The sequence below is a fragment of the Amblyomma mixtum genome, chromosome 7, assembly GCF_055824585.1.
Source record: "Amblyomma mixtum isolate Tamu chromosome 7, ASM5582458v1, whole genome shotgun sequence".
Taxonomy (NCBI): Eukaryota; Metazoa; Arthropoda; class Arachnida; order Ixodida; family Ixodidae; genus Amblyomma; species Amblyomma mixtum.
Window position 1 is genome coordinate 62,655,452 of NC_143018.1, and position 70,732 is coordinate 62,726,183.

Genomic DNA, 70,732 nt, shown 5'->3' on the forward strand with positions numbered 1-70,732 from the left:
TTTTGTGAACCGATGGTAACTGCCACTGTTGAGCTTAACGTACAGATATTTGACCTCTTAAGCTGAGTAGCAAGTGAAACCGTTCCGCCGGCAACAAGGTTTTCGTTAAGTTTTATTCAAACTATAACCTATATTGATAGTGCATGTGTGCAGATTTAGAAAGCTGATGTTGCCTACTTTAAGCCGCCTATCAGCCGTAGCTTGTAGATATTTATATCGTATGTTAACTACTGAGATGCAAAAAACAAAAAAAAATCCGACGATTACGTTACTTCCTAATGCGCAATTAGAGCGCAGCTCATCAGCTGTTCCAGCTTTTCGATAGAGTGAGGCAAAGAATGCGAGCAAGACATGTGCGTACACTTACAGACAGCTTTTTATTTTTGAGTCATATTCCTTCTTCAAGAAACATTTCACTAACAGTTCTTGACTGTCATGAAGGAAGCTTTGTGGAAGGAGAAAAAATTCAGGGGGCACTTTGGCTCTCTAAAGTGCTGCAAGGCTAAAGCGTTTCCTGGCGCACTGTTTGTTTTTTATTGATTTATTACTTTTCATATTTTGATTTTTTGCACTTTTTTCTTATTTTTTTGTTTTTATTTTTATTTTCATTTCTTATTGTTATTGTGTTCTTATTTTTGTTTATTTTCTTATTTTCATTTTTCCTTTCCTTCACTTTATTCCTTTTATTTTATTTATGAAACCCATGCATTCACTAGATGCGCCTTTATTCATGAACCTTGAGCCTTCGTGGCGGAGTGGTAGTGTCTCCGCGTCATGCCAAAGGCTCTGGTTCGATTCCCACCCTCGGCGCAGTTTCTTTATAAGCAATGACGCCGAAAGGCGGACAAATCTGCCGACGCGTCTGTCGACACGGCTGCCGACAGCGTCTGTCGACACCGCTGCCGACAGCGTCTGTCGACACCGCTGCCGACAGCGTCTGTCGACACGGCTGCCGATAGCGTCTGCTAACGACAGTATGAGGCATTAAAGGCTTTCGCCTTAATATATGGATATATGCTCGACTTGCTCACCAATGTCTGTTTCTCAAAGACGAGGTCTGCGCAAGTATTTCGCGAGGTTGTTTACACCTATCCAAACATGACATAAACGCTTTGGATGCTTTGATTAGCAAGGCATTCAAGGTAGCACTTCACCTTCCCCTCAACACACCCACAGACAGATTACTAGGCCTGGGCCTCCACAATACGATCGGGGAACTGGTGGAGGCCCACCGACAGGCCCAATACATCAGGCTCACACAAACCTCCACAGGTCGGTATATCCTGGACACCCTCGGAATCAAAATACCGGCCAACGACCCAACCCTCCTCGCCATCCCACGATCCCTTCACCGAGAGCTCCTCATCAGGCCGCTCCCGAGGAATATGCACCCTTCCCACAATGAGCAGCGCCGCAGAGCCCGTGCGAAGGCACTTCATCGAGCGTACGGCCCCCAGCCGGGCGCCGTGTGGGTGGACGCTGCCTGCACGGGTGATGAAGCGACAGCAGCTGTGGTGGACTCCTCTTTATCCGCCCTCCTCACACTACCTCTCCCTCCAGACACGTCCCCAGAGGCTGCAGAGGAAGCCGCCATTGCCCTTGCTATAACCCGCACGGAAGCCCGGTACATTTTAAGCGATTCTAAAACTGCGATTCTAAATTTTGCTCGAAGCCGAGTCCATGTCCCTGCTTTTGGCATACTGGACTCGCCCGATGTCCCCCCGCCCCGCCAAGTGGAGCTGCTATGGGTGCCCGCGCACTCCGGGAATCCCGGAAACGAGGCCGCCAACCTTTTAGCCCGAGGTTCTTTAAACCGGGCTCAGGTGGCCTCTGATCGGGGATTCACGAAGGAGCGCATGCACTCATTCAGTGAGCTGACCCAGGCGCACAGAGCCTTACGCCAGCTCTACCCCCCGCCCCACCCCTCCCTAGATAAAAAACACGCAACACTCTGGCGCAGACTACAGACACATACACTCCCTTCACCCCTTACCCTAGCCCATTATCATCCCTCCTTCCCCACTCCGGCATGCACTCTATGCCCAGAACCCTTCGCTTCTTCCCTCCACATCCTTTCCCTCTGCCCGGCGGACCCTCCACCGCGGGACCTAGAGAACCTCAAGACCTGGGAGGACTGGGAGACCCTGCTGCGCTCGGAGGACCCGGCCGTGCAGACCATCGCCACCGGCCGTGCTGCCAGTGTTATGGACCTTCGGAACATAAACACTTGAGTGCAGTGGGGTCGTGCGGGGACCCTGGGGCGTGCCCCGAATTCCTCTGTAAATAAAGTTTTCTCTCTCTCTCTCTCTCTCCAGCTGTGGGAGCCGTCACGAGCGAGAGGAACGGGATGTTCTCCAGCATAAGCGGTAAGAAATTCCCACTTATTTTCATATCTACACAAAAGTCCCCACCCACCCCGCCACCCTGGCCAGGTGGCAGCGTTTCTGGCACAACGTTGTCAAAGCCAAAGCACGCAGAGCACATACAGTATGTCACTCCGGGTGTCCACTGTTCCAATAGGGCAGTTATGTGCCTTCCCTCTGGTTCAGGTGTCCACCGAGATGTGTGAGACAGATACTGGCATTTCCTTTCCTCAAAAACCAGACTACAAATTTTACCCTCTGCTTTCCAAGCCCCCGCTCTATTGTTTTCGCAGCTGTGGAAGACAGATAATGCGCATTTCCTGTCCTCAAAAAAATACCGAAGACACTTTGGAAAAACAATTTAGGGGAGCACTTTGTTGACCTAAAGTGTGGTGAGGCGAAAGCCTTAAGCGCGGTGTTGCTGCTTGTGTCACTGATGTGTGGTTAAAATGTTAGGCTTCGTCTCTAAGAGTGGAAGGCGACAGCGTCTTGCAACGCTGCCAGAGAGTCCACCGAACGCGATCGCCCGTTCGACTGTAAGCCTTGCTCGTCGGTAAGTTGTTTTTTGAGGAAAGGATATCAGATCTTAGGCTTCGCCTCTAAGAGTGGAACGCGACAGCGTCTTGCAACGCTGCCAGAGAGTCCACCGAACGCCATCGCCCGTTCGACTCTAAGCCTTGCTCGTCGGTAAGTTGTTTTTTGAGGAAAGGATATCAGTCTCGCATATCTCGATGGACACTTGAACCTCGCCGTAAGGGAAGGGAGGAAGATAGGAGTTAATGTAGGCACCGTATTCACTAGACGCGCCTTTGTTCATTCCAAATCATCGAGCTGGCATGGCGGAGTGGTAGCGTGCTCGTCTCGCACTCCGGAGACCCTGGCTGATTCACCAATCTCGACAAATGTCCTACTCGGTTTTATTTATTTATCTGGTCTGACTAGGAAGGTTAATTAGGCTAATTGGTAAATTAAACTATTAACTAAACAGTCCCGCGTACTTGGAGCATCACTATACGATCCCTTTAATTGGTTTGGTTTATTGGGGTTTAACGTCCCGAAGCAACTCAGGCTATAAGGGACGCCGTAGTGAAGGGCTCCGGAAATTTCGACTAACTGGGGTTCTTTAACGTGCACTGACATCTCACAGTACACGGGCCTCTAGAATTTCGCCTTCATAGAAATTCGGCCCCCGCGCCGGGATCGAACCCGCGTCTTTCGGTTCAGCAGCCGAGCGCCGTAACCACTGAGCCCCCGCGTCGGGTCCCTTTAATTGGTTGCATGGTTACTAGGCAAAGTTCAATTGGCCCCGTTTGAAATTCGCGCACTGTGACGTCACGACCATTTCGACCAATTGAAAGGCGTGGCATTTCTGTTGACAACTCCGGCTTACAGCGATGAGGCATTAAAGGCTTCTGCCTTAAAATTCTAAAGTGCGCTTGGCGAAAACCTTGTGGTCAACCCACTGCCGCTTCCCCGAACCGCTTGACCCGGAATCACTGGACCACCTCGGAGCCATGCGTCTCAATCAATCGACTCTAACGAGACGTCTGGCGAAGGAGCGGCGGTGTGGCTGGCTGCCACCGCCGACGCGCGCGCGCTCGTTCTACCGCTACTGTGTGACGTCACGGTTGCTATGCACAGCTGCGCCGCCCCCTCCTCGCTCCATTGCTTCCGCAGCTTAAAGGGTGTCCACTGCTGGTTACAACTGCGACGCCGCGAAACGCAGGAACGGGCGCCTAAGAGCTGCTCTCTAAAATTCGTTTTCAAGCTTGGGAATTTCAAACAATTCATTTTAAAAAATGCAAACCTGAGGGTCTAAATCGATATTTTGCTGCCTGCGAGTTGTTAGCATTTAACGCACTCCTCTTTGTCCAGCGTTAACAAAAACAGAAGCCTTGGGCGAGTCGGTACAGCGCTGTGGTGCACAGCGCAGACCGGAGTGGGACACAGGAATTTCACCTAAATTGCCCAGCAGCCTATGGACAAAACCAGTGGCAGACCGTGTTGACATATGGATTGATTGATTGATTGATTTATTGATTGATTGATTGATTTATTGATTTATTGATTGATAGAAAACATCTTTATTTATTCAGTATTTTCAGAACATGTGGGTGGGCCGCCTAGTCCGGTATTCCATTGGCTGCTGCTGCTGCGGTGACCCTCCCCACCAGCCAGTGCTGACGGTCAGGATCATCGCTGAGCAGAATAGCCTCCCACTGCTCCTCCGAGGGGTTGGGAATGGGGTCAAGTAAGGGATTAAATTGGCATGCCCACACCCTACGGTAGAGGTTAGCTACCTCTCCACAGTGTGGGCACTGCGGAGAGTATAGTGTAGGGTACCACAGGTGTAATTTAGCTGGTGTTGGGTATGTGTTGGTTTGTAGTCTCCTAAGGGTGTTCTCTTCTAACTTGTTGAGGGATTTGTGTGGTGTTGGGTACTCCTTTCTGGCTGTTCTGTATGGCACGAGATTGTCAGCATACACTGCTAAACCTATCAGGTCACGGCACCCTTCATGGTCATCAGGGGGAGACGCCCGGTATAGAAGAGCTCGGGCATGCCTGTGAGCGGCTTCGTTTCCTCCTGGTAGTTCCAGGTGACCGGGAAACCAGATGATTGAGGCTTGGTTGGGTGGATGCTTAGTCAGCAATGACAACCCTGAATTATGAATTCATCCGTAATTGAAGTTGCGACAGGCGTTCTGGGAATCAGTGAGCACAACGGCGTTGGGGTTAGATGCTAGAGCTAATGCAATAGCTGCCTCCTCTGCGTGAGTGGGGTTAGATGTTTTCACCGAGGCGCAGTTCACCTTCGACCCTGAAGGCGTTGAGACTAGTCATGACTCCATTCTGTGGTCCTGCTGCGTCCACGTAAAGGGTGTTAGTCTGCTTGTCCCATTTCTTCTGCAGGGCTTCCCCTCTTGCCTTCCTCCTCTCGATGTTATATGCGGGATGCATATTCCGCGGAATGGGGTGCACGTTGATGCGTTTTCTCACATCGCGTGGGACCTCTTCCCTTTGGTCAATTGTATAGGGCTGATTAACATGGATCTTCTCGAGCAGTTCTCTGCCGGGTGTTGTAAGTGCGAGCCTATTGAGTTGTGAGAGCCATTGTGCTTCCCACATCTCTTTGAGGGTGTTATGTACTCCTAGAGCCATGAGCTTGGCCGTTGGCGTGGAGTTCGGTAGCCCCAGTGCCGTCTTGTAGGCTTTCCTGATGAGTGTCTCCAACTTTTCCATTTCCGACCTGGAGAGGTTAAGGAATGCCGTCCCGTACATTATCCGCGAGATCACGAAAGCTTGCACTAAGCGGATGGTGTCCCTTTCCTTCATGCCATGGTGTTTATTTCGGATACGATGTATCATCCGGAGGATTTGCTCGGTGGATGGTGTAAGCTTCTTCATTGTGGTGGTGTTCTGTCGCCCCTGCGGGATATACTGGCCTAGGATCTTGATCTCCGTGGGTTTCTGTACTGGGTGGCTCTCTATATACACCGAGATGTTCTGCGCTAGGGGTGTCCTCGGGTTCTTCAGAATTAGCAACTCAGACTTTTCCGGCGCACACTGGAGGCCTCTCTCTCTGGCGTACCGGGCCACAGTGTCCGCTGCTGCTTGAAGACGCTCCTCGATCTCGGCGTCACTCCCTGAGTTGCACCAGACAGTGATATCATCCGCATACAATGTGTGTTTGATGCCGGGAATTTCGGAAAGAAGGCCTGGTAGATCTTTCATAGCCAAGTTGAACAAGAGGGGTGACAGTACCGCCCCTTGCGGAGTTCCCCTCGGGCCTAGAGTGATGGGATCTGATTTTATTCCACCGAAGTTTATAGTGGCTTGCCTGGCTGATAAGAAGTTTTTGATATAGTTGTAGGTTCTTGCGCCACATTTGGTATCGGCGAGGCTTTGCAGGATATTTTTATGTAGAACGTTATCGAACGCTCCTTTCAAATCTAGTGCCAGGATGGCCCTTGTCTGTGACTTGGGAGGTGTCTCAAGGAGGTCTTTGTACAAATACAATAGGGCCTCCTGTGTTGATAGGTGAGGGCGAAAGCCGAATTGAGTGTTAGGTAGAGGTTGTTATCTTCTAAGTATCTACTCAGTCTCGTGTTGATGACCCTCTCTATGAGTTTCCCCAAACACGAGGTCAGCGATATCGGCCTTAGGTTATCCAGTTTAAGGGGTTTGTTCGGCTTCGGAATGAACCGAACCTCGGCTGTCTTCCAGGATATTGGTAACGTTCCAGTAGCCCAATGCTGCTCGTTGAAGCATTCCACCAGCGAGGTGATGGTGTCATCGCTGAGGTTAAATAAGAGCTTCGCTGTTATCTGATCTGGACCTGGAGCTGCATTTTTTCTCATGGCCGCGATTTCTGCTTTGATTTCTTCTTTCGTGAGTGGGATGTCCAGCTCGGGATTCGGCAGCCCAGAATACTCCGGCTGTTCCACGACTTGGTCCGTGCACAGATACCTGGTCTTGAGCTTTTCCATCAACTCTGTGTCCGTACCCGGGGTGGCGTGTACGATCTTCGTGAGCGTGTCTTTAGTGGCCGACTTGCTGCTGCTGGGGTCGATTAGGACACGTAGGAGCTTCCAAGTCTTTGACACCCCTAGCTTCCCCTGAATACCATCACAGCGCGAATTCCAGTTCTGTCTGGTTAAGGATATGGCATAGGCTTCTGCCTTTTTGTTTATCTCCTCTATTTTTTTCTTGAGTTTGCGGTTAAGCCGTTGTCTGCGCCATCTCTTTGTCAATGAGTGCCTCGCTTCCCATAAATGTAGAAGGTGCGGATCGACCGCTGGGCAGTCCTCTGTCGTGCAGACATCTTTTGTAAAGGCTTTCAAAGTGTGCACCTCATCTTTAACCCATTCCTCTGGGTCGGTAATAGGGTTTGCAGTAGATGTCTGGGCCTTTATCCACCTGTCCCAGTTCGTAACTCTTGCGATACCTATTTTGCGCTTGCACGCATTTGTGCTTATCTCCAGAGAGAGTATGAAGTGATCGCTTCCCAGGTGCTGTTCGGTATTCTTCCAAATGGCGCTTTGTATGTTCTTGGTGAACGTCAGGTCAGGACACGTATCTCTACTGACACTGTTTCCCAGCCTCGTAGGGTAAGTGGGATTGGTGAGGGTCGATAACCCTTCTTGCGTCACTACTTCCAGTTTTCTGCCTTTTGGTGTCGCTGCCGGGTAGCCCCATGAAGGGTGTGGTGCGTTGAAGTCGCCCCCAATCACGCAGGGGGAATGGCCCGCTAAGGTCAGAAATTTCTTTATGAGGGAACCCAATTTTGCGTGCCTGTCTTTAGGAGGGCTGTATACATTCAATACGTGCGTGCTTGCCGCTCCTCTTTGGAGAGGAAGAATAGTTATATAGCAGTGCGCAATATCCGGCTCGAAAGGGTCGTGCAATATGGCAGTGTATAATTTGTGCACTAACGTGGCAGTTAACTGGTCATGCTGGTAAGTCACATAGTCTTGGAGTTTAATAGGTATTAGGTAGGGTTCTTGAATTAGGATAGCTGCCGGTGGGTCAGATTCCTGAGATATAAGGAGATTTAGAGCAGCCTGCTTTCTCCTGTATCCCCGGCAGTTCCACTGCCAGATCTTTACTCTAGGTTTGGCTGGCATGTTGAATCCGTATCGGATGGCTCGTCCACGTGCATTGTACGAGCGAATTTCGACTTGTCTTTTATACGCAGGTTCCTTCCGAAGTGCAGAAATTGCCGTCTCCGTGTATCGTCGGTTGTTTGCAATCTGCTCTCGAATTTCTTGGAATTGGGCGTTCACGTAAATTGGAAAAGCTTGGAACTCCTCCTTGAAGGACCTCAGTTCTTGGATAATTTGTTGATAGACCTCGCCTAAGGCGGGCTGGGAGCTAGGTACTACCTACTGTTTTTGGTTTTGAGGAGTCGGCTGAGTTAGCGCCGTTATTGCGTTAGTAGTTGCTCGCTTAAGCTCTTGGTTTTGGATTGTTAAAGCACTGACTTGTTTTTTCAGACTTTCTATCTCTTTTTTTAGTGCTGCCAACTCCGTGTTATTCGGAGGGGAGGACGAGGGGAGGGGAGGCCACTCTGCAAAGCTCACCTTCGAATCTGAAAGCTGACCCGAGGGCGTCTTCTTCGGCGCCCCGGTGGTCTTGATGAGATTCTCCTTCCCTTGTTCTTTACCCGCCTCCGCGTGACTGGCGTTCTGGGTGGAGCCTGTTGCCCGGCGTCTTGAGCTGGAACGGCCGCGGGAGGCGGAACGAGAGCGGGAGACTGATGACGACGCTCCTCTGTGTCGCTGTGCAGGCTGCCTCTTCTGACTTGGCCTGCTCCTACCTTCGTCATCTTCAAGTTTCGTTGTTGATGCCGCGTCTGATGACGCGGTACTAGCGTTCTTGTTCAGCGGTCTCTGGAATTTCTCCTTGCAGTCTCTTGCATGTCTTGTGCGGGCCCTTGCACAGCGCGCAAACGGGTGTGCACTCGTGCGTCTCATCTGGGCTCGGCGTTCCACAGGTTTGGCAAGCAGCCCCCTTGGGTTTCGGGCAGACGTCTGCTCGGTGACCTGGCGTTCCACAGTTGATACAAGCAGCCCTCGTTTTACGGTAGATGTAGGAGCGGCGCTCTGACCACCCGTAGTTGACCGTGAAGGGAACCTTCTGCCCGGCGAAGACGATGACTGCCGACGTAGGCTTGCCCAGTCGGCGCGCTCCCAGGATAGTATGGCTGGGTGAGGAGACGTCTTGGAAGATAGAGTCATCACTCACTTCAGGCTTGATATTATGTATGACACCCCTGCAAACATCCTCTGGCAAGGCAACATAGGCGGTGACTGTTATACTCTTGCCGTCGAGGTGCAGACAATTAAGCTTGGCGAGGCGGAACGCGTCTTCCTCACAGTGAGTACACACCATTATAATGTTCTGCTGGCTAACAACGCGCAGCGTTGGCTTTTCCTGTAGAGGGGTGTTGAGGGCTGCTTGGATCCCTAATTCGAGATCGTAGGAGCGTGGAGCCACAGATTGCAGATCCACCGTGGTTTTAGGTCGAATGATGACTTTGTATGGAAAATTCCTGAGACTCGGTAGACGCGGAGGTCTCGGTGCAGGAGGCTCTCGGCGGTCTTCTCCGGCTCTTCCTTGGGAGGCGTGGATTTAGCTTGCGCCGCTCTGTCGTTGTTGCGCCGGGACCATATGTTCCAGCCATGGCTGTTATCTTCCTTCAGGAGATCCTGCGGGGGCATCAGCTGCTGCTGGGATGTTGGTACATGACTGAAGTCCATCTCCGTCGGGTCGTAGCCTCTTAGAGAATTCATCGTGGTCGTGGTAGTGATGAATGAAGCGGGAGCACTCACTGGCGAGCGTCGTTAGACCCGCGTTGCACGAACGCTATGCCGCGCATCCGCGGGCGCACCGGCGTCTCCGCGGCGGTAAGGCACCCCAACCCCTTGGCCGTTAGGGTTAGCGCTCTTCTCGGGGTGACGAGAAGTCAGACAGGCTTTAGCACCGAAAATGTGGCACTCACAGGCTCACTGGTCGTACCAGGCGATGTCAGGCGTTGAAGGCAACCCGTCGATGGTAAATGTACGGTGATCCAATATTCTAATCCGCCGCAATCGAAGATTGTCCTGGCATATGGAGACGTATCTGTGACCTTTATCGTTAAAGTTGTGGATGATTTCGTGCTCTATGACGACTCCTATGCCTTCGTAGTTGACGAACCTGCGGCACACATGAAGAAAGAGAAAGAACAAGAAAAAATAAAAGGGAAAACAAGAACTCTTACACTGCTGCCAGCATTCAAATTTGAAGCTGATTTGATTTCTTCGTTCAAAGAAAGAGGAGACCGTGGCAAAAGGCGGTGATGCCCGATGAGGACGCAGAACCCCGTATAGTTTACTGCAGTGCGGGACACAGAAATTGAAGCAGCAGAAAAAGCACGTTTATCGCAAAAGCGAACCAAACGAACGTACTATCGGGGACAACAGTAAATGACCCTCTCCGCCCCCCCCCCCCCTTCCCCCAAGCCCCCAGACCAGCGCAGTCCCCATAGTGCATGCAGATACTGACGCATACGTCTGTAATGCTTGACCCAGCTCTGCTCATCACTTCATGTTCTACTAGCCCCGCAGCTGCAGGTTCTCAAGCAGCCTACGGCGATTTTTATGGATTAAATTAGGTGTTGGAAGCGTCGGATATGTAAAAACTTGCACATTACGATAACAACAACAAAAAATTCCTGGACCGTTCGTCTTTTTATAAAAGACGCATAAAAGTGCATAAAAGTGACCCTGGTAGAGGTAGTGTATGCTCCCCTTCTTCCCTCCCCGACCGACTCCAACCGACCGAACCGACTCCTGTGCCAAACCGGAAAATGGGGGCGCTCGTACTTCCGCCAACCAGACGCGTCCAATAGTCACGTGATCTGCGAGTGAGGACCACATGCACGCGGTGACGTCATGGCTCAGTGTGTTGTAACTGACTCTAGTCACGTGCGGGACGCCAGTCATATCGAGTGGCTGCGTTAGTCTAGCCACCCTAGCTGCGTTGTCGCTGTTTCGTCACAGTCCAGGGCTACGCGACCAGCGCTGATCACGTGGCTGGCTGTGACGGGCTTCAGTAACGACGATGCCCACGCCGGATCCGCCAGGATTGATCCACTAACAGCAGCGCTTTAGAACCCAATAATAGACGTGTTAGGACCACATATTCGCGTCTTTTTATCGATGTGGAACAATCTTCATTAAAAAATATTGGGAATTTAGCTTGGACGCAAGATAACACTTAATGCTCATCTAGAAAGAACGCACCTCGTCGTTCCTGAGTGCGCTTTTTAACGCACATCATCGTTCCTGAGTGCGCTTTTTATCATCCAGAAATTTACACGGAACATTCAAGGGCTCATTCCTTCTTAAGCCTGACTATGGTAAGTCTTGAGGTGAGTGCTCAGGGAAAATCGCCACCGGTACTTCCTGGGGCAGTGCATGCACGGGTACATCGGTTCCGAAGAATGGGCCCCCCTGACGTGTACCCCGAGGTTCGATGCGGTGCTGAAGCGCCTGTCGCAGTGAGCACAGGTGTGCGGGCGCTCGCCTGCGTGCATCCTCAGGTGAACCAGAAGGCTGTCCCTCCTAGAGAACCGTTTGGGGCACAGGTGGCAGGAGTGCGGGGTTTCCCCCGAGTGCACCCTAAGATGGCGTTCCAGGTTGCTCTTGAACGCGAACTTTTTCTCGCAGTGCTCGCACGCGTGCAGACCGGCAGCTTCGTGGGTATCCAGAACGTGTGTCCGCAGGGCGAACCGTCGAGCAAAAGCTGCTGGGCAGAAGCGGCAGGTGTACGGTCTCTCGCTCGTGTGGACTGGCTGGTGTGCCTGCAAGTGCAGAGGTTGCGACAGATATGCATAACTGAACTTTCCAGAAATGACGCGTCACGATTATCATCACCGTAACCCATCTACGTCCGCTGCAGGACACATCATCATCGTCATCATCATCAGCCTGACTACGCCCACTGCAGGGCAAAGACCTCTCCCATGTCTCTCCAATTAACCCTGTCCTTTGCGAGCTGTGGCCATCAGATCCCCGCAAACGTCTTAATCTCATCCGCCCACCTAACTTTCTGCTGCCCCCTGCTGCGCTTGCCTCCTCTTGGAATTCACTCCGTTACCTTCAAAGAGCAGCGGTTACTTTGCTTTCACAATACATGCCCTGCTCAAGCCCATTTCTTCCTCTTGATTTCTGCTAGGATGTCATTAATCCGCGTTTGTTCCATCCCCCACTCCGCCCACTTCCAACCTCTTAACGTCACACCTATCATTTTTCTTTCCATAGCTCGCTGCGTTGTCTAACTTAAACTGAACCCTCTTTGTTAGCTTCCACGTTTCTGCCCCATAGGTGAGTACCGGTAAGACACAGCTGTTAAGAGAGACCTGTGAGGACACAGGTCTCTCTTATATCTTTGCAAATTAACTCCGCCAGCTGTGCTATCTGCGCCCTTAATACACCCGCAAACTTCGTAATCTCTACGAATAGAGAAAGCAAGATTTTCTTGTGTGTTCTGTCTTCGGAATGATAGGCATCACTTTATAAAGCACGGGCAGCAACGTGGGTTGCGCCAACAAGGGTAAATAATTTTTAACTGAATTTTTTTTTCTCGTGTTGTTGCTGTTTTTGGTTTCAACCGTCGTAGAACGGCTGTGATTTAACCTACGATTTGAGGTAGCGTGGGTCGTACAATAACTGCGGAACGATCGCTGTCGTCTTGGTTTTAAATCACTCGTAACTCTTACGCGAGCCTGCCCGAGGCTTGGAATCACAAAAATGAACAAGTAGCGATTATATCGCTGTTTTTGTGCGGCTCACGTAGCCTTAAAACATCTTACGTCACTGCCGTGGATAGGTTGTTGGAACCGAAACCGAAATAGCTAAAAAAAAATTATGAATTATTCAGATGGGCAGGCCAGTTCCACACTGTGATTCACGTAACCTATTGTTTTGTGCACCACTCCCAAGAAAAAAAAAACTCCATTAAAATATATGATGTTTCCAAACCTTCAACACGAAAGAAGACAGCTAGCTAAGTGGGTGAGGAAGCACACGCGAGTTAATAGCGAGTTTTAGCACCACCGTACGGCAAACACGGTAACTACGGTAACTGCTACCGTACGAAAAATTTGGCTATGCAAGCCTAGCAACGGTAGCAACGGCAACGCACTACCGTATTTTCCGTACGGCTGTCCGGCTAGGCTAAAACTATCAAATGATATCCCAGCTGAAATCAAAGAGATAAAGTCGACATGACTAGGGAATGAAAAGAGGACTGAAGATAACCTATGCTTCCCTAGGCTCACGGAGTCGATTCCAAGAGAAAGCATGCATAGCAGGGGGCATCAAAGAGGTTCGAAGATGAGATCAGGACATTTGCGGGAATAAGGTGTCCCTGGCTGGCCCCGGACGAGGTTAATTGGAAGTGAATAGAGAGGTACTTGTAGTGTACCTATTAGGCTGACGACGATAATGATGATGAACAGAAGCAGGCTATTCCTTTTCCGTTGCAGTTATCTTAACGGAGCTGCATAGGGCGCTCGTATTCTTCAAGGTTACTCTTGCAAATACATTGGAGTTCCTCCGACATGGATTGACGAGATGGCTGCCACTGAGGCCCATGAATTACAGCGTTAGCTGCGCGAGGAACATGTACTACTTGGTTCACAACGGTTAATGTCCGCACGGGTACACCTGTGTACAGGACAAGGGCAGGTTCAGAGTTACGGGTAGGTTGACCTTTTCACAGGTGCACCTACTGACCACCGGACAAAATAAGTGAACGCGGAGATTCAGACACGAAAAATCCGAACAGTAATCCTGCAATGCGTTTCATGTAATAAAACTCGTAATCGTTACCTTTAGGTTCTTAAAGTGAGCGTACGTCTTCGAGCAGATGTCGCACCGATAACGCCTCTCTGCGCCTATCTCTTGCTGAGTACGAGGCGTGAGCAGCTCTTCGGTGTTGGATGCCTCTGAGCAGGTTTCACGTTTGCAGAGTGCAGTAGACGAGGGCTGCCGGAGAGCATGAAGTTCCTGCTTGGACCGCATCGGCCGCTCGTCGGGTAATGTGTGGCGCGGGTCCGAAGGCTCGCGTTTGATACGACCCACGTCATGGGTGGTATTTTGCTGTCCCTGAAGTCTTGATTCGCTGAGGCCGCGGACCACCCGGTTTGCAGAATAAATCCGGCTTGACGGACCGGCGTCTTCTTCTTTCAGAGAGAATATACGAGATGGTCCTGACTGGGACGCTGCTTCTAGGCTGGTTCCAGTTCCAATGGTGGAGCATTCAGATTCGCGAGGATCGCACAACTGTTGTTTCTTGACCGTACCGACGAGACATTCCATGCCTGAGAGAAAAAAATGAAAAACGGAATTCTAGTGACCTACCGAAGCCTAAAACATCCATGCGTGCACGAGAATCTAATCTAGAAGAAGGTATCCTAGAGGGTAAGAAGATAGCGACCACGGGCAAAATTCACTGACAATGTGCCTGAGAAGGACTTATCTCCGCCTTCATTAGGCATAGTTAGCGCTACCTAAGGTTTCTTGATGTCGTAGATTCTTGAAGTGTAGATTAGATTATTCGGTGATTCCTTCCATACTAATAATTCTTCACTCTAAACGGTGGTCTGTTTTGACATGTGCGGAAGTCTTTTATGAGGGTCCGGTCTGCAAGTCTAACTCAAAGCGGCAGACACTGTGGTGTGACGTGTTGAAGTCATCTCCGAGGCCCAGGCTATCAGGGATTGCAGTGCCTCTTCGTTCAGTGCTGGGCACGCTTCCTACGTTCTGGTAAACGCCGGCCTCCCGAACGATTTTACGTGCATGAAGTGCGGACTAGGCTATATCCTGATCCCGTTCACAAAAACGCTATCCCTTTGGCTTACGGCCGAGCTGGCTAAGAAAGAGTACTTCTGTCTTTGGCGCCTGGCGGGGACTTGACGCTTAAGCATAGTGAGATACTCCAGCTGTCCCTCTCAGCCTCGTATACGTATGACAAATAGCCCTTGAATGATTACCACAGCTCCTTTAATAAAAATTTGAAAGTTGGTGATGCCGACGCTATTCCGTACGCTATTCGTCCAAGACTTACCTGCAGTGTCGATGACTGGAGTCCTATTAATTCCGAAAGCGTTAACCAGATGACTGCGGATGGCGTCCCTGCACCTAGAGCACCACGCCAGATGAACGTCTTCCTTTTCTTCACTCATGTGGCGATGTCGCTGTTCTTGGCGGCAAGGAAGATAATTAGAAGCTTTGATCCTGCCTGCTAGAACACCATTCCAGGCGTCGTTTGTACAATGTAACAGAGTGAGCGGCAGCCGTTTTGCCATGGTTTTGTAAATGTTCGCACGCGGTGCGATAGTGCATGCTGCTTTCGTGCTGCGGATGCTCGTAAAGTCCCCTCTCTCTGTGTAAGGCTCAAATGTTGAAGGGCAAACAGACTTCTTAACCAGGACCGAATAACATTAACCATTCTAGTTAAGTTTTATTTAAAATTTATTATTTTATATTTTCTAATTTGGAAAACTAACACCTTGTTATTTCGGTGGATGGGGCCTGTGCAGCTCTCGTGGCCGCTTCTTCACTCCAAGCGTCTGGTGACGTACCAAGAAATCACACTCCACCATCGAAACGATAGACTCAAATACCCATCTCCGCACACGTCCCTCTCGAAAGCAGCGCAGGTGATCTGGCGGCAACTTCAAACGGATACGTTCCCCCCTGATGTATCCGGCGGGATACAATTCCCGCTGCACACTCTGCAACAATCTAAAGGTAACCTCAATCACATCATATTCGAGTTTCTAGAGGACCAACCACCTATCTCGAACCAAAGTCAGCGGGAGACTGCTTTGCTCAGCCCTGACACGGAGGTACAACTCCGGGTAGTAGGTTGGGCTTGGAGGTTGCAATTAAGAGTGGACTTCAAGCCACCAAGCGCCGTCGAGAAGTCCCACGCGTTGTCTAAACATTATCTCTATCCCCTGCCCTCTTTGTCTTACGACCAATAAAAGTTCGTTCCTCCTCCTATTCCAAGGAGAGAGAGAGAGACTTCTATTCAAAAGAAGAATTTGCAAGAGCTGAGTAGTCAGTGCTCCTAGTTCAGGTCCTAGTTCAGGGCTCCGCTGGCGGCCGCTCACTTGCGGAGTAGCTGGATGACCCAGTCTTGCTGGTCCAGGTTTTCGCCGGTTATGGCCGCCTCCCACAGTCCATGTGTCTGATATAGCACTTTTAACGTTTGTTATGGTTTGTCTTGGCATTCCCAAGAGGTATGATAGAGCGTGGGGCTTGCTCCGGGCCAAGGACAGTAACCTGGGCATTTTGTGGGACTAATTTTAAAATATAGAGATTAGGAAATTGGATTGTATTCTGCTTCTGTCTATAGCGTCCGAGGAGGATAGTTATTTGTGTCATCATCATCATCAGCCTGACTACGCCCACTTCGGGGCAAAGGCCTGTTTTAGCCTGTCTTAGTAGAACTTATGCGCCTTTGCCTCTTCGCCGTCCGTGCATTTAGCCCGTCACCGTACGGTTCTAGGAGTGGGTTTGTGTAGAAATGGGGATCCGACCGATTTTTGAGAGCTCGGGCTAGATCTTTCGCTACCTCGTTTCCGTCTAGGCCTTAGGGTCCTAGTGTGCAAAGAAGGAAATCTGAGATTTTAGTGGCGGCCAACGCACACTGAAACCCGGAAAAAAAAACTGCGAACAGGACTCATGAAAAGCTTTTTGAAGGAGTTGATTCTAGTAAGCGTTCCAGTCAGCAGTGAGCTTTCTCAACGCTTTCTGCAGATTTAACGCCTTTAGACCATCCGCTTTTCATAAAGGAGTAGCTCGTACGCCTCGTTCACCGATCATCCACGATGTGGCCCACTCTAGCGGGGAGGAGCCTAGAGTTACATCACTCAGGCTGCGGCGTAGCACGGCACTTCCTTTAGCCTCCGCGACAAGGAGCTATTCAGTGGTACCCCACGTGACCAGCCGGCGCTAGGACAGGCAGAAGAGCGAATGAGCGGAAAACAACAGGACAGAGGGACAGTAAAGGGTGTGATTCGCCATTTGCGCCTGATGTGACAAGCGTTGAGAAATACAAGAGGCGTTGGCTTGCCATATATGCAAGGCGCCGAGAGTTGGTTGTGCTGACCACAGTGCGGTGCCGTCATTGCACCGTCATTTGCATGGAGGAAAGAAAAAATGACGAGGAAACTTGATGTCACACGCACAGCCTCCTCATGCTATGCTCCGCTGACCCTGCTGCCTTCTTTCCCCGAGGGCCGTTTTGCAAACTGAATCTTGGGGATAAGTGCTAAATTTATTCTGGGGCACAACGACCGATAAAAACCTCAGTAGTCTTTTATGGATGCAAAAAAAAGGTTTTACGGATCATTAATAATTTGCCTAAGTCTCACTCAAGTAAACTTATCTTCAGAAATCTTAAGGTCATTCCAATAACTAAAATGTATCAATATAAACTCCTACGCGAATATAAACTCAGCATCAAGGAAAATCAAAGGCTGGTTTTGGACATATCGAACTTAGAATTAATAGGCAACGAGGCCTATAATACAAGGACAACAGACCGTTGGAAGGTGCCAAAATGCCGTACGAACTTTGGGTTTCAGAGTCTTAGGAATGACCTGCCTCGATTACTAAATGAACATATTAAAGCAGAAAGAGATATTTTAGAACTAAATTTCCGGAACCTGAAGGCGTTGTTTCATTAATTTGCATGTCCCTAATGCGTACACACCACGAATTTCATAAACAAAACACCTTTTATAGATATTTCGCCACTGTTCCAGTATAACTGTCTTTTTTCCCCGACCGTGACATGAGCTTGTCGCCGTATCCTTCATAAAAATGTCAAATTATAATTTTGTTTGTTTCTGTATATTTCTGTACATTTTGTTTTGTACATTTGTTTCTGGATTGTGTTGCTTCGTTGCCGTCAATGCCAGGGGGACCAAGATTTTTTTCAAGCCGTAAAGGAACGGCTTTTCTTCTTGGCCCCTTTCACAATGTGTTCGTCATGTTGTGAAGAACAAATAAAATGAATGAATGAATGAATGAATGAATGAATGAATGAATGAATGAATGAATGAATGAATGAATGAATGAATGAATGAATGAATGAATGAATGAATGAATGAATGAATGAATGAATGAATAGTTACCAGACTGCAAGCCAGTTTGGTTCGTGATGTTAAGTGAGCGTGGCTACTCCGGGCCTCTGGAGGAATGCGTACCGAAGTATTCTCAGGGTTCCGCGTCTTTGTGTAGCCTTTGTTGTTTTGTTCACAAATGCTGGATTGGGCTGAGTGTTTTTAGGTGCACTGGAACTGCAGGTAACCTCTTACCAACAGGTTCGTTAGTAAAGCGGACGGAATGCGCTCTGAATACTCTCCGACTGAACGAAAACTTCAGTACGGCATTCCTCCGTGATTTTCTTGCATCTAAGCACTCAGCGTTTCATGGCGCACTGGTGGTGACCGAACCACACTTAGCGAAACACACGGGCACACTGGCTTCACGGCTCATTCAGGGTTTGAATGCGCTGCACGCACTCAGAGACTCAAATTTCGAGCATAGGCGTGGAACAGCGCAGCCAGCTCAGTGAGCGAAACCGAACGCCGGCTATGACCGTCTATAGACTGTCCATAGACGTTTGCCTATAAAGTCTATAGACTTTCTAAGACGAGCTCTTCAGACAATACAAATCAGATAGTCTATAAACAATCTATAGATTTATGGTCATACATTTTTAGTGGACCTTTGTGTATAGGAAGTTTATAGCCTATAGATTTATGGTCATACTTTTTAGTGGACCTTTGTGTATAGGAAGTTTATAGCCTATAATTAGACAAAAATAAATATATATAGGAAAGGAATAGTCTAAAATAAGTTAACAGAAAATCAATAGACTATACATAGACAGTTAAATGTCTATAGGAATGCAATATACTCTATAAAATAAAGTCAACAGAGAGTACATAATTATTTTTATAAGGATAGGAGCTACCGCTGCTTTTTTCCATGAGGGACTCTTCCACGTGATACTTTTCATTATATTTTTTTAAGACTAGGCTTGAAAAATATCCATACTGTTGAGGAACCACGAGAACGGAGACGCAGACGAGGAAAGGACAGAGCAATGCTCACTATCAACTGAAAAACAAAATTAAAGCATACAATACATACAGAAAGTACTACATGTGAGGTCTAAGTCGTGGTTGAGAACAAATAGACAAAAGTACACGTGAAACTGCACGACTCGTGATGTTTCACGTGCGCGTCCCCGCTGCTAGATTTTGCCTGTTGGGTATGCTTCCCAAACCCTGCGGTAGTTTTCAATCACTGAAAATACAGATTACTTACGGTTGGCAACGGAAACAAATTCCTTCTTCAAAGCGTGCGAAGTTGTAGCAGTTACGGTGACTTTAACCGAGGTTTCGGCCTCCTCTATTCGCTAATCTCAGGGCCTCCGGTGCAGAGTTTAAAATCCTCCTCCCATTGCTAACTGCAACAAGTCACTATCCCTGCTCTTCTGGCTCGGAGACTAACCAGCCGCTGCTGCGATTCAGGGAAGTATTAACACATTATAGCGACAACCACCGCCTTTTCCCGGCCCCTGCAAAAGGGCTGAGTAAGACGGAGGAGCGAACTTTAAGGCGCCTGCAGACAGGTACTCTACTCTGTCCTGCAATCTTAAAGCATTACGATCCTAACACGGATGGGCGATGCCCGCACTGTGGGGAGACCTGTGATATCTTCCACGTGGTGTGGGCATGTACTCAAAATCCCCACCTCCCCCCTTTCCCTACCCCTTCCAGAGAGGCATGGGAGACTGCCCTCTTCAACTGCTCCTCGCTTGAGTCCCAAAGGGCTCTGGTGAAACGGACGAGAGACGGGGCCTCGTCATGCGGTGTCCCGGACTAGGGACGCCGACCATGTAGCGGGGCCACTCTGTGGCTCCCAAACTCTATTTCATCAATTAAAAGTTTTCACCACCACCACTATGCATTGCAAATATACCTACGTTGCCAAGAGTAATCATCCCGCATATTTAATGATCGAAATATACTCCGGAACTTGGCCAGCATACCATGCACCATGCCGTAAAAAAAAGTGCGCTAGAGAACAGCTTTCATTTTACTCCCATATATGTATATTCGTGTTTAGAGTGCACACATGTTTGAAAACGCTGACTATATTGCTTTTTGCCACACCAGGGGCCTAATTTGCTTAGCGAAAAGAAAAAATGAAAGCAGTTAACACCTATAAAGATGTATTGCTCAAGGCATAAAACAATAACGAAGCACAACTATTGACAATAATAAACACTTCGGGGCAACAAGAAAACGAAACTTTTGGCATATCAGTTCATGCAGTGAGGTCCACTTCAGTGGCGCATCCCCGCTGCTAGATTCATCGGAAGTATGCACGAACGGTAACTCTGCTTTGCGAAGTTTAAATAGTAAAAAAGATGAATCGTCGCTGTTATCTACAATACACAATCCGAAACCGAATAAAAGCTTCTTCACAAGGATGACGCCGCGAAACGCTGCACGAGGAACGTCAAAGTGTTCGTCCACTTTGACTGTGATGTCCTTACAGGTGATCATGTTGCACGAATAAAAGAAAAATCCAGTGAGCGCTGACGGATTTCAGGAGAGTCTACAGTATGAGGCACTCGTCGTAATTCTTGGCCTCGAGAAACTTCTCGTTGAAGAAGCGCACCAACTTCTTCAGGAAGTGCAGGCGCGGGTAGGCGCCATCGCCGCAAGTGTTTGCGGGGTCGTCGAGGTCGGCGTGGTACGCGGCCAGCCCGTACTTCACCGTCGGGATCAGCTGCTTGCCACGGCACAGCTGCGTTCGAGAATAGAAAGCAGCTGCTCAGTGTTACACTATTTCATCAATTAAAAGCAGCTGCTCAGTGTTACACTATTTCATCAATTAAAAGTTTTCACCACCACCACTATGCATTGCAAATATACCTACGTTGCCAAGAGTAATAATCCCGCATATTTAATGATCGAAATATACTCCGGAACTTGGCCAGCATACCATGCACCATGCCGTAAAAAAAGTGCGCTAGAGAACAGCTTTCATTTTACTCCCATATATGTATATTCGTGTTTAGAGTGCACACATGTTTGAAAACGCTGACTATATTGCTTTTTGCCACGCCAGGGGCCTAATTTGCTTAGCGAAAAGAAAAAATGAAAGCAGTTAACACCTATAAAGATGTATTGCTCAAGGCATAAAACAATAAGTACTGACAGAGATCGTGGAGTTTCCATCGCTGGAATTCGGTGTCGTCTTTACGTCGCCTTAAAGCAGCGCTAAGAAAATTTTCAAGCATTAATTCGTTTAATTAATGAATGAATGAATCGACTAATTATTCAATATGCCAATAAATCAATAGTTTTATGTTCTCTGAAATACAGAAGGAGACAAAACTGAAAGTTCACGAGACTGACAGAGGCCCTGTACCCTTTTTCAGCCTGCAGTGCCGCAGAGAAACGAAATAGAGATTTTCGTTTTTTTACAGAAAAAAAAACAGGTAGAGAAAGATCTTTGGATACTAGGTAAAAGCAGCATTAGACAAAGCAGCACAAGATAAAAACAGCAGTACGCTGAAAGAAAAAAAAAGCCCTTCAGATTTGTAAAATACATGCAATATTATCATATCAGCTTCTTTAGAGAAGTTTAATAACATGGTTTGATTGCACGAAATGAGCGCACTTTTCTGCATTTAACTTATGAAGTAAAACACGCAGAGTGTAAAAGGCGGGCTGCAGTGTATTATGATTTAGGTGTCGGTACCAACCGCATTTATTTGTCTACTCTGTGGGATAAGGGTGTGTTTTGCAAGTTTCGCCATATGACCATCACTCCAAGAGGAAGATTTGAAAGACATTAAAAGTGTGTGATTGTATAAAAGGGAAACCGGTAGAATTTCATAATTGACGGACAGCTCACGTGTAAAGGAATAATAAAGCACTGCAGCAATTCACCTCACAGCTCTTGGCTTAGGGAGGTGTTACTTGTGCACATTTGTAATAACCTTAGTGCCCCATACACTGCAATATTGTAATAAAAATATAACTGAGGAGGTTTAAAGCAAGAGCTCAATTTAATAAAGACTACCGCGCAGGCGCGACATAAATAGGCAGTATTATTGTTCCAAGTCAGCTGCTTTGAGAATATTAGAGGAAAACTTTTGCGAGAATCTGCTAAATATACAGAATCAAAGCTTGAGAAAACATTAATTGGCCATGGTATTATCTTCCCTCTTAGAAAATAACACACCAGTTCTTTCTTTCTGTAATTAATCCCCAGATAAAACGCATTAACCAAAGCATTCAAGACATCTAGTGCCTTAGCTGCTTTTTGTCCAATTCCGTCTTTTAATTTGCCAGAGGTGAACGGCGCAGGATACGAATTTACTATCGTTTACAAATTTCACAATAACATTTCAATAAATCAAACATAACAGCCGCAGCAAAATGCTTCCTTGGTGGCATCCTTGGCTCGTGGTTATGGTATGGGACATCGCGGCAAAGAAAGCGATTGCAAGATGATAATCGCCCGACTTACTATTACCGTCTTATCTACTCTGCCCTTCACTGCACATTGCGATGTGGCAGCCTAAGGCAAGTATCAGGCGAGTGCCTCCAAATCTCGTGGGAAAGATGCCATTTGTCTGTGGAGCAAGATTTTTCTTGCGACCAGAACCTGTTTTCATTCGGCCAGGTTCCACTCAGCACCGTGCATTTGCCAAAGCCGATTAGACTAACTAAGCCGCAGTGGTGGTGGTGGTGGTGGTGAAAAACTTTAATCAAAGAGAGCTTGAGGGTTAAAAAAAAAATAAATAACCCTGCTGCATGGTCGGTATCCTTAGTCCGGGACACCGCATGACGAGGCCCCGTCTCGCGCCCGCTTGACCAGAGCCCTTTGGGACTCCAGTGTGGAGCAGTTGAGGAGGGCAGTCTCCCATGCCTCTCGGGTGGGGGTGGGGGAGGGGGGAAGGTGAGGATTCTGAGTACATGCCCACACCATGTGAAAGATATCGCAGATCTCTCCACAGTGCGGGCAGCGCCCATCTGTGTTCGGATCGAAGTGTTTTGCTATTGCAGGACAGAGAAGGGTTCCTGTCTGCAGACGCCGCAGAGTTCGCTCCTCCGCCTTACTCAGCCCCTTGGCAGGTGCCGGGTAGAGACGGTGGCTGTCGCAATAATAAATTAGGATTTCGCGGAACCGCAGAAGCGGTTTATGAGCTTCTGAGCCATGAGAGCTAGGATGAGGAGCCCGGTGTGTGAGCGCTCGGGCGGCCGCATCAGCGGCCTCATTGCCTCGTAGACCCTGGTGGCCAGGAGCCCAGATCACTTTTGTGCGAGTTGGATCGGCGAGAGCGCGTCTTAGAATTTGCGAGGCCAGAGGTGATATTTCGCCTGCAAGATAATGTTCACAGGCCCGGCGAGTCTGTAATAACCGTTTTCGATTTTGGATCGGCGGCAGCGAGAGCTATTGCGACTTCCTCCGCTCGTGTTGAATTTGGGGCCCGAAAAGATAGCCCATCGACATTCATTCCCCGGTGGACCACGGCAGCCGTGAAGAATCCCGCGGGCGACGGCCCTGTGATGTCCACGTAATAGACGCCCTCTTTATACCCATATTGCCTCTCAAGCGTGCGAACCCGCGCTTGTCGTCTGCCTTCATGTGAAGCCATGTCCATGTTACGCGGGAGCGGAGCGACCAAGAGCATGTGGCGCCACAGCACCGGGATGTTCTCCGTCCCCTCTGGTATGCATGTGTGTTGGATGTGTAAGCGGTTTAGCAGGCGGCGCCCAGGCACCGTCTGCGATAGCCGCGTATATTGGTTCACGAGGTGGGCCTCCCGCAACTCCTGATAGGAGTTTACCACTCCCAACGCCTTCAGTTTGGCGTTGGAGGTAGCCACCGGAAGGTCCAGTGCTCGCTTTGTTGCCTTCCTGATGATGGCGTCAATGCGCTCGTCTTGTTGTTTGGTGGTGCGTAGGTACGGCACGGCGTAGAGGATCCGGCTGGTCACGAAGGCATAGGCGAGCCGTAGCGCGTCCCTGCCCCGCAGACCACCCCGCTTGTTGGAAACACGGCGGATCATGCGCCCTACCTGTTCACCTATGCTCTTGAGTTTCGCTATAGTAGAGTCCGGCCTAAGTTTGTTATTGATGAACAGACCCAGGATCCGGAGCTCCGCCACTTCTCTGATGGGACCGCCTGACAGAGATATGTGTAGAGACGTGTTGTCCTTGTGGTTTGTCCTGACGTGTAGAAGCTCTGATTTGGCGGGAGCACATTGGAGACCACAGTCGGCAGCATATGCTTCGACTATGGTGGCGGCCTGCTGAAGGCGGTCCTCTATCTCCCCAAGGCTCCCCTCGGTGGTCCAGATTGTAATGTCGTCTGCGTAGAGTGCGTGTTTTATGCCATCTACCTGAGCCAGTCGGCCGGGCAGGTGCATCATGGCGATGTTGAAAAGGAGCGGTGATAACACCGCCCCCTGTGGTGTACCTCGTGTACCCATAGAGTACGGGCCGTACTCCTCGTCCTCGATCCGGAGGAGTGCCTGACGCGCAGAGAGGAAGTCTCTGACATAGGCGAAGACCTTCGCCCCGCAGTTAGTGGTGTTCAAGTTAGAGAGTATGGTGGCATGTTTAACATTTTCAAACGCCCCCTTAAGATCGAGGGCGAGAATGGCCTTGTCGTTTTGTTGCATGGCTGTGGGTCGTATTATGTCCCTGTGTAGTTGGAGTAGGACATCCTGTGCAGACATATGCGGGCGGAACCCGAACATAGTGTCTGCAAAGAGGCCCTTACCCTCCATGTATGGAGAGAGGCGATCCCGAACCATCGTCTCCATGAGCTTTCCCACACACGAGGTTAATGAGATGGGTCTCAAGTTGTCCGTAGTCACGGCTTTACCTGCTTTGGGGATGAACGTTACAAGGGATGTTTTCCATTCGAGTGGGAGCGGACACCCATCCCAGATCTGATTTATGTATTGTAGCAAATGGAGATATGCACACTCGGAGAGGTTCGCCAACAGTTTCACTGTTATGCGATCCCGACCCGGTGCCCCACCTCGGCGCATTTTAGCCAGGGCCGCCTTAAGGTCATGCAACTCAAAAGGGGCGTCTAAATCCTGATTTGGCTTGCCGGAGTACGTGTACTCGGGCCCAACCGGGTCGTTTGTGCGGCAGAGATACCTGTCGAACAAAGTGTCCGCAAGTTGCGCCGTCGTACCTTGGTACCCGTGCAGAGCCCGCCGGAGCTGTTTTTGCGTCTCCCCTTTCGTTTGAGAAGGGTCGATGAGGCTGCGCAAGAGACGCCAAGTCCCCTTCGAGCTCATCTGACGCGCTGCCGAGTTGCAGCGTTCTATCCAATTGGTGTCTGTGAGCTGGGCGGCATATGCCGCAGCCTGCTCCGTAAGTTGTGCAATACGAGCTCTAAGCTTGCGATTCGTCTTGTGTTTCTTCCATCGTTTTGTTAAGCTCCGGCGCGCCTCCCACAGATGCAGGAGGTGATTGTCCACTGCGGGGATCTCGTCGGTGGTGTGAAGTGTTTGCGTGTGTTGTTTCTGTATGTTGGTGACCTGTGTTGCCCACTCCGCATAGCCGTCAGAGAATAGTACCGGAGGGACGTCCTGAATTCTAAATTGGTGCCAATTGGTTATTTTCGCCTGGCCCCATTTTTTACGGGCTGCCTTCGCCAAAAGCGTGATGCGGAGAAGGCAGTGGTCGCTGCCCAGGGTATCCCCCAGGTTCTCCCATGTGGCGTTTGTAGTGTTCCTAACCAGAGATAAGTCAGGACACGTGTCACGGGTGACCGAGTTGCCCACACGTGTGGGGCAAGACGGATCCGTGAGCAACGTAAGACGAAGGGTGGAGATGAGCTCCGCCAGCTTGCGTCCCCTGGATTTCTCGAAGTGATAGCCCCAATGTAGACTGGGTGCGTTGAAATCCCCAATGATCACCAGGGGTTCATTGTCAGCCGACTTGAGAGCACGATAGAAAATTTCGCTGAAAGTAACACGCGGCTTATGCGGGGGGCAATACACATTAAGCACATGTATTGACGGGTCGCGGCGCCTGAGAGGCAGAACCCTCACCATGGTGTATTCTTGCTCAGTCTCCAGATCAAGATCGACCTGAATCGCGGTGTATGCTTTATGCACCAGGATGCAGGTCGAGGGGCCCCCCTGAAACGAGCTATACCCAGAGAATTTAGCATCATTGCCGGGCTCTTGCAAAGCAAGAAGCGCCGGCATGTCACCAAGGGACTGCAGGTAGAGCTGGAGATGTGACCGTTTTTTGCAGGCTCTGAAACCCCTGCAGTTCCATTGAATGATTTCGAATTGGTCTAATTTTTTAGCTTTCTGAGAAGGTTTGCCAGCCATATTGATGTTTTTATTTTACAGTGCTGGGTAGCCACTCGGTTCGGAGGCCGGCGCAGCCCCAGGTAGGGGTTGCATCAACGCCGCGGCTATCGGCCCGGAACCGCTTTCTTCCACTGCCTGTCGAGGAGCTGTTTCTGTCACTTTCGTTTCTGTCACTCGAGTGCAAGCTACGAGGCGTGCTGATGCCATGAAGGCTATGCACGAGAACAAAAATAGTTTATTTGGCATCCAAGTGGCAAGGCTACCACCTGCGTACTACGCGGGCTACGAAGTGTGCTATTTTTCATGGACCCGGATCAAATTACGCCAACAGGTTGTTCGTTAACGAACACCGAAATTCAGAACTTGGCTATAGTTTCTGGATTAGAGCCTGGCTTAGAACCTTGCATTGTGTATGGCTTAGCATCTGGCTTAGTGTCTGACTAGATCCATGCCCTGTCTTGTCTGTGTACGGCAGCCCTTCGAATTGCAATGACTGCTGGCGTTAGTCTTCTCAGCCTCACCTCTCTCGGCGAAGTTTGTGTGTGTCGGGACACCTGGCAGAGAGTTTGCGTCGCGTGACACAGATTTCTCATCCCATCTGCTTGAAAATATCGTCGCTACCTTATCCCTATTGCAGCTTTTGTGCAAGGTAGGCTTTGTCATAAATTTGATTAGAATATGGGATTGTTACAATAGCTTGGGGTCATTCAGAACGCGTCTATTCGATTAGGCGTAAACCTTACCTTTTCCTGAAGCGATGTGACATCATCGTACGTAATTATTCTGCCAGCCTTGACGTTCTCGTAATAAGCTCCGATTGGAGTCGTGTTATGGAAACCCCACGTATAGTCGGTGTCATTGCAGAACTGTAAGATTGAACAAGGAGAAAGGGCAATGCCTTGACATTCAGACATTATGGTGAGGCATGCAGAGCTCATTAGTTGCCGTGATTAACGACAGTGGTGGGAATATGAAGGCGTAAAGGAGAACAGTCATTGCAGTGAGGCTTGCAAAGAATCAGAATGCAGGGACGTCGGTCATGCAGGCCTCTTTGAATTTTTGTTATTCGTTTGCTTTTAACCTGCCAGTTCTATTCCCTTCCAACATACGGGGATTATGATGTATTCTCATGTTCAGCAAAAGCAGCACATGAAATACAAGTAAGCATTTTACTGCAGAGAACTCAATGACCGACATTATACGTCAACATGATTTGATAACGGGCGCGCTCAACGTAATCCTTGATGAGCTTCCGCCACAACAACTTCTGACCTTTCACTGACAGGCTATAAATAGGCTATAAATTTTCAGTGGAGCTGTTACGTAATGTTCAATCACTCTGTTCTTCTACAGTATTTTAGAACAGAACTAACGTATCAGGACGGTAATCCTCTTTTCCGTGAGAATCGCTAACGTCTGAAGTGCGTTCTGTAGTCGCTTTCATTTCGCTCTGCGTTACGCCATGTGCCCAAGCTGAGAAACACTAAGATTTGAAGTAAAGGAGTTGCCCTGCAGAAAAGCCACGGGAAGGCTTTCACGGGGGTAACGTTAAGATGTACCAAAAGAGTAGAGTGGATCACAGAGCATACATACTAGATCAAATCAAGAAGCATAAATGCTCGTCGGTAGGACATGTAATGCGATGTGAAGATACCCGATTGTCACTTAGGGCAGCGGAGTGGACTTCAAGAGAAGACAAACGTGTTAGAAGATGGCAGAGAGTCAGGTGGGCGGTTAAGATATGTAATTTTCTTTTAAACAGCTTTCTTTGCAGCCGTATGACGGCGGTTAGGTAGATGCTATTGAGTAATTACTCCCGACAAATTAGGTTAAATTATGGATGATTTTCGTAAATGGTCCGTGGAAGCTTTTTGAAGTTGTGTCATCATGTAAATGCGTTATCTCATCGGCACCTTTGTTTCAGGTGCCTTTAGTGACAAAAAAATTTCAGTGGACACATAAGCGAGTTCCACCTTAATGGTATGACTTGGTAGCACTGCTGGGCTAATTCCCATCTATGCGGGATTGGTCATTCTTCATACTTCACATTCATAGATTGCCGGAGTCCTCATGCAACTCAAAGGAACACTCAAGCCGATTTGAGTCATCGTCTGTGTGTCTTTTGCGCTGTTTTAAAAGGCATGAAGAACCAACTAGCCCGCACCTCAACCCTTTGTGAGATTTACCAATCTGCGGTGGTAGGGTGGCCGCAGATGGGGCAGGACAGTGTTAATTGGGGGTCAGTCGGAAACGCCTCCCTCCTGCAGTAGACGTAGTTAGTACGATGATTATGATGAAGGTTGATAGGCATTATTTAGTACCTTCTAGCGTATAGATTTTATTGCTCCAAGCTAGTGCATTACCCGACATTACTTAACCGATTTCATTGATATTTCCTTAAACGCTGAGGCGACAACAGGAAAGTTATCGAGCGTAGTGAGAAACGTCTCACGAGAAAGCTCGCGAAATATGAACCAGTACCACGTGGTAACAAGCCCGGTGAGCCCAAGTCCATAATGCGATAACAGTGCTCTCAGTCATAATGCTGTAGATAAATGCCTTATCTTTGTTTACACAGGGGTAAAAACATTTGCTTTCATCCCACTGAAAGGAGAGTGCCAGGTAAAGGTGGGAACGTTCCTTAGAAATGTTGGAGTCGTTCTGTTACGGAACGCTTTTCCGATTCTCCATCTGACGAGCGCCTATTGTGGGGCTTACTTTAGGTGCTCAGTGGCCTTGGCCCGCCCTCCCTTCTCCAGCCAACTACTGTGCAGGCATACGTGAACATTTCACAAGGACTTCTCGCTCACTCCACAATCTCTACCCTCTTACCCCTCAAAGCTTAACGACCCGCCCAGGACAGAACCATCGGCTTGCAACTACGTGGATCTCTGTGTACCTGAGCTATGCTTACGAAGAGCGGATCAGTGGTCACGTAACCGTTGTCTTCGAGTACGCCGACTTCCTTGAGGGGCTTGTAGTAGCGACCGGCCAACGACACGGAGAGAAAGAACTGCGTGTAGCCCAGGTGCTTGGTGGGCAGGTCCTTGAGAGCAGCGTGGGCGGAGTCCTGTACGGTGTTTCGAAGTCCTTGAAGACCACAGAAAATTCAATTCTTCTGCGCGTTCCATTTCGTTCAACGAACAAGCACGCATAGCGCCTGTCAAAGGTCTCCATGTTGCAGGAATTTGCAGCTTTGCCGTTCAGTGGCGCCCTAACGGCCTCCGTGGTAAAGCCCCTAAGTGGTTCTCCTAGTGTCCAGAGCGAAAGCAGAAATTTGGGCCCCCTAACACCCCTCACTGACATCAAGAGCTACAGGCGTGCTAAGCGCCCGACTACGAGTATTAAAGTAAATGTGTCACCTAAAGTAAAAGTGTTATTCTGAGTTCTAACCACCTGACTCTTATCTTCACCGATCCTTTAAATGTTTTGAAACTGCAAGCGTGGGCACAGCATAATTGGCACGCGTACTTCGTTCCAGAATAGCGATGCCAAGAAACTGCGTGTATTCTGGAGAGCTTAGGACAGGTAAAGTTAAAATTAAAGGAAAGTTTTATATAAGCGATTCACTTGGTAATTATGTGCACTCTAAACTCGAATAAGCGTATAAAATAGTAAAAAGAGAGTGAACTGTCTCTTAGTGCACCATCTTCAAGAGGCAGGGTATGCTTCCGAAGTCGCGGAACAGATTTAGATCACTGAAGATACGGAATGCTTACTATTTACAACGGAGGCATGTTCCGACTGCAAAGCACATAAGTAACTTCATGCAGTTAGGGATAGTAGGAGGTTTTTTTTACGCGGTACCGGTGGTCTTGAGGTTAGCAAGTAGATAAGATTGAAACCATGGTTAAAATCTTCGTAACGTCAATATCTTCGCATGTTTTAAAGAGGTAATTTGTGTCCGTTGCCATCTACAACTACTGCGCAATTTTAGGCATGGAAATCTATCCCAAGCATTGGGCGGCATCCATGCCACTGAAACAGTGTGCGTAAAATAATAGCTTACTGACTTTTTACACTTGTAGAGGCTAATTCCTGTTTAGAGTGTATAAAAGCCGAGCGAGCGAATATGGAGAAGGGAAGCGGCGCTAGAAAACGTCCTGCAGAATAATTTAGAGGTCGTGGAGTTCATTATACTGCAACGAAACTTAAGCACATAAGTAGTTTTACATTCACCTTACATCAAACTGCTGCCTCAGCAGCTGAGAGTAATCCCGCGACATGCTTATTGGCAGCGGAACGCCGTCGTCGCTGAACTGTACTGGCTCTTGGGTTGTGTGGGAAGCAGTATTATGCTGAATTATTTCAGGCAGCGAAAGTGTTAACAGTGTGCCATATTGAAGAAAAAAAAACTTTTTTTTTTGTCCCATCAGCGCTTCCTTCAAAAAAGATAGTCCTATTATAGGTACGCGAAACTTCTACGTCCTAGACACGTTGGCAACATCAGGACTTCCCGCGTTTGCCGCCGCGGTGGCTCAGTGGTTATGGTGCTCGGCTGCTGACTCGAAAGAAGCGGGTTCGATCCCGGCCGCGGCGGCTGAATTTCTATGGAGGCGAAATTCTAGAGATCCGTGTACTGTGCGATGTCAGTGCACGTTAAAGAACCCCAGGTAGTCGAAATTTCCGGAGCCCTCCACTACGGCGTCTCTCATAACCTTAGTCGCTTTGGGACGTTAAACCCCATAAACCAAACCAAACCACTTCCCGCGTTTCCTAAAAGCTCGACTCGACGTGCGCAAGAATTGAATTTTTCACAAATCTACTTTAGCAACTATAACACTGAAGATAGATAATTCGGGCGGCACTTACTAAGTTGAACTCGTACATGGACTGGTTTATGTTCGTCGAGTTCCAGAAGGAAGGAGGCATCACCGCGCCCTTTCCCCGATCATCGTAGGTCAGGTGCCCGTAGACGACGGCCGCCGCAATGTGCATCCTTTCTCTGTGCATAGAGAGATTCGCGATTCCTCGGTTTGGTACAAGCGAGAATAGCTTGGCGGGGAACGCGCTTAAGGCCACCTGCCAACCTCAGCTGAAGCTGCTAAATGGTATTGCATTTTTGATCGCTGCATGTATAGCTTAGGCAACTTAACTGCACCGCACGAATCACAAGATTTTTTTGCTCTCCCCTAGGATGATGGAACGACAGTGGTAGGTGTAATCCGCACCAGACCTCTCCACACTTCCCCGTGAAAGCACCCACTCTGCGGCCCTCCTGGACCACTTGGAAAACGTAGTACGCAGCTACCATGAAGCGCGCCCTCTGTCCGGCTACTCGGCTTAGATATTAGGCCCACCTCAGGGCCACCTGGGCAACACTGTCTTTGAGAAGGAGGTTATTGAGGGCCCATTCGACTTTGACATCATCATCATCAGCCTGACTACGCCTACTGCAGGACAAAGGCCTCTCTCATGAACTCTGTCCAGTGGCTGATACGACCACCGTATCCCCGCAAACTTCTCAATCTCATCCGCCCACCTAACTTTCTGCCGCCCCCTGCTACGCTCGCCTTCTCTTAGAATCCACTCCGTTACCCTTAAGGACCAGCGGTTATCTTGCCTTCGCATTACATGCCCTGCCCAAGCCCATTTCTTTATTTATTTATTTATGAATACTGTCAACCCTCATTTGAGGGTCATTACAGGGAGGGAAAGTGAAGAGACAAAAAAAATGCATATATAACCATGAATGAACAAGCTTCTTCGAGCATACAATACAAGACTTCCTCCTGACTTTTACATACTACGCGCGGACGCCGTTTTTAACGCATTAGCACCCTGAAGGAACCATCACAGTAACTTATTAACTCTTCCCGCAGCGTCTGGCTGCTAAGCTACTTCTGCTAGTACTCGAGAAGCTCTATTCAACTGCCCCCCCCCCCCCGCCCCCCCCCCCCCCCCCTTCCCCTGCACACGCCTTGCGGACGTCGTCAAGAACGGCCTACTGTGCCGACGCTTTGGAGCGGGGCGCAGTCATCGAGCTGATATGAACACAGACGCTACAATAAGACCCCGGTAACTTTCGTCCCATTTGCGTGGTCTCCGTTTCTCTTGTTACTTGCCACTCATTGCGCGTTCGCCAGCAGTTGTAGTAAACGTGAACCAGGCTGTTCCTCCAGTGATGCACTTTGAGAAGGAACCTGGAAAGACAGCACGTACCTGATGTTGTCAAATGCCCATGATATCCAGGCCTTCTTGCTAAACGCCTCGCCGACGAGGAAATAGCTCGGCCGAGACGGTACAAGGCTTCCGTGAAGGACATCTTTCACCTTCTGGGAACAGAGACATCAATAAATAGAGAGAACAAACCTATGCCCTACGTTTCATCATCCAAATTTTTTTTTTCTTTCGAATAATCAAGCAACCACCGTGCACAGTTAACATGAATACAATGCACGAAGCAAAATTACATCAAGGTTATCCGAGGTGAGGTGAGGAAATCGACAAGTGATAGAACAAGGAACACCTTAGCCGGTTTTGCCTTTTCGTGCACGTGTGTTCTCTGGTTCTTTCTTTATTCTTTAGGCGTCAACCGCGTCGTGCGCCAACATCGTGGTTGTGGTGGACGAATAAGTGTCCCATGCATCTTTGGGTATCACCTCAATGGATTTCTCGGGGATGGTGGTGGTGAAAAACTTTAATTCGCTAAGAGAGTTTGAGGGTCAAGAAACCCTGCTACATTCTCGGGGAGGAACACTTCACAGCAAGCAAGGGATTTCTCGTTAGGCCTATTTTTGCGTCAAGCAATAACGAGGAAACGTGCTGTGCGTGGATGAGTAGTGGTTACTGAAAAGAACGAAAGACTGTAAAATGTGTCCTAAAGGGCTAGCATTCTCTCTGATGAATGTGCAAACGTTTCCGCTACAAGTTGAATAATGCAGGTAGCATGAACGAATGTGATAACAAAAATGGACAGAGTCCAGTCGCATCGGAGTCCGGCCATCTGTCTTGAAACATGTCTTGGCATGATTTTTCAGGAATATGCAAAACGAAGTTCATAGACTAACTACATTGCGAGTGTTATTATGTACGTATACTGTCAGTGCACCTTTTGTTGAGCTTGTATTGAAAACAAGCAAAGTTTCTATTTTTGAGCCATGTGAAGAGGTGCATCAACCTCTGCCAATGCCTGCCCACTCCACAGGTGTATGAACTTAATGACACGCAAGGCGTTACTATCTGCGAAACCTGCGAATGTATTTCTGCGCCCCGGAGGTCGAATGAATGAACATAGTAGGATTTAGATTCTGTTGGAGTCGACGCATGCTTGTTTCCTGATTTTTTTTTTTTTGGTCTCCCGAGTAATGCAGAGTTAAACAAGCAGACAGACGAATGCGGTTTATTTATTTATTTTTTTTTATTTACATATACTGCAGGCCAATGTTTTGGCCCAAGCAGGATGGGCATACAAATTTAGAATACAAGAAGAACATATATAATGTGAGAAAGAACACATGGGAAACAACACATTTCTTAAAAGAACAACTATATGATAAAACTAATATTGGGAAATAAATGGACAACACATCTTATGTATAATACGAATTCGAAATGCATGACAAATAACTCTTCTGGAAGGAAAACAGAATATGTTAGGTGTGCAAAATATGGCTTTCTAGTCCTTTCACAAAGTCTTTGCTTTGAAAAATGTTGCGTGGTAAAGAAATCCATTCAGTGATCGTGCGGGGGAAAAAACTATATTTAAATGTGTTAGTGCGAGCGAAGATTGGGGCTAAGGATTGTTCGTGATTATGCCGCGTTGTCCTTGTACTAGCATGTTTAACAGATTCTGGTATGGGTAACTTGATCTTTCCGGAAAGACCGTTATAAAGAAATGCAAGACGGCTAACTTGCCTTCGTGCTGCTAATGTAGGGATATTATTGAGCTTCATTAAATTAGAAGGGGAGTCTAAGCGTTTATATTTTCCGAAAATGAATCTAACTGCTTTTCTTTGTACCTTTTCAAGCTGCATAATATCTTTTTTACAATGAGCGTCCCATACAACAGAGGCACCACACCACTCGGCGGTGCTGCGTGTGAATTCATGTCCTGTGTTGATGAGCAGCTAGTGGTTTTACTCCGCGTTTAACTGCACAATAATAAAAGCGTCCTCCGTTATTAATATTTAGTGCTCGATGTGAATTAGAGCTGGCGATGAAGTATTAAATTGCCCTTGTCCTCGCGTAGTAAGGGTGTACAGTCATGAAATTTATGAGCGTGAACACGGCAGCGTGTGCCAGGTAGCCTCGGGCCCTTCTGGTGGCGACATGCGGCGGCCGCTTTGATAAACAAAGTGGAAAGGGTTATGCTGCCTTACCTGCTTCCGGCAAGCTGAAGGACACACCTCCCTTTCCACTTTGTTTATCAAAGCGGCCGCCGCATGTCGCCACCAGTAGGGCCCGAGGCTATCTGGCACACGCTGCCGTGTTCACGCTCATAAATTTCGAGTCTCCTCGGAGCATTCGTAGGCAGCGGACCTGCGTCGCTCGCCTCCCTGAACCTCGGAGCCTCGTTTTCGCCCGGTTGTGCCAGTGTCGCCCTAGCAGCCAACGCGGCCGGTCGCGCGCGGCGCTCGCTCCGTCGAGTTCGTGCGCGCCTCGAGGCCGCGGCGTTTGCCGCCGGCCCTTGCAGCCCTCTGCCATACTGTGCCCTCCGTGATCGTGTGTGCCCGTGCCCGTGCCCTGGAGCCCTGTGTTTTGGATTACCACTGCTAACCAAGTGTTCCTCGGCCCTTCCACCATACCAACTACCTGGTGTGGTCTTCGTCGTGCCTCTTCAGGAGCCTGTGTCGACGGCCGAAAGAGCAAGTTTTTGCCACTTTTCTTAGGCCTTTTTCCGCCTACCCAAGTCCTTTGCCTCTCCTGATTTCGTCTTTATTCCGAACTCACTCATTTTAAAACTAGGCCTCCCTCACTATCCTCTATTTTGCTTTTAAATCTTTCTACCCTTCGCTTCTTACTAGTGTTGTTTTTTATTTTAGCGCTCGCATTTCGCTTTATCGTTCTTCCTTTTCCCTGAGTATTCCTTTGTCCCACCGCTAGTCCTATTCCTTTCACCCCCATCTCCTAAGCCTTTTTTTTTCTCCTGTCTCGCGAGGAACTCACCAGATCACTCCAACCTTCTTATTTCATTTACTTCTACACCTGTCTTTCCTCTTTAATTCCACTCTTCCTGTTCGCGTGTTCACTTGTTTTTACTCGAGTTTTTCACGTGTTTTTCTCGAGTTTTCTTACTCGTGTGTTACACGTGTTATACTTGTGTTTTTTTTTTTCACTTGTGTTCCCCTACCCCTATTTCTACTACCTCTCCTTTTCCCTACTCTTCTCCACGTCCTCACTTGTTTTCACTCGTCTATTACTCGCGTTTTACCCGTGTTTTTGCTCGTGCTTTTGACTTGTGTTCCCCCGCGTGTTCACTTGTTTTCACCCGTGTTTTACTCGTGTTTAACCCGTGTTTTTACTCGTGCGTTTGACTTGTGTTCCCCTAAAGCTATTTCTTCAACCTCCCTCTTTTCCTACTCTTCTCCGCGTGATCACTTGTAATTACTCGTGTTTTGCTCGCGTTTCTTTACCCGTGTCTCACCCCTAGTTCTTCTACCTCCTTCCTTTCCTACTCTTCTATCCGTTTCACTTGTTTTTTTTTCGTTTTTTTTTAACCGTGTTTTTCTGGTGATTTTCTACTCGCCCTATTTTTTATATTTCCCTTCTTTGCCCCCCCCCCCCCCCTTCTGCATTTGCTTTCTTTTCTCCTCCTTTTGTTTTTTGCCGTACTCCATACTCGCAGGGGACCCCCATAACATTATGGGGGACCACACTGCGAGTGACGAGCCTGTCCCTGGCACAAGCCACTCCCCACGCAGCCCAAGGCGCACCCTCCACCACCAGCGGTCTGCCAGTCTAACCGTTGATCCCAAGTACTTCCTCCGCCACCTCCGCCTGCGGGTGGCAGCCCTTCTGGCAGAGGCCAACCGGGGCCAACGGGTCCTCCAAACGCCGGATCTCCCCGGCCGTCACCAGGCCTCCACACCCCCCTTGGAAACCACTGTCCAGGCTACTGCCAGCCTGCAGCACAGCCCTTGCAGCTCCAGGCACCCCTCGCCTACGCGCAGCGCTTCCCCCCCCCCTTGCGCGAAGCGCTTCCTCCTCGCCAGCGCGCAGTGCTTCCCCTCCTCCTGTGCGCAGCGCTTCCCCCTCGCCTACACGCAGCACTTCCTCCTCGCTAGCGCGCAGTGCTTCCCCCTCGCCAGCAGTCACCCGCCAGAGGGCCCAGTTCCTGAGGGACCACCCGGACCTGCCCCCCGGCCCCAGGCGACAGCCCAGGAAACCCCGACGCCCCAGGCCTCACCAGGAGCCGTCCCCGGAGCACCTGCCCGCAGGGAGCCCCCAAGCAACTGTGCCCACTCAGCTGCCCGTTGCCGATCCCTCCCCTCTGATCACCCCCTCTGTTGAGGTCTCTTCCCCAGGAGGGCCCACAGACCAGAGATCCTCGGCACTAGAGAAGCTGCTCAACGCAGCCAGTCAACAACAGGTTGCCTCCTCCCGGTCCAGCACCCCAACCCCACCGGTCCATGCCCCTGAGGAGTCTCTCTCCCCCCCAGGCCATGGCCCTCCAGAGGTAAGTGGCGAGCCCTCGCTACTTAACCCTCCCCCCTCTGCTCCAGCCAGTCAGGACCAACGTGGGTCAGACGGGTGGATCCTGGTGAACCGCAAGGCCAGGCGTCCAGGAGCCCGTCCACGGCCCCGTGTGGCCACTGTCCTCTTCCGGCCCCGCCAGAGGTCCTTCTCTCTCAGGGACGTTGTCAAGGAGGACTACAGCGCCTTCCTGTACCCCCGGCCTGGCGTTTTGGAGGTACGAGTTAACCGCAGGCGCAACATCATCGCCGCGGACGTCTCCACCCCAGAGGCCAGGGCAGCCCTCCTGGGTCTCAGCTCCCTGCTGTCTACCCCAGTCCGGGCTTTCGAGGCCTCCCGCCCGGATGGCTTCATCGGGGCCGTCTTCGGTATCGACCCGGAGGTGTCTGAACAGGACATCGCCGACACCATCGAGTCCTCGGTGGAGATCCTGGCCATCCGTCGCCGTGGCCGTGCTGTCACCGCCCGTTTCGCAGCTGAGCCCCCGGACCAGGTCCAGATTGCCGGGATACTGTTCCCGGTCCACCCTTTCAAGGCCCGGCCCTTGTTGTGCTCTCGGTGTGGGGGCTACAACCATGTGGCCGCCTCCTGCTCGAAACCGCAGCGTTGCACTTTCTGCGGGGGCCACCACCACCACCGGGCCTGCAGAGCAGACGTCCCCCGCTGCATTCACTGCGGTGGACGCCACTGCGCGGAGGACCCCTCCTGTCCCATCTGGAGGGAACAGAGTAAGGTGGCGACTGCTCTCCGCAGGCATGCAGAGCCTGGGGCCCGCCGGGCGGCCAGGGTCCAGATCCGCCACCAGCAGCAGCCTCCCAGGGAACCGGGACCCGGATCCTCCAGGGTCACCCGGGGGCTCAGCTATGCCAAGGCCCTGCAGACTCGGGGCCCTGGACCTTCCCGCCCTGCTGCCGGGGTCCCAGCCCGCTCTCCAGCGCAGGATGCCCAACAGACGGTGACGGCAGCCCTGCGGCTTGCTGTCCAGGCCCTCTTGCCACAGCTCCCCCGTGACTCGGGCGCACGTCAGATGTGCCTGGCTGTCCTCGCTGCCGAGGGCCCCTCCACCCAACACCATGGATCGCCGTAACTCGGCCCCCTCACGGCCTCGGGTCATGCAGTGGAACGTGAATTCCCTGCGTGCCCGGCGGGCCGATATAAAAGACCTTGTTCTGCAAGGCTCCCTGGACTACGACATCATGGCTCTCCAGGAGACCCGGATCCCTGCAGAATCCTCCCGTCTCCCAGGGTACACTGGGTACTCAGGCCGCTCCTGCTGCTCCCTCCAGGACTGCAGTGACGCCCCCTGCCGGGACGACGCCCACCCCCAGGAGAGACCCCGCACGGCCATCTATGTCAGGAATGGGATCCCCCATACTGTCCTGGCAGCCGATGACCCTGACCTGGGTCACCTGGAGATCTGTGCTGTGCGCGTTCGCATGGGCAGCACGGACACCACAGTGGCCTTAGTCTACCTCCCACCCAGTGTGCCTTGGGACCCTTCCTGCCTCACGGCCCTTCATGCACGACTTGGTAAGGATGTTCTAATCTGTGGAGATTTTAATTCTCACCACAGGGATTGGGGCAGCCGTACCACGTCCGCCAGAGGCAGGAAGCTTCTGGATGCCACCACTGCAGCCAGTCTCAGGGTCCTGCAGCCCAGGGCCCCTACCTTCATCCGACCAGGCCATTCGTCCATCATCGACCTAGCCTTGCTGTCGGACGCCTGCCACTACACCTGGGATAGAGCTCCGGATTCCCTGGGCTCGGACCACTTCCCCATCCTTCTGAACCCTTCCTCTCGAAGGCGCAGGAAGGAAAAAGTGTACAAAATCACCAAGTGGCCCATGTTCAGGGAACTCGCAAAGGACATCCCCCATGCAGAGGACTTCCTGACCCTGCTGGGCAAGTGTGCACAAAGTGCTACTGTGTCCTGCTCTACCTCAGTGCAGGCCCCTGTCCCAGACCTTCGCCTCCTGGGACTCCGAGCTGCCAGGAGACGAGCCGAGCGGAAGGCGGAGAGCACGTGGCTCCCAGAGGACTGGACGGCCTACCGGCGGATTGATGCTGTCTGCCGTCGCCAGGCGAACCGCCGGGCTAGGGAGGGCTGGCCTGGCGCCTGCCAGTCCATCCGCTCGGCGACGGCCTGGCGACTCCTGCGGTCCCTCCTCCAGGTCGCAGCAAACCGACACCCAGTCCTCGGTGCCGCCATTGCCCGGGGGGTGTCGTACCAGGCACTGGCGGAGCAGCTGGCCGACCATTTCACCAAGGCTGCCCACCCGAGTCCAGGCCCCCCACTGGGACCTCCGTCCCAGTGTCGAACCCAACTTCCTCCTGTCCTTGCAGGTGCTGTTGGCGTAGCCTCCCTCTGCACTGACCCGATCACCCCACACGAGCTGCTCAGGGCCCTCCATCGGTCCAAAAAGAAGAGCGCTCCTGGGGCAGACGGGCTCACATTGCAGATGCTGCGGAACTTGGATGCCCCGGGAAAGGCCCGCCTGCTGACCGTGTTTAACGACATCTGGTCGAGCGGCATCCTCCCGGAGAGCTGGACCACGGCCATCGTGGTCCCTATCCTCAAACCCCGCAAGCCCTCCAAGGAGCTGTCGTCCTACCGACCCGTCTCGCTGACCTCAGCTGCCTGTAAGACCATGGAGTCGGTGGCACTCCAACGACTCACCTGGATTGCTGAGGCTACTAACTTCCTTCCCGAGAACTTGACAGGTTTTCGCAGGCACCACTGTACCGCAGACTCCATCGCGGACGTGGTGTCATCCCTCGAGGAAGCGAAGTTCCACGGAGACGTTGCCATCCTTGTCCTCCTGGACGTCCAGTCGGCCTTCGACGGTCTGCCCCACAGCACCATCGAGATGGCCTTGGACGAGCTGGGGGTGACAGGTAACCTCCGGCGGTTTATAACCTCCTTCCTGTCCAACCGTTCTATGCAGGTTCGGGTTGGCCGCACTCTGAGCAGTCCTCGCCCCATCACCACCGGGGTCCCTCAGGGGTCTGTCCTCAGCCCCTTCCTCTTCAACCTGGTCATGGCAGGCCTCCCTCGCTCCATCCAGCAGGACCGCCGCCACAGAGTTCTCTGCTCTGTATACGCGGACGATGTCGCCCTCTGGGTCCGAGCTCCGAGGAGGCAGATTACCTCTGCCAGACAGGCCCTCCAGCGTGCCCTCAACGGGGTGCAGCAGTTCCTGGCGACCAAGGGGCTGTCTCTCTCAGCCACGAAATCTGAGGCTTTGTTTATACATCCGAGGGGAGCACGAGCCACGGCTCAGATTGCTACCCTCAAGATTGACGGCACTAAGCTCCCTTGGAAATCGCAGGTGAAGTACCTTGGTCTCACCATCGACCACCGGCTCTCCTGGATTCCTGCTGACAAGGTCACCGTCAAGGTCACCCTGGACCTTGACGGCGTGACCAAACGCCACTCCGCCAGACCACTGCTGCCTTCCTGGAAGAGTGCAAAGGGACCACCCTCCTCTTCACCGATGGCTCGGTCCTACCAGCCACAGGGCAAGCAGCAGCGGCTCTGGCAGTGCCCCAACTGCAGCAGAGCCGGTCCTGCAGACTTTCCTTCCCGGGCAGCTCCACGGCAGCTGAGCTGGCAGGTCTCCACCTGGCAGCAGAATTCATCGGGTCTACCACCCCACCTGGCCCTGTCGCTGTCCTGTGTGACTCTCGGCCTGCCCTCCAGCTCCTGAGCAGGCCCCACATCTCGCAGACATCGGCGAGTGTCCTGCGTGCCCACCTGCACGCACTGGAGGATGCAGGCTACCAGGTGTCCCTTCACTGGGTCCCTGGCCACACCGGCGTCCAGGGCAACGAGGACGCCGACTCCCTCGCGAAGGATGCCCACAACGATGGGTCGCCCGTGACCACTAAAGTGGCCCCGCATGATTTTGCCCGGCATCTACTAAGGCGAGCGGTAAGGGCAAAGCATCCTGACAGGCGTATCTCTGCGTGCAGGCCCTTCCACCGGCTCCCAGACAAGATCCCGCGCAGAGAACGTGCTCTCCTGCTCCGACTTCGGATCGGATGCTCATGGACACCGACACGCAAGTTCGTAGTTGGTATGGCCTCCTCCCCTGCCTGTCCATCGTGCGGGGATACAGGCACCATGGGTCACCTGTTGGGTGCATGCCCTACTTTTGCCCTGCCTCGTAGCCGTCTCTTTGCAGGCTACCGTGCCCTCGGCCTGCCAGCAGACACGGAGGACCAGCTGCTGTTCCCGGCCCGGAACCACCTGCCCGCCTGCCGGCTCCTGCTGGCCTACCTCAAGGAGACCGGCCTGGACATCCTTCTGTAGCCCGAGGAACCTGGACCAGCAGCCCAAGGCCTGCGGCCTCCTGGACTTGCAGCCTTGGACCTGGACCCTTCTGGACCTTCGGCTCCTCCCAGCCACATGAAGGTCTAGGAATCTGCCTCCCCCAGCCCGGTGCTTGCAGACTATCCTAGTGCACCGAGGCTTCCCCCCGCGAGCTGTTGTTGCGGCGGCGGTGCTACTCCAAGACCCCTCCCCCTGCACGGACTCGGACCGCTCCCGTCTCGGCGACGACCATACCCTCTCCCCTCCCTACATCCCCCTACCCCTTCCCCTGGTCCCCAAGAGTGATGCCACCAACTGGCCAACATACGTCGGGACCAGTACCCCCTCCCAAGAATACCCCAAAGTAATAATCATCAATCAATCATAAATTTCATGACTGTACCTTTTTACTGTGCTTCGTAATCCGGACCGTGGCCTACTTGAGGCAATCCAAAAATCTTTTTCTTCGTATTTTTCACAGTTTGACCAGTATCACAGTCCTTCAATGTTTTCTTTTTATATTTATTCTGAAAAACATTATGTTCCGTTTGCTGTTCAATGAAACCCTACTTGTTTGTCAACTGCTTGCAATGTATTCGATAGGCTCTTCTTTACCTTCTTACATCTTTGCATCGCTCATATACCTGCAATTAATGCAAGTGTGCGGTTTATTTCATCTATTAGTGTACCATACAGTTATGTATTGTCGTAATATGCATTGTGCTATAGTGCTATTCGCCCTTACATTTTAAACTCTTCTTCAGAATGGCGTTGCTATGCCTTCGCTTCACTGTGACATTTTGAAATCTGCATAGCAGTACTGGTTCGTACTTCCATGCTCAAAAACGGCTTACATAGTTCTTGACGCTGTTTACACAAGTATTTGTTCCCTTTCCTCTGCAATGTTCATAAGGTTTATGAAGGGTCACCTGAATTTTGAATCAGTATTTAACCCCCTCCCCTCCTTCTGTACTTCTAAAAAGGTAGGTATAATCATGAGACAAATGATATTTATGAATGAATAGAATAAATACCCTACATTGTCGTGTTTTTGTATGAGCAGCTCTAGTGATCGGTCGGTTGCGATGAAACTGACTTTCAGGGGGATCTCCTTTTCATGACGTCGTTCTGGCGTGGGGTGGTCTTCGGTATCTAGGAGGTGTTGCTTCAGCTCGCCTAGTGATCCTTAGGTTAGGCATAGGTAAATGCTCTCACGTTGATGCATGCCGCTGAGTGGTGGCTGCGACTGACACGCTTGTAGGCAGGATCTATCATCACAAATAGTTCGCACTGAGCATGTTATTATTGGTTCCTTATCGCTGTTGGCTCCTAAATGCTCTCACGTTGATGCATGCCGCTGAGTGGTGGCTGCGACTGACACGCTTGTAGGCAGGATCTATCATCGCAAATAGTTCGCACTGAGCATGTTATTATTGGTTCCTTATCGCTGTTGGCTCCTATTCTTACCCGCAGGATATGGAACACGCTTCTGTACTTCTCTTTGTTCAGGTCGTAGAACCTCAAGCTCAGAAAGGCATAATGATAAATCCTTTTTCCCCAGAGTCCAGTCAGGACCTTTCTGGTGTCGCGTTGTTGAATGATCTTCTGCGTGACATTCCTGAAGCTGCAATAAAACGCAAATGGTGAAACGTGTTTGACATCTCTCGAAACTTTGCGTTTTAGGCCACTGCAAGCGTTCTTAATTTATAACTGCGCGACGCATGGGTGAAAGCGCAAAAATAACACCGAAGAAAACTTTTCAACACGTATTTCTCGTTAACAGATTCACTCGTAACAGCCTTTGGTCTGTGCCGTCATTGTAAAAAAGAGGTTTCGGAAAGGCGCCATTTATTCTAGATTCACCCTGAACCGCTAGTCAGCTAGGTGTTGTCACTGCAGACAAGCAAGAGCCTACAAAAAGGAAAGCGATGTTGCCTACATACCCAGGTAACGCAAAACATTGCCTAAACGTTGCCTGTATGTATGAACTTCCACACAACGTTATGCGACAAAATATCACATTGCTACAACGTTGCCTGACAGAGGTCGCCATGACGTTTAGTGATTACGTCACCATAACGTTTATAGGCAAACACAGCACTGACGTTGGGTATGCACATCTCACTAACGTTGCGGTAACATTAATACCGCAACATTAAGTAGACGCTGGAATTAAATATTACTAAGCTAATTAAGCTCTAAGAGTAAAATGCAAAACTCTTGGTGGGACGAAAACATGCTCAGTGATAAATGGTAGCTTTATAATGAGGGGACCGTTTTAGATTGCAATTATTTTGGAAGAAATCAGGTTCATATCACCAAGGTAAAAAATATGACATAGAAAATTTTTATTCATATGCAATACTGCCACTCCTACACCAAGAGCGTAGCATATAGCCAAAACTTTATCATGCACACGAGTGAAAACAAACACTGCTGTGGGAGAGTTGATTTGCCATTGTCAGTTTACCTAGCAAAAGTATCATTTTCACAATGGGAGCACAGGAAAAAGAGCATCTGAATTTTTCTTGAATGGTAAGCACACACATTTTGTACAGATTTCACTGATGCTATACATACTCAGAGACTGTGAGAGCCCTCGGGCTCTGTAAACACCTGTATCAACAGGGCACAGTGTTGCACCATAAAAGTTGCTAATATCGGCATAGTGCTGTCCACAAATAAAGATCTCACCTTCAGCAGCTAGAAAATTTCTAATTAAGACAAAATTGCCATCTTTTATTCTCACACAGTTGCCTTTGGGCTTTGTAGAAAGCACTTTTTTGCCGATCATAGCCTTGCTGAACTGCTGCCCGATAAAGTTTTCAGGTACTGGTCCACTTGTGTGCATGTTAGACAGCTTGATGCCACCCCTTCCAGGATTCACTGGTTGTTTGTACTGTTGCTTTAGTTCAGCTACTCTCATAAAAATTTGTTCTGTTGGAAGGGCTTGGCCTCTGACTAGTCTCTTCAGCTTTCCTAAAAAAGCCTCAAAAGGAAAGGCTGAAAACAGGGCAAGGTGGCCAAACTGTCGTACACTATCTGTCAGATGTGAGAGGCTGTGTATGCTGACAGTGTAGATACTGCTGCCATACAGCTTACCTGCCTCTGCCACAAAGCTAAGCAGCAGCTGCTCAGCATAGTCACACAAAGTCGTGCAAAGATCAGGAGAGGCCAGTATTGTGATGGCGCAACTTAGCTTCAGAAAGTGCATGTAAAACGGACGAGCAAGATGTTGTTTCAGAACAATTGGGCCGAAATAAACAAGGAAGTTCCTGTACTCGGATGCCTTCCAAAATTCTAAAACACGTAGTGTCCTCGGAGTGCGCTGAAGCTCATGTGGTGTGTTAACAGCCAGACTCACAAGGTGTTCAGAAATTGCCCTACGTGCACTCAAAGGTAGCTTTGACGCTGATGGGGCAGTTGATGTCCAACATTGCACCAGAAGCCTCTTCATAACTCCTAAGCAAACCAAATGCATGTAGTCAAGTGGGAACCTACTAACCAGTCCAATTCCCAGATCGAGCAACGGTGATGTGCTATTATGATGCTCAGGCTGTGACATGTTGGCAAAGTTTTCGTCTGTACGCAGAGGGGCCAATACATCAGGATATATGACTTTCCTGTGCTGTACAGAGTACAAGCCCTTTTGCATGCACTTTTCACATGCAAAATACGCTGTATGTCCCTTTGTACATTTAAGGAATGCACGTGCAGGCATGTTACAAACAAATGCACGGACAATGACTGGGAACACAGCTTCACCATAGTGCAATCCGAGCTCTAGAAGTGAAGTCAGCTCTCTCAACACATCTTGCATAAAATTCGCAACACTCTCAGGTTTGGAGTCCCCCATGTAGAGAGCTGCAAGAAAAGGTTCATCTCGTGAGCTTTCTTCGGCCCGCACAAGTACGGGCCAAAACTGTTTCGACGAACTCCTAAATATGGGCAAGCCATCGACGTTTATCGTCAGAGAAATCACTGAAGTGCTCATGGCTATGGCACCACTTTCTATTTGCTGAATGAGGTTTTCAGTGACGCCGAAAAAGCAGTAAGCGCCACTTCCCATGCTGTTGACTCTGCTTGCATGAGGCGTCCGCAGCAGTGCTCTGGCATCCGAAGGGAGATCTGGATGATGTGGCTGCAGAATTTTGAGAAGCTTAGTGACGTGGGCGGCACAAATGTTGTTGTCCACAGCCCATGAACGAAGTGGATCGTGCAAAGTCGGCGCTAAACCCACCTCACTCTCGCTTGAACTATCATAAACCTCTGGAGGCTCGGCAACTTCGCCAGTTGGGGGCGGACCAGCGATGCACAATGGAGAAACAAATTCTCCATCGCCATTGCTCTGATAACTATCAATGGACTCACTATCGTGATGCACAACCTCATTCACAAAATGTTCGTCTGCAGTAGGTAAGTAGCGGCTTGTCTGTGAGTGCTGCACCGTAGAGCCATCAGGTTGGGAACTGTCACTGGACTCACTGCCGTGAAACACAACCTCGCTCACAAAATGTTCATCGGTTGTAGATAAGTCGCGGCTTGTCTGCAGCTCTGGCTGCTGCACCTTAGAATCATTAGATTGGTAAAGCGCTGCTATTTTGGTTGCTCGGCGCCTGAATTTCTGTCGTCTTCCAACGTCAGTAATACGTCGCTTTGTCCTCTCCATCGGTGGTAGACGCAGTCCTACTTGCAAACACAAGCAGTACGCATAATGGTGCACCGAAGGTCATCCACATACATGCAGCACGAGTACTTGCTTCAGCTACGCAGAAGTGTCTTGATATTGTAGGGAAAAAAATCCGCGCCTCCGCATCCACCACACCAAACCAAGTATCTCCCGCAGTAACGTTGCTTCCGCATGCACACGCTGGCTAGGCTTGGCTCGAGTGCATCTCGCCCCAGCGCTGGCTTGCCATGTCTCGCTTGGTTTGGAAGAGCTTAGGAAAAGCTTCAATACAATACATAACCCTCAATGAACAATTTATTGGTAAATAAAAGAACTGTCGCGCAGTATCTTGGCTCAGTTGGAAAGTTCGATTTTAAAAAATATTTATTTTTGACTATTTTGTAGCGCTCAGGTGGCGCCCCAAACGTCCAAACTGAGCGCGCGCATCGAGCCGCGCTACAAAACTTTTGTCGGGGCACGGGACAATGGAACCGTGCTCATGAGTACTTTGATGCAGACTTTGAAACCTCGTTTTGAACACGTGTGAACTCGATCGTCAAATTTCTTGAACTTTTCAGCGTTGACAGGTGAGTTGCTACTGATTTGGTGACCTCTCTTTTAGCTTGTAAGCTTGACTGCCGCATCTGGAATGGGCCACATTATGTGCGCTACTTTTTTTCTGTGTATTTCGTGCTGCTTTGTTAATCTTGTATTTCTTTCTGACCATGCATATTCGCAGCATAACGGTGCTGCGCTGGCCCCGCTGTTAAAACGTGGAGATGGATCGTAATGTTAAGCAGAGCTGCTTGTGTGCAGGTCTGATCAGAGATAAATGCTAAAATTATTTTCACTCATTGACGGCGTAGCGACCGCGGCAATGCCACGATACAGCCTCAGTTGTCTCACACGTGGCATGAGCCACATCGTTAAGTCTGTGCAATTCATTAGTGCGATTGATCGTTATTTGCTCGTAGTGTGACTGAAACTCCGTCTAACGTACTTGGATGGCCTACAGGCCGTTGGTTGGAGCCATCATGCAGCCAGTCAAGCATGCTAACTGAACTTGCAATGCTCAGTGTGTGTGTACATCTTTTACCGTCTTTGTTCTGCTTTTTGACGATTTTGTCTCCTGTGTACCATCAGCATGGACTGCAAATAGTTCTATGATGTTCATGCTGAAATTCCACGCCACGACTGTGTTGAAAACGGCAGTAAACTTTTTGTTGGTGAAGATTTCTATCACATGTCAAGTAGGAGAGTGCTCAGAGCGATGTCATTTTCTGAAGAAAAAAAAAAGAGAGAGATAAGAAAATAACTAGTTCTCCATGGCATGCAAGCAACATGGTTTTCTGTCACTCAGCTGCGGGCAGTATAGACGCTGCATATAAATTGGTCTCATAGAGAGGAAACTTCAAATCAGTTGTGTCTTGTCAAAAAGGCCCTTAGAAAATAATGCCCTTGTCTTGGCAGCAGTGTGTGTTGGTGTGCTAACTGTGCTATCTTCTTGCAGGATGTTCTGTATTGTTGCATTTAGCAGTGGGGACGGAGTCGCTGCCGTTCCCAAACTCTGGGTGCAGAATGGCGAAACTTTTTGGCCACCATACAGAAATCCATCTCGTTGCCGGAATGCAATAAAAAACTCTGAGCAGCCTGGGGACGAATGGACGACACATAAATGCCGAATCTTGGGCGAGGCCAGTAAGTCTTTTTTTTTTAATTTTTGTGTCACAAAGTGTTGTGATTATAGCGCACTGTTGGAGGTTCGGGTTGTGGCCAGAGTAGAAAACCTTTGACCGAAAATGGCAAAATATTCAGATACCTCCTTGATACATTGACTCTCATCAGTAATCATATGTTGGCTATTATCTGGCTCGAGGTTCATGTTATGGTGATACTATTGTTATGCTCGTATTTCAAATTATTACTGTTGCTAGGTGGTTGTAAACATTGGTTTCAAAAGTTTACTTGCTCTTTTCATACAGTTCTCCTTTGGCTGCGTCATTAAATTTTTCTATATCGAATTCTTTGCTTGCAGCAACATATGCCGAGGCAAAACGAAGGGAAAAAAAAGCAGAAGAGGTCTCAGATTTGACCACCGATGAAGAACGACGAATGAAGAGGCCGAGAAAGCCTACAAAGAAGGCACTTTACGGAAGTATGATTCCAGTTTTCCTGTTGAAATGGTCACACATTTTGTATTAATCATGCATATTCCAAAAACTTAGCTGCTAATTTGTAAATATTTCTTCACCAAGCCACTTTAATGCTGAAGTCATTGCATTGAAACAATTTTTAACTATGCAGCGTCGGATGAAGACAGCTTTGAAGCACCAAAGAAAAAAAGAAAAGAAAGGGCTGTTTCCGGGGGAAGTGAGGACAGCGAGGAAAGCTGCGAAGATTGTCGCCCACCATCTGCAGTTCCTGCAAAGCCACTCCAGCAGCTACCATTTGTTGGCCGTCCTGCGCCGAGGCCAGCGCAAGTACGTGCGAGCCCACTGCTACAAGCAGAAAGCGGAATCCAAGGTAAAAACTTCGTGCCTCTACCGGGCTAGTTGTAAGCAGCATTTTATTGTGCTGTGTGGACTTAGCTTTATATAGATGTGCTCATTTTGGCACAAATAAAAGTTTGGCTAGTTTTGAAATTCTGGCCAGCAGTCTATTTGTGCTGTGGTATGTTTTTTTTTCTTCTAATTCCTTGCTTTTGCTCATTCTAGGGCTTCTAAAGAACCTTGCACAAACGGTGGCAAAGGTAGATGAAAAAATTGATGTTCTGACAGAAAAGGTCGACAGAATAGCACATGCTCGGGAAAGTGCAGTGGATCCTTCAGCAAAAGTAGATGAGGTCCTTCAGTATTTGCCTCTTAAAAATGCAGAAGGAGTGGCCAGTATGGAACGCATACTGGATGATGAAGAGAACAAAAGAACCTTGGCAAGTGCATTTTTATCTCATGCCAGTTCTGCTAGTTGGCTTTTTTTTTCCACATTGCAGAGCTATACTATTATTTTCAATTGCTGTCACTTGTGAGAAAAGCAATTTACTCATTGTGGTGATCTAATAGTTGTATGGCTTAGCTGCAAAGCCCAAATGCAGAATAAAATCCCTAGCTGCCATAGCCTCATTCGGAGGAGCAAAAAAATGCTGTGCAATGTTAGCGTGCAGTGAAGTATCCAAGATCTTTTAAATAATCAAGATCTGTACTACGATTCTTTCAGCCTGTGCTCTGCTTTGGGCCATTAAAACAGCTCATAAAAATGCGTAATGCTAGCATTTTGGAGTATATACTTGTGAGTCAAGGACTTATTATTAGCTATTGATGCATTATTCACTAGGGACCCAATTTTAGTTGCGTTTAGCTCAATATCTAAAAGTTTCTTGCATTTTTTTCTGTTCAGATTTCGCACCTTGCCCTAATTGGAGGTTCATGCCAGAAGGACATAGTGCGCCAAATAATGAAGCGCTGCATCAACGACGGGTTGGCCAAGGAATATTGCCTGACTGGCCGAAAGGGCAAGAAGCAATTTGCAAACCTAAACATCATGAGCGTAATCATGGGTGTGTACCAATTTTCTTTTCACTGCAGAGAAAATTCATTTTTTCAGGAATCTTTATTTGTCATTTTAATTCACCACGGAAAAAAAGACTGTCAGTTTGCATGTCACAATATCGATCAAGTCAAGGGCAAGCAGCCTTGTATATATTATTTTGGAGTGATGGATCCATACTCAAGTAGGTTACTTTAGATACCAATTTGAAAGTGGATTTTCTGAGTCATATAGTAGAATGAGGTGCACAGTTCAACGTATGCATGTTCAGAGTTCATAGAAGGTGTAAGGGGGGGGGGGTTGATATATTTGTAGCAAATATCCGTTTCTAGGTTTACTGCTGTAAGTCAGTGATATTGGTTTGTTTTTGCAGTGGCCCTGCGGCGGTCTTGCCCGTTGGGCAAAGAAGTCGACTTCAGGCGTGATATTGGCGACCATTTTCGTCATGCGCCAGCACGCTGCAAGAAACGGCAAGTCTATTATACTTGTGTAGGGAATCTGGACTACCATATAGTCAGCTCGTGTGTCGAGCTGTGCAAAAACTGTTCACTTGTCACAGCCACTTAGCTTTTCCAGCGTGAAGCACGTCATATGGGACAGCAGAGGCAAAACCTATGCGAAATGCAAGTAAAAATTAAGGTTACAGTGTAAAGCTGTCAGTGTTGCATGAGTGGCAATTTTGATGGTTTTAAAAGCAGAAATTCAGAAGGGGTTAGTCTTCTTGGTTTCCGCATTATCTCTCTAATAAATATTGGCGCATTTCATACACAATTCTGACCCTGCAAATTATTTAGATATCTGATTACTTTGTAAGTACTCTCTTGAACTTTGGCTGAATAACGGTAATTTTTGTGTTTTTGTTCTTTTAATCCAGTGACTCCAGCGGAGTGGATGACCCAGCGATGTCCAATCTCATTCACAGAATGGATGACGATGTATGATGCAAAATAAATGATATAAAGGGCTCTCACATGTGCACCTGGTGTAAATTTTGCACTGTAGTGCCTGTCATTCAATGTGACAGGTGAGCAGTGCTGGAGTAATTTTATTGTAGACCACAATTACTGTGTAACCACCTTTTTGTGTGTGTCTCGACTACGTATAAGCTCATATACATTAGCCACTTCTGGAAGGCAGCAGGGACACGTACAATTTATCAGCACTTGCCGCACCTTCCCTAGTATGAATGGATGGTGCTGGTTATATAGCTTTTACCCATATGTTCCTCAAGGAGCTAGTGCATGCATTGCATCGGATTACATTCTACTAACGTTCAGGCAACGTAACTTTTAGCATGATTTGTCAGTATAACGTCATAATAACATCACGTCAACGTCCCCTGAATGTAGCATAAACGTTATTCTGCGACGTTATCTGGTGATCAAAAATAGTGACATTAGCAACAATCGGGCAACGTTACTCTCCGACATTTGTGACCATTCAGATAACGTTCAAGCAACATTTTGCGTTACCTGGGTAGATTACTTTGATGAGACCAGATGGAGTGCGCTCTCGTATGCCTTCCGCCGTTTAACAACTAACACTTGTGTGCTGAGTTTGGCTGCACGGACAGTGGTAGCTTATTGCCGTCGTGAGGGCCAAACGAGCCCAGAAAATAGAGCTACAGAGAGAGTTAAAGAGCCGAGGAGGAGGGGGGAGAATTGTTTTTAATTATAGGCTTGAAACTTGAGGGAGCCTTTTTCGGCGTCAAAAGACTGCCTGACTGCAATCTACGAGTACTACAGTCGAATCCGGATACATCGAATTCGAAGGGGATCGCGAAGCAGTTCGACATATCGATAATTCGATATATACAAAATGACATATATGAGCTTACCTCTAACCTAGAAGCAACGATACATTATATGACCGCTAGTGATGCGCTTATTGCAAATACATGCCGCCCGCCGGCATGCCGACAGAGCACCACTCGCAGGCCGTTGGTATGCCTAACCTGCTTCGGATCGAAGCCGTAGCGGATGGTTCAAAAATAACCGCCGCCTACCCTAAGATGTCTAATCCAGTTATCAGTATACTATAAATAGAATAAATCAGTTATTAATATTAAGGTACAATTACTTTCCGCAACGCTTTTGGCAGCGAATCACTCCCGAAAAGGTCTGCTACTTGGCTTAAGGTAGGTTGGCTTCACTTCATGACAGCGGTGCGGTCTGAAAAACGTGTACAAGATACTGAAAGCAACCCTCACTCAACCACACCCTACTTTGAACTCGACAGGCTGTGAAACAGCATGGCGAGTTCATTCACTCGTGACGTCATTCACCTCGTCACGCTGTTTCACGGCGTGACGAGGTTGATGACGAGCAAATGTCAGAGGCCGCGCAGCCGACCCGCCTCCGCGCGAGAAATGCCATCGAAAAGGGTCGTTAGCAGAATCGCCCCTTAGAGGGGGGCACTCCGCACAGTTCGGTATACCGAACGACCCGCGAAATTGGAGTCTTGTATACTGCGCGACTTTCTTGTTCTTATGCAAAGGATTTTCAAAGGGATAACCTGCATGTACGATACAGTCAACAATTCTATCTATCCGGATTCGATATATCCGGGTTCGACTGTATCTGACGGGAGTCGTGTCATGGACAAAAGCAACAAAACACGAAAACAAGTGACGTCACTTTCGGTATCCGCGTTCAGTAGAAAAACTGAGCGAAAGCAAACATTCTCGTCACATTTTTTTTTTTAATCACTGCTCCTTTCACTCCTTCCTTTATCCCTTCCTCCACGATACGATCGTCTAGGTGCTGTCCACCGACTTAAGATTGCCACCGTGCCTTTCCTTACAACTACTCATAAACCCAACAAAAAGCGCACAGATCCCCAAGAGGTGCTTCGAAGCGCTTGGTGTAGTCTTTGCGTCCCATTTAATTTCAGCGAAGGCTGCGGGAGGCTACAGGATGGGCTGCGTGCCAGAGCGGTCACGTGACCTCGGAGAAGAGCAACGTGTGGTCGGTGGATACTATGCATGTTAAGCGCTGTAACATACCCAGTAATTCTGGAGAAAATTTTTGAGCGGGGAACATTTCATCAACGCAGTTTTTTCTCATAAAGAAAGATTTCACTATAAAAATCAATACATCCGCAGATCACACGACGACAGTCACGGTTTTTTTTTTCTATTAACGTTTTGCTATTGTCAAAAGCGTTCCCCATTGGTTTTATATGGCAGTCGTAACTATTCCATGCGATCGGTGGAAACACTTCAAAAGGAAGATTTTGGTACATATCAGAACAATGGACCATTGCCTTCAATATTTCCGTAAAAGTATCGTACAATTTTCAAAATTTTTGTCCTAAATTGTTGCTGGTAAATATATGGTCATTAACTCATCAGCTATCATGTCATACCCTTAAAGGGCAACTGCGCCACTTTTTGAGAATTGCGCGATATTCAGGGATTCAAATTTATACATGCTGTAGACGAAGCATGCCAAGAGTTTTTGCGCTAGCACTTAAAACAGTGACATAATCAAAGATTGAATTTTGCGCTTATCCTCAAAGCAACAGAGCAGTGCGGGGAACTTCGGTGTGGCGTCACAGAAGGTAAGATTTCAAATTACCGCTGCCGTCAGCCACACACTGCTGTGCGTCGTCGGATGCTGCTAAACCACGCTCGGCGAGCTTTGGCCTTAGTAGCATTGGTTTTTTTCCTCCCAAGCAAACGATTATGCGCTGGAAATATACGCGTACCTTCGATGACGTAATCATACCCCCCCCCCCCCCCCCCCAACTTGGTCTGTGCGCTGCGGAGAAGCCTGAAGGCAGTCGCGGTTTTAATCGGCGATTGCGTCACCAATTCGAATGCTAGTCTAAAAAGACTTAGGCGTCCCTTTACCTTCAAGTTTCACGCATTCGACCTCTTTAAGCTCGTCGATTTCTATACCCGTGCCACACGGACAGATTAAGTGCTTACTGCCTTAAGTTTTAATGGCATTCGTGCGGTGCCACACGCATAAATTTAATGGCATTAGCCATACTGCCATTCGCGATCTACTGAGTTCGCCACAACTCATTCGCCCGTGCAATGTGTACTCTCGTTCCCATTTCACACGGAGAAAAGCATGCAGCTTTGTCAGTATCAACTTCCTAACCAGTAAGAAATTGTTAATTGTTAACTTTCAGCCAGATGAGGCATCTATGCCGCATTTTCGATGCGAAGAGCACCATTTTAACCAGCCTTATTAACAGGTACTCTCGACTTATGTGCTGCCATGCGAGTTTATGGCTACTTTTTCGACTTGTGAAGCAGGAACAGCCGTACTTTCTGGAAAATCGTTTTTACATTACATTTGAACATGATTCCCGATATATTGTGCTCATTAGCACTGTTTACATTCAGATGAAACTTTTGACTACCTTGCAAGCGTTATCGTCACTTTCAATAATGGCATTAAATGTGGACTTGTAGCACCAACTCCGAAAATAATTGCATTAACAAACTTAAGGCCTTAAGCATTTACTGCCATTTCTTGTGCGCGTGTGGCACGGGTATAAAATCTACGCGGTGTCCCTTTAAGGCGGAGCGCGGGCCGCGGTACGGCGGCGACTGCCTTCACGAAGTTAACACGCAGATCAGAGCGGGTGCGACGGCGTCGCGGCGGTCGCTAACGTAGAGCCATACCGAGGTAGAATTGCCAGCCGCGTGGCATCGGGTTACATAACGCCGCATCACGCGGTGACTCCATTCCCAAATTGAGCGGGCGGGCTTAGGCATATATGTTGCACTGTAACAGGGCACGGCTGCTATATAACTTACACATATGAGCTAGTAGAGCTTACACCGTAGAGCTGTCTAGGCTGTCTAGTTTCAACAACTGTTTTAGTGAGCAAAAATAACGCACGCAGCGACATGGACTCCAAGACAAGCTTGTGTGATTCGGAGAAACACCAAGCAAATGGAGCGGTTGTTGGGGGCAAGTCCGGCTTCAGAACACATATTAATCGTGACGTTTTAGATAACGGCAGCTTTAGCCGGTGCACTCTAAAATGAGAAGGCAATTTTGGAGCGTTTTGTTTACGTCGAATGCAATGCGTCGTGCGCTCGGCCAGTGCCTTCATGCGGGGTAGCTCTGGCAAGCGTATACTAGTTTATGGGGTTTAACGTCCCAAAAGGGCTCAAGCGATGAAGAGCGCCTTAGTGGACGGCTCCAGATAATTTCGACCACCTGGGGGTCATTAACGTGCACTGACGCCACACAATACACGGCTCTGTCGCATTTCGCCTCCAATGAAATTCGACCGACATGGCCGGGATTTAACCCGCGTCTTTCGGGCCCGCAGCAGAGCGCCACAACCACTGAGCCACAGCGGCGGCTTCAAGAGCGTATTGTGGTGGTGTATTCAAATGACACCCTGTACTTGAACGTTTCAACGCGATAGCTTTAAAGAGCTCGTGCCGGAAAAAATCCGCCATCGTCGCCGGCGTCGTTGACCATGAACGAAAAATCACTGAAAAAAATTTAGCAGTGGCTTAGCTCTGGTTAAGCCTCGATATATAAGCGAAAAGCTGCAGTTGTGCTTGGTTTGACGTCATGGCTGTCGCAGTTGGCGCGAAATGCACTGGGAGCACCACGGTAGCGGTGGAGGCGTTCGGCCTTCCACACACTGCCTGTGCGGAGGCGGAGGAGGAGACACGCGTGTAGTGAATACAGTGCTGTCTCTTTAGAGACATGTACTGTGCATTCCTTTCGGGTGTACACCAAGATATGAGAGACAGGCATTTGCTTTCCTTAAAAGCAATTTTCATTTCATTTCATTATCCTTAAGGCCCTTACGGTGCGGTTGGGGTATCCATCGAGATATGAGAGGCGCAGGAGTCGTTTCCTTTCCTTAAAACCAATTTTCTTTTCTTTTATTGCGAAAGCAATATTACTTGCACTTTCACGCCTTTGCCGTTCCGCGGCGGTGACCACCATTGACCTTCATTTCACCTTGATTGCATTAGATTGGATTAGATTGGGCTGGACTGAACTGGACTGGATTGGATTAGATTAGATTGCATTGGATTGGATAGGAGTGGATTGGATTGAATTGAATATGAGTGGATTGGATGGGATTGGACTGGATTGCATTGGATTGGATTGGATTGCATAACCGATGCATCACCACAAGTCTAACCACAAGCACCACCACCAGCTACACTACCAGCTGTACCATGGCGTAGGTACGGATATTGCTTTCGCAATTACCGGGCTTAACCAAGCTTAAGCCTTAGCTAATTTTTCCTTCCCTTAGGGCGCGGTTCGGGTGTCCACCGAGATATGAGAGTATCCTGGCGCGCTGTTTGTCTTTTACTTATTTTTTTATTTGTGCCGCGTGTGGCGTCACTCGGTTTCGCGCATGCGCAGCTGTGGCAAATCTTGGCTCCGACGGCTCACGGGAAGCGCGGCTGTGGTGCAGGTAGTGAAGCTTTTAGCTTCAAAATTGCCAGAGAAGCAGGTGGGCCATCGAGGTCACGTTACTTTGTGGCGTAATCACAACCTGCCCACCGGATAGTGAGCAAACTTCCCACCATGGAAGGTGGCGTGGCAGGTAAATCAATGGTTGGTTGCGAGAGGTTGCTGGGAAGAGCAACCTATCGCACAAGTTCCACCGGTGGCAACGCCTGCCACCGCAGGGCAGTGGCAAATCGCTTAATCGCTGCGTCACTGAGCCAGGAGTGGTATACGAGGACTGCCAGAAATCTATGAATGATAATTAGAGAATGCCCAATTTTGCATATATGGGCATTAGCCCATTGAATATTGCGTCATACTCTTGAGGCGGAGCTTAAGTGTCCCCTCAAATTTCTTTTTTTTTTTTTGTCTGGAATGTATTTGGATTTTTTTAACGGAGGGCCGACCTCGTAGGCGCACTGTGAAATCAGAAAACCACTCTGAAAACTCTTCTCTACACGCATTCCGATGGGCCGTAACATCACCTGTTACCCCTTCCTTCCGCACGATAGCGCGCCACCCCATATTGTTCACGTCACATGTCGGTGCTGGCCGTTATACAGGTTTCCCTTTGAAAGAGGCCTCCACCAAGCACACTCACTCGTAGTCGAAGCTGAGTCCGTACTCGGTCTTGGCGTGCTGGGAGGCAGCCTGGAGTATCAGGCTGAAGGTGGCCACGTGGGGTCCGCCGCGGCCGCTCAGGATGGCGTGCTTCTCTTCCAGGGCCTGGTAGAAGCTGAAGTCACACAGGCCATCTTCCGGCAGCTCGGACACGGCCCTCAATGTCATGTTGGCGCCAAGGATGCAGATGAGCGAGTTGTACGGCATCGCTGAGGATGAAAGCAGGGGCAGGAAAAGCGTTCCTACGGTATGTTCCCCCTCCCAAAGACATGAGCGAGTGACGACGATAGCAACATGGTTGCGGGAACATGGTTCATCGCCAAGAAAATGGTCAAGTGTTAAAGGGGCTTTCAACTCGCTCACTCATTGCATTGGGCTATCGTGGACACCTGAGCCATATAATAAACTTTTACACGCAGCAGAGAACCCACAATCACGCGCGAAAGTTGGCGAGCCCTTCCCGGCGACTTTTTCATGCTCTCACCCTTCTCCACTGCCCGAACCTGCGTATAGAAGTTGAGAGATGGCTATTGGTTAGATTCTTTCAGTCGTCAGGCAGCTACCATGACCGCGGCCAGTAAGCTACGTAGTTCCGGCGGGTCTGGAAGCTTTGCTCCCGGAGTTGGAGCCGGCAGAGGAGCGCCGACCTTCTTGCAAAAAGTAACAAGAGGAAAGGGAAAGGCGCGAAGACGCTGAAATTCAAATTCTGACTACAGATAACTCAGCTTTTATAAAGCGCATTAAAAGAATTCTTGCTGAACCACATTCGTGAAATGGCGTGTTTTAACTTCCCAGTGATACCGTAACTTTATCAGAGCCCCTTTCAGATCCGCTTTAAGAATAAGAGAGAAAAAAACAACAACAAAAATGACAGGACGATTACCGGTGTGCAGTCAGATATTCAGCGACAGCTGTTATGACATTTATATTTTATGATATCTTGAGGTAAAGCAAATGAGAGCGCCTTCATGTCTGTGTAAATCTAGAGCGCTCTTTTTAGTTTTACACACGTACTTGTTCATCGACTTGCTCTCCTTCCCGTTCCGCCGCTCTAGGAGCACAGCATCATCAATGGCCCTCACCTCGGGAAACGCGTTTCTCAGCTGCTGCCGCCGATGGACCGTGCTACGTTTCTCCGTTGTCGCCATACTATCCCTCCTCTTTCCAGGGTACCGCCATTGGGTGGTTCCTGTGGCCTTCCGCTTGAGCCTTGCGCTCTCGCCATACGTTCCTCCTTCTACAGTACCCACCCCAATGTTAACCTTTCCTATGCTCTCAAAATAGCCTCATCTATCTACGCTTGCCAACCTCTGATTAATATATTCTATGCTCTCGCCGTACCCTCTTCGTTCCACGGTAACCACCTCCCGGATGGCGATTCCCTGACATGCACCTCCTGTCAGGGTAACCACCTTCCGAACGGTTGCCGTGGTGGCCATCCTCCGATCATTCCTTCCTCCTTCCTCGGTAACCATCTCCCGGCTGGTATTCCTACGCTCTCGCTGTACCCACCCCTCCCACGGACCTCCCAGTCCTCCTCCAGAGTACCAGCCCTCGGGATGGCTGCCTTGGCGAACACCTCCATTTGCGCCTTTTTAAGCTCTCGCCATAAACTCTCGCCATCCTATGGTGAGGGATTCTTCTGCTGTCGCGATACCCTCCTATCTTCCCAGGCGGTCACCATCCGGATGGTTCCGGTGGTAGGCAACCACTGGTTATGGATTTCTTCACTAACGCCGTACTCTAGCCCTTGCAGAGTAACCACACTCCGAGTGGTTCCCATGGCAACGCGCTCACCGCGTACGCCGATAACTACTACGACACATTACCCAGGAACGGGCGCTCAACCGCTGTCGCTGAAAATACGATTCCAATCCAATCCACTCACCCGTGGTAGTGGTCGTCGTTTCTGTCGTTGGGTCTGCTGAAAAGTTATGAGTCGGGGGTTCAGGTATCACTCACAAAAACAGGGTAATGTTGACCTCTTAAACAGCGCTAATGAGGCAAGCCTGCACCTATTTACTAAACTGGTCCGAGATTCATAAAGCATAGTAGTGTTTCTGCTGAGGCTAGTTTGTACGACTTGATTCATTCGACTCTTGTGCCTGTACGAAGTTTGAACTATGTGACATGTTCGATAGCAGCTGCATTCGATTCAGCCGTGGTTCTCTGCACCGCCGCAACCGGTTCACGGTGCGCTGCACCAAAGCGCTCGATTCACAGCGCCCCTGCACCACCGTCCGCGATTGATTTTGGTGCAGTCGTGGTGCCGCTTCGGTGCAAAGAACCGCGGCACCGTCAGAGGCGGAGGTGCAGGATTGTGGTGCACGTGTTTGACGGCGTAAGCAGACGACGCGCGCAGCCGACGAAATGTTTGTCAACATCAATGGACAACTAAGGAAAGTTTTCCCCGTTTCTAGCGACAGCCTGAACAGCCTCTTGAATTCGAAGCTGAAATACCTAGCTACTACGCTTTCGTAGTAGTTGGGAATTCTGTTGCGGTCTGTCCGAACTGTGTTGCTGCTAAAGAAAGCACCACGTCGGCTTCCTCATCTTCGCTGCCTGACGAATAAGAAAATTCCATAAAAGTGGATTCGGCGATGTCGTAGTCCATGACTCCACGAGGCACGAAAAACAGACGCGACGCACCGCAACACAACACACCACGACGGACGAGAACCGGATAGCAGACGACAAGGCCTGTGCGTGCACGCGCTTGATTGAAAATCTCCGCACCAGTGATTTGTGACGCTGCTGACGCGCTGCACCTGCACCAAGAAACTGGAATTGCACCGCGCCGGCACCAACAGAACTTTTTCAGAATTAGTGCAGAGAACCAGTTCTGAATCGAACAGACCTAGCAGACGAAAGCATGAAATGCTTTGCAGTACCGACGCAACATATTCTAGAGACTAAATCTCGTTGCGAGGCTACGTCCCGTCTTGCCTAAACACCGCTATTACAGAGGCTAGAAGGTTTTCCTAGTGTCGTGAACGGCCGCCGTTTCAAGGGGCCCCTGTGAAACCGGTTTGGATGCACAGCGTAGGTGGCGCTGCAGCTGCCAGGCGTGCGGCTTTTGGCGCGCTATGCAAGCCGCGCCGTTCGCCCAGCCAGTTGGCAAGTGCGCGCGGGCGATTTGTGACATTGAAGGTGATGCGACACATCACGCAATCACATGTGCATCCAAACGCATTCGAAAAAATGCGAGTAAACCTTGCATTTCAGCTGTTCAGACAGGAGGTACTAAAGGGTATTTTCTTTTACCGGGAGCATTTGCAAAGGGACAACGTCAGGAACATCGAACCGACAGAACGGTTTGTAAAACTAATGGAAAGACTAATTTTTATAATGTCATCTAGAATCCCATCAAAAGGCCTTCGTGCTGATTCAAGGAATGGGAGGAACATGCTGCACAGTATGGTGGCGGCTTTTTAAGTGCAGGAACTGCCCTTGGGCTGCGTGTAACGCTGCAAAGCACACTGTCGCTTGTAAAATACCTGACCACGTCGCTGCAATACAAGTACTTGTTGACTACAAACATAAGCCAAGACAGGATATGGAGAATGTATTTGGGATTGTGCGCCAGTGCTTCGGTTGCAATGATCATCCAACTGTGGGGCAGTTTTTGATAATTATCAACAACCTTTCTTTCTACAGCCTCGCAAAGCCTCCAAAAGGAGCAAACGTACCTGCAGAAGTCGTGACTGCCCTCTTGCAACCATCTGATGTTCCCAAAGAAAAAAATGAACGAATAACTGAACTTGTCGATAATTTACTGGATGGCGGAAACTTGGCTTCTGCTGCAAAGCTGCTCGAGGAGCACAGCAGCCTGAGCGATCATCAGGGCTGTGTAGACAAAAAAAGTGACAGCAGACTAATTTTTTATGTAGCTGGGTATGTTGTAAGAAAAATCCTTAAAAGATTTCCTTGCCCCGAATGTGCAACTTGTTTCAGCACTTCGCCTTTGCAAGCCGAGTCAAACAACAATGCCTCACTTACTCGAAATTTTGACCATGGAGGCTTAGTTTATCCATTAAGGCCAATTGAACAGCTCATAGCTAAGCTTGAGGACGCATTTACGGTGTTTTTCAGCCGCAGCGAGCTACACACAGATATCATGGTCAGCTTTCTGCATTTTCTTCAGGGACGTGAGGTTCAAGGTGTGGGCTGCGCGGAGCATGGACGTCGAATTACGACAGAAGTGGTCAAGTTTTACGCCTTAACTAGGATGCATTTCCTTGTAAAGTCGGTAAACAAAGAGCGCGGCGCGCAGCGAGAAAAGAAAAAGTTGCTGAAAATGAGGCGCTGTCAGTAGCCTCGCACAGGGCACTTCGCACAAAAAAAGGCATTAGTACATTGTTGTCATGGAACCTTGTGTAATAAAGACGTTCCACCCTGCAATTTGTGCCGCTTCCTTTTCTCATTTCGGTACCATGTACAAAATGCGTTTTTACGCTTCTTTACGGCGCAGTAGGTGAGGCCCGACGTGACGCTTGCATTTGCTCCTGCCGCGGCACACTGTCGGTGTTACAGCTAGTCCGTGTCGAATCTAAATGAGAAGAGAACCTATGCCAGTGTTTGCACCGTCTTTAACACTTTAACGCCTTGTCAAAGCAGTGATAGCAACCCACACACGATCAACCGACTGAACCAGCGAGCACTATCCATAGGGGCTTCTTGCGCCCGCCCGCACGCCAGCGGGCGGCAGCGCCATCTGCCTTGAGCATAGCAAGTTATTTCAGCTGCGCCGGCCCGGTCGCGACACTAGGAAAACCTTCTAGCCTCTGTACCGCTATCGTCTCGAGCGGAGTCATAGCGCCATCTTTCCGCGCGGCGCGAAACCCGTTGATAACGGCCCGCGGGCGCGCGCGGATTAAGTAGCTGATGCGGCCCTCTCACATTTCACACTTCGCGAGAACTGCGCATGCGCAGCTCGTGTCGGAGGGGACAGCGTAAGCTACTTCGCGCCGCGCGCTGGCTTCGCCCACCACATGTTTGGAAAGACGTTGTTGTTGACGCTGTTACTACGGCAGCAGCACCACGTGTAGGCACCAGTGGGCAGGCGGAAGTTTTCGCCAAAGTTCGTTTAATTTAGCCTCCGCTTTCACCCTCCGTTCTCTGGTCACGGCCATCCGTGGCGCGCGGACAACGGGAGCTAAAAGAGTTTCATGCTTAAAACAGAGATTACCATGTCCTGCGCCCACATGTGCACGTGTGTCCCTTTTTTACTGCATGGGTTTAAGAATGACTCTCAGAGGGATGGTTGGAAGAGAAGGATCTTAAAGGGGCAATAGACTGTACGAGCTTTCTTCATTCAAAAAATGTGATTTTTCATAAATTTACCACAGCATATAGTTGGCTGATGGGCGCCGCCTCTATTAAATCCACTCCGCATTTTCTTTACCTACTCCGTACAAGTTGATACAAGCGCAGCAATCAAACAAGACACATCATAAAACTGTTCGTAAAATATTTGCACGTTATATGAAATGGTATTCGAATAGCAAAGGCGGCGATGTACTCGCTGATAAGATCTAAATTATTCGAATTAGACCTAAATTATCGGCCAACTTCAACCGGTCATATACTTCAGTTCACACACTATGCACTAATTTGAACTACTCCAATTGCCTACCTTTCTGAAAATAGAACAGTCTAAACACTTACTCTTTTTTGTCGTGGTTTGCTTCCCGGTCGGTGGCTTCTCTGCACAAAAAGCAGAACCGAGACACGAGTTCAAAACAATCCTGCTTCATTAGGGTTTTGCGTAATCATATTTTGATCAACACCTCTGGACTTGTCTGACATCTGAAACTCTGCTCCTAACGGGACAATAGGCTGGTACATCGCACTGCAAAGACATCGCGAAAAAAATTATCCCGACGATCACGCTTTTCGGTAAACCGATTTTGGGAGCACAGATGCTGCGGTACGGATGAGCCTCGCCTCAGGCGAAAGGCCAGCGCGTATACAGCGTGCGGTACTCTGGTGCCATCTACGAGGGGGTACCCAAAAGAAACCGGACTTATTTTTGTTCGAACTTATTTGTTCACATTTTAAGCACAGACCTTCAATTTCCTTCAAAGTATTCCCCACTTGTAATGATACGGTAGTCGAATCTTTCATTCCATTTTTCAAAACATTGTTTAAATTCATCTTTTGTGATGCTTGACAGTGCCTCCGTCGTTTTTTTCTTCACCTCAGCAACATCAGCGAAACGCTTTCCATTCACCTGTCTTTTCATTCTAGGAAACAAAGAAAGTATCACGGGGCAAGGTCGGGAGAGTATGAGGGTTGAGGAATAGGGGTCATGCCATTTTTGGTCCAAAATTGTCGTAGAGACAGGGCTGTGTGAGCAGGGGCGTTGGCATGATGGAAAAACCAGTCACCCGACCGCCACAAATCAGGCCGCTTCCACCGCACTGTTGCCCAATCTTTTCAAAACATCCAAGTAGAAAGCCTGGCTAACTGTCTGACCCTGCGGAACAAATTCTCAATGGACGACTCCACCCACGTCGAAAAAACAAATCAGCATTGCTTTGAGGTTTGGTTTCACCTGACGAGCTTTCTTGCGGCGAGGTGAATTTGAAGTTTTCCATTGGCATGATTGTTGCTTTGATTCAGGATTCGATTCAGGAACACTTGAGTTGTCCCCATAGCATCGTCCTTGAGAGCGATGCATGCCTTACCGATGACGTCATCGGCGAAGAGAGGACGGCGAACGCTACTCTGGTGCCATGGGTCACCGCTGCGCAGCCTGCCTTCCCGCTGCCGCCGCCCCTCCTCCTCCCAGGTCTGATGAGACCGCGGAACGCGATCCAGAACCAGTGACCACTTACAACGAATACCTTCAACACCTCAGGTTGGCGAGGCGCACATACCCTATGCCGCACGAAGACCTAAGCTGAGGAACACACACTCAGACACCTTCTTTGTAACACCCCTCAAACTAAACATTTGGAATCCCACACTCTATAAACCAATATGCCCACACTGTGGAGAAATAGCCTCGGCTTTTTACATGGTGTGGGCATGGCAAATAAATCCGGCTATCGACCCTATACCAAACCCAGACCCGGGGCAATGTGAGGCCATTCTGGTCAGCGGAGACCCTGATCACCAGCGCGGACTGGCATGCAGGGCCCACGCTGCCGCGCAAGCCAGGGGACTGCCGGAACAGGCGGCCCACCCGGATGCCCTTGAATCTCCTTTTAAGGCGAAAACATTTAATGGCTCATACTGTCGTCCGTCCGTTAACAAAGCGTGTCACACGCGTTTAACTCGGGAACAAAAAAGGGATAGAAGAAAACCAATGGTTGCTTCAGACAGAGAAGGAAAAAATGAACCTGGAAGCCAAGTTTGATGACTGTAGATTAATTAATTAATTATAGGAAAAGTGTCGAAACTGCGTCGAAATAGCGCGGATGTCGGTGTAGCCACGGGAACAGTGTGACGTCACATACACCAGAAGTCGTCACGGCATAGTGAAAATTATCACAGAATGGCCGGGAAAACATCGGATTTGTGTCAAAGTAGATGTAGAAATGTGTAATTGAGCGTAATTAACACCTAAGATACCCGAAAGATTTACAATTTGGGTATCAATATAGCAACGGGAACGGTGTGACGTCACATCCACCGGAAGTCGTCACGGCATAGTGTTCTCGGCCTTCGCCTCTCAACAGTAGTTCCCATAGTGTCCACGCAATTTTCTTCGGCAATAAAGAAGTTTTCCTCCTCCTCCTCCTCCGCTTTCCACCTCGGACTCTCTTCACTACCTCCGTCTTTCATTCTCGGCTGCGCTCCATGCCCGCGGTTATGGCTACGGCGAGGCCAGCCGCTCAGCAAGGGAACGGGCGCCCAAGAGCTGCCCTCTAAAGTGACCGAAAGGTTTTCTAAATCACGACGTTTTGTGCGACTCGTTCCCTGTACAAACTTGGTCCGTTCGCAACTGGTCATGCGATAAAACAATTGCCGAATTTTTATCTCGCGTCAAAACAAATTATACCATCGTACACCTTTCGAAAAGTCCTATCGAATGCTCTCAAAAGGCTTCAGTTTCGTCAGCGCGTGGGATAAATTCCGGAAACTGTGGGCAATCGCGTTTGGGGCGTGGCGTTCTCTCTGTTGTTAGCTATAAGCTGCAGCAAACGAGAGGTACAGCCTCTGTCAAAAGTAAGAATTCCAAGGGTGCTTGCTTCTAATGCAGTGGGTCTCTTGCAGCATACGTGGAAGTCCTAACTTTCAGAGGGGTGAGGACGAAAGATACTTCAAGAAACTGGGAACGCTGACGATAATCTCGACTACGGGTCGCGTCCGCGCAAGGGTCGCAGCCCCTGTTTCGGACTATACAGTGGAGAAAAATAGAGTTATACGGTTTTTTGTCGTTCCTATATGGACTTTAGTAAAAACTCTAAAACTAAACTGACAAAAATTGATCGGGAAGGGAAACCTAGCAAAATGCGGCCCTGATGGCACTTTACCGCACCCTAACAACACTTCAATATATTTTACACGCGACGCCATTAAAAATTGCGAGGACACTTTGGCAAATAAAGTGTTGAGAGGCGAAAGTCGAGGACACTATGCCGTGAAGGCTTCCGGTGGATGTGACGTCACACCGTTCCGGTGGCTATATCGATACCCAAATTATGCATCTTTCGGGGATCCTAAGTGTTAATTACGCTTTAAGAGACATTTTTCCATCAAATTTGACACAAATCCGACGTTTCCCGACCATTCTGTGAAAATTTTCACTATGCCATGACGACTTCCGCTGGATTTGACGTCAAACCATTCCCGTGACTATATCGAAGTCCGCGCTATTTCGACGTAATTTTGTTATTTTTACCTATAATTAATTAACCAATTAATCTACAATCATCAAACACGGCTTCTAGCTTCATTTTTTCCTCCTCTATCTGAAGCAACCATTGGTTTTCTTCTATCTTTTTTAGTTCCCGAGTTAAACGCGTGTGACACGCTTTGTTAACGGACGACAGTATGAGCCATTAAAAGCTTTCGCCTTAAAAACAAGGAAAATTAGTGACTTTGACCGATAGGAAATGTGCCCTAACGTGGCGCTTGATGCGAGAAGTCGCACTAAAGCGCGCCTTTACTCGTTCACTATATAGATGCACGCTACGGGCATGCTCTCATTGTTCTCTCCCATTTCACCCTCAGAAGAAGCATTAGAAAGTAGAAGTTGCTTGGTACTTGTTGCAGTCGTATTGATTGCGGACGTGGCTGCCGCAGTAAGAGGCCCAGTCGGAGTCTCCTCCCCAATGTCTGTCGCTGTTATGGTCCTGGAGCTGTTGTGGTGCTGGCCTGTCGCTGTTATGATCCTCGTGACGCTGGCTCGTGCACCACTTCTGGTGGCTTTTCCTCCTGCGCCGTGCTTTGTTCTCATGGCTGTCAAAAAAAAAGTGTATTGGTAGAGGTTTACCTTTTTAGTGCCGGTGAAATAATATACAGGGCGTTTCACCCAAGACTTTACACAATTTAAAAAAAAAATGAAGTTGTTCAACTCGGTTGCATGGAGTTTTCACGTAGTGAAAGCAGAGCGCACAGCTCTGGTTTATATACCCCGTACACTGACGTCACAGCGGCAAATTGAATCGCGTGACACCAGGTAATTTCCATGTGGCTTCTTACCGCCTTCTACAGACAACTTGGAAGGTCAAAGGTCAAGGTAAAAGGGCAAGTGGTGCAGCACCAAGGTGGATCACACATGGTAAGACAGGTGTGCAACCATTGCTTATCTCAAGGTCGTTTCAAGGTCACGCGGAGGCTCACAGCGAAATTCGTCGCAGCTATAGTAGTGTAGCTTTCGCTACAAAATAGGTTTTTTTGAGTTAGAAGACCGCTTTTTTCGTCGTACCACTGTCAGCGGTGTACGACATCAGAATACAGCTAAGACGTGCTAACAGCAGGCTGGTTAACTAATATTGAATAGTTAACTTTTAACTATTACTGCTAGGCCCCTTAATTATTGAGAGGCGTGTAACCCACCGTAAGTAATATCTATATCAGTTTTTAGAATTTGGTGAACGCGGTTACCTAGACGCCGTGATCCAACAAATTTCGGCTGTTTCTACTAGTTGCATGCACTGGACAGGTTCCTTTGCCTGAAAGCTTACCGAAAGATCATGTACTTTGGCGAGATGTAGCCAAAATTTGTTGGGCCACAGCGCCGAGGGTGACAGCGTTTTCGAAATTCTAAGATCTGATTTGAGTATTACCTAAGGTGAGCCACACGCCCCTCAGTAATTATGGAGCCTAACAGCAATAGTCAAAAGCTAAACTATTCAATATAAGTTAACCAGCCGGCTAGTTAGCACATCTTTCCTCTGTTTTGTTATAATACACCACTGACAATGCTATGCCGAAAAAAAAGCGTTCTTCAAACTCAAAAAGCTTATTTTTAAAAACTATGTACAGTATTAGGTGAAACGCCCTGTACGAGTATATAAAGTAGCTTGAACAAGTCGGTACGAGGGTAGATTTGGAAGCAGGTGTAAAAGAAAAGAAAAAGGATTGGTTCTCCAAGTCTCGAGTAGCTTCTGATTGGTAGCATAGTAGATGCACGTGCTTCCCTGAAACAATAAACAAGCGGACCGCACAAGAACCGTACTCGGATCAAGAGCGCACTTTCACTGTCCTACTTACCCCATTGCAAAAACCTCAAGCTCAATAAGAAGTTTACCCTGCGTACGTTGTGGCATGAATCGACCAGGTACATCTACTAAACCATTATCATCTTCACCACGTGCGGCAGCAGGACAAGGGCCTCTTCCACTGCTCATCAAATGATCCCCCCCCCCCCCCCCCCCCCGTCTTATGCCAGCCGAGGCCAGTGAAACCCAAGCCTTCTAATATCATTTCCGCTACTCCCGGCTGCGCTTCTTTTTTATTTAGAATTAACTTGTACCTGTCATGTTAACCCACCTTTTCTGCGCATTAGATACCGTCTCCTCTTGATTTCGGGCGTGGTACTGCCACGGGCAGACGCCGGACGCAGTCGACGAATTTTCACTTCTCGAAGCCACTCGTTGTTAGCTTACTCTGTTAGCTGCTGTCCCCGTTTTGTTTGTTGCAAATATCTATAACTACCATATCATTCACGTAACAGTACTATTACCTCTAGTTTGATGCCTAATACACGCTCCTCTCGTTTTGTTTCTTAATTAACGTCCTTTAATTCCTCTTTATTAGCCCTTTGAGCTGTCCCTACAAACTATATTTGTGACCTTTCGTAAGCTCAAATTTGGGCCGCATAAGATCTTCAAAACAGTGCAAAGCGAAACTGTGCTCCTGGAAATGGCTGAGAATGCCCTTTTTTGGCATCCTGTTTGATTCCGGTGTTTCCAAACGGCAGCAGATTTCAGCGCACAGGAAATATCTCTTTTTGTTTTGTTTTTTGCACCTTCCGCAAGTGTTGCAACGGACGCCTTCCCTGAAACATCTTTAAAGTTTGATTCTGAGCATCCGAGCATTATTATCGAGTTTAACCTAGTCGAAAAACAGAACAGGAGATTAATGTCGTCACAACAATTTTCTGTAATGTTTTTGCTCATGAACTTGTTGGAACAGAAGTTTTTGTAGTAACAACTGAATTTTGTGTTGTTACTACAGAATAGTACTACAGAGCTGTGGACTACATAAAACTACTACAGAAGAATACTATGAAACAATAGAGAAATCATCGTTACTTCAAAACATTTTGTCTCACTTTTGACACAGTTTTGTAATGTTTTTCGATTGGGACAGCGAGCAGCCCGTTTTACTACGTGGCATCACCGAAGCTCCTAATCGTGTACGCCTGAATAATACTCTATGATGTACTGTACCCACAGTGCTAGGTGTAAAGACATATATAATTTGATTTAGATACGATTTAGCATATATTTATCTCTTGAATGCATAAGAATCGCTTAAAGCGTTTTGACAGCATAGAAACAAGCAAAAACAAGCAAATACAGGCAATGTTGTTTCTGGTGACGAAACAATTAATGCCTGCCGACTAAAGAAAGAGATTTGTGATAACACGACATTAAAATCCACTGCAGGTGGTACTGAACGGACATTGCTTAATACACGTTTGCTGGTCCACGGCAGATAAAACGACAACTCACAAGAGATTGCTTAAAACACGTTTGCTGGTCCACGGCAGATAAAACGACAACTCACAAGAGATTGCTTAAAACACGTTTGCTGGTCCACGGCAGATAAAACGACAACTCACAAGAGATTGCTTAATACACGTTTGCTAGTCCACGGCAGATAAAACGACAACTCACAAGAGATTGCTTAAAACACGTTTGCTGGTCCACGGCAGATAAAACGACAACTCACGAGAGATTGCCTAGTGCTGTGCAATGGATGTCGGCTTCCATGCAACGATGCCGTAAAGCATAGAAAAACACATCCATAGATATTTTATGGATGTAGCCAGTAACAAGACTATTTTTATGTGAAGTTTCCATGTTATAATTTGCCATAGGCATGAGGAAACGCCAGCCCAAAGAAACTAAAAATTAAAAGATAAAAACGCACACAGTAATATCTGGGCTGATATTGCACGTAAAAGTTTTGTCAAAGGCGCGATGCGTAGAATGTCAGTTTTCTTTTTTCTATTTGTGCTCACATTGCGAACCCTAAACCTTCGGAAAGAGCTTTCCTCTAAGGGTAGCATTTTCTTTGCATACCACATTCCGTATCAGTTTTAAAGCGGCTTGGGCTATGCTGCGATGCAGAATATAGCTGCGCCAGCGTATTAAGCAGAATAACCTCTTCCCGTTCAGTCCTTCCCTAGTCCAAAAGTGAATGAGGAATTACTCACATTTTGCAGCAGCCTGTGTTCGGGATGTCTGCAGTGTCTTTGCTGGGAGGCAAACGAAACAAGCACTGTGAACTCAAAAACACAATTGGGTAAGCAATATACAGTGCAGAAAGCACCGGATTAGCGCGATCAAAGCAAACTTTTTGTGAGGTTGGGCAGTATTGCCTCTTGCATTTTTTTATTATTAATGCGAAAGCCTTAGATGGTTATGTCGCGTCATCAAAACTTGTCCGCCAGATTGTGTCGTCCAATAAAGATAAATGTGCAAAATTTTGATTGTGTTCGATAGTGCGTGATGAGATCTTGCCGTGGGAAAAATTTGTTTGATGAGTTGTAATTAGTTAATTAATTACACGCGAAAATTACATTTGGACGTCAAAATAGCAATGGACGTCGATATAATGTCTGAACATCAGAAAAGCCATGGACTTCGATATAGTACATGAACGTCATTACAGCCGCGGACGCCGATATAGTACGCGGACGCATTCCTTTCGCATTGCTCCAATGGGTGGTGGTGAAAACTTTTAATTTCTGAAATAGAGTTTGGGAGCAACAGAGTGGCTCCGCTACATGGTCGGCGTCCCTAGTCCAGGACACCGCATGACAATGCCCCGTCTCTCGCCCGTTTCACCAGAGCCCTTTGGGACTCGAGCGAGGTGCAGTTGAGGAGAGCAGTCTCCCGTGCCTCTCTGGAAGGGGTAGGGAAGGGGGGAGGTGGGGATTTTGAGTACATGCCCACACCATGTGGAAGATATCACAGGTCTCCCCACAGTGCGGGCATCGCCCATCCGTGTTAGGATCGTAATGCTTTAAGATTGCAGGACAGAGTAGAGTACCTGTCTGCAGGCGCCTTAAAGTTCGCTCCTCCGTCTTACTCAGCCCCTTTGCAGGGGCCGGGAAAAGGCGGTGGTTGTCGGTATAATGCGTTATTATTTCCCTGAATCGCAGCAGCGGCTGGTTAGTCTCCGAGCCAGAAGAGCTTGGATGAGGAGCCCGGTGAATAAGCGCTCGGGCAGCCGCGTCAGCGGCCTCATTTCCTCGTAAGCCCTGATGGCCAGGAGCCCAAATGATTTTTTTCGGTGTTGGATCAGTGGCAGTCCGTCTTAGAATGCAAGCAGCTAAGGGGGAGATCTCCCCTGCCAAGTAATGATCACATGCTTTTCGGGAGTCCGTAATGATGATTCTCGAATTGGCGTGGGCGGCAGCAAGCGCTATCGCTACTTCCTCGGCTCGCATTGAATTCGGGGCTCGAAAAGAGAGTCCATCAACGTGCATTTCCTGGTGAACGACAGCGGCCGAGTAAAATCCCGTGGGCGATGGCCCTGCTACGTCTACATAATATACACC

General features: G+C 48.9%; 3 protein-coding genes and 1 long non-coding RNA gene across 5 annotated transcripts; 2 read left to right on the plus strand and 2 right to left on the minus strand.

Annotated features, from left to right (window-relative positions):
- Window positions 1–11,250: 11,250 nt before the first annotated feature.
- Window positions 11,251–14,230, minus strand: LOC149336277 (uncharacterized). The gene is made up of 2 exons (XM_089554692.1): window positions 13,742–14,230; window positions 11,251–11,709 (listed from the first exon to the last, which is right to left on the minus strand). Exons 1-2 carry the CDS (start codon window positions 14,228–14,230, stop codon window positions 11,251–11,253), a joined length of 948 nt encoding a protein of 315 aa, XP_089410818.1.
- A 5,854-nt stretch (window positions 14,231–20,084) lies between these two features.
- LOC149336278 (uncharacterized) lies at window positions 20,085–59,283 on the minus strand. Its single transcript, XM_089554693.1, has 8 exons — window positions 58,430–59,283; window positions 56,522–56,750; window positions 42,724–42,880; window positions 32,472–32,584; window positions 31,122–31,254; window positions 29,209–29,379; window positions 27,053–27,175; window positions 20,085–20,752 (listed from the first exon to the last, which is right to left on the minus strand). The coding sequence occupies exons 2-8, from the start codon at window positions 56,746–56,748 to the stop codon at window positions 20,561–20,563; spliced, it is 1,116 nt and encodes a 371-aa protein (XP_089410819.1). The 5' UTR covers window positions 56,749–56,750; window positions 58,430–59,283; the 3' UTR covers window positions 20,085–20,560.
- LOC149336279 (uncharacterized) lies at window positions 45,925–48,630 on the plus strand. 2 transcript variants are annotated; one of them, XR_016284248.1, is made up of 4 exons: window positions 45,925–46,512; window positions 47,436–47,623; window positions 47,961–48,080; window positions 48,230–48,630. It is a non-coding gene; the product is annotated as an uncharacterized LOC149336279 (long non-coding RNA). The 2 variants fall into 2 exon arrangements; XR_016284247.1 differs by having other exon boundaries at window positions 46,459–47,623.
- On the plus strand, window positions 48,727–50,438 carry LOC149336280 (uncharacterized). The gene is made up of 4 exons (XM_089552798.1): window positions 48,727–48,854; window positions 49,319–49,478; window positions 49,842–49,938; window positions 50,343–50,438. The coding sequence occupies exons 1-4, from the start codon at window positions 48,813–48,815 to the stop codon at window positions 50,407–50,409; spliced, it is 366 nt and encodes a 121-aa protein (XP_089408924.1). The 5' UTR covers window positions 48,727–48,812; the 3' UTR covers window positions 50,410–50,438.
- Window positions 59,284–70,732: the final 11,449 nt, after the last annotated feature.

Bases quoted from the DNA above. Each gene is read 5' to 3' on its own strand.
- LOC149336277 (XM_089554692.1), bottom strand. From the start codon at position 14,230: ATGGAATGTCTCGTCGGTACGGTCAAGAAACAACAGTTGTGCGATCCT. The intron at 11,710-13,741 runs GTAACGATTACG...CTGCACTTGCAG, and splicing joins CTCACTTTAAGAACCTAAAG to GCACACCAGCCAGTCCACAC.
- LOC149336280 (XM_089552798.1), top strand. From the start codon at position 48,813: ATGGAACGCATACTGGATGATGAAGAGAACAAAAGAACCTTG. The intron at 48,855-49,318 runs GCAAGTGCATTT...TTTTCTGTTCAG, and splicing joins AAGAGAACAAAAGAACCTTG to ATTTCGCACCTTGCCCTAAT. The intron at 49,939-50,342 runs GCAAGTCTATTA...CTTTTAATCCAG, and splicing joins CCAGCACGCTGCAAGAAACG to TGACTCCAGCGGAGTGGATG.
- LOC149336278 (XM_089554693.1), bottom strand. From the start codon at position 56,748: ATGCCGTACAACTCGCTCATCTGCATCCTTGGCGCCAACATGACATTG. The intron at 31,255-32,471 runs GTACGTGCTGTC...CTCTATGCACAG, and splicing joins TGGGCATTTGACAACATCAG to AGAAAGGATGCACATTGCGG. The intron at 27,176-29,208 runs GTACACAGAGAT...TCAATCTTACAG, and splicing joins TCTTCGTAAGCATAGCTCAG to TTCTGCAATGACACCGACTA.